The 71,624-nt window shown below is 48.5% G+C and overlaps 3 long non-coding RNA genes and 2 other non-coding genes across 5 annotated transcripts; 4 read left to right on the top strand and 1 right to left on the bottom strand.

The window, feature by feature from the left end:
* Positions 1 to 13,275: 13,275 nt before the first annotated feature.
* TRNAT-AGU lies at positions 13,276 to 13,349 on the bottom strand. The gene has a single exon. It is a non-coding gene; the product is annotated as a tRNA-Thr (tRNA).
* Positions 13,350 to 20,736: 7,387 nt separating this feature from the next.
* Positions 20,737 to 20,818, top strand: TRNAL-CAA. Its single transcript has one exon. It is a non-coding gene; the product is annotated as a tRNA-Leu (tRNA).
* Positions 20,819 to 51,819: 31,001 nt separating this feature from the next.
* LOC120381631 lies at positions 51,820 to 55,883 on the top strand. Its single transcript, XR_005588109.1, has 3 exons — positions 51,820 to 51,894; positions 54,834 to 54,901; positions 55,577 to 55,883. It is a non-coding gene; the product is annotated as an uncharacterized LOC120381631 (long non-coding RNA).
* A 1,223-nt stretch (positions 55,884 to 57,106) lies between these two features.
* On the top strand, positions 57,107 to 58,108 carry LOC120381636. Its single transcript, XR_005588112.1, has 3 exons — positions 57,107 to 57,361; positions 57,539 to 57,610; positions 57,998 to 58,108. It is a non-coding gene; the product is annotated as an uncharacterized LOC120381636 (long non-coding RNA).
* Positions 58,109 to 62,691: 4,583 nt separating this feature from the next.
* Positions 62,692 to 63,621, top strand: LOC120381638. Its single transcript, XR_005588114.1, has 3 exons — positions 62,692 to 62,747; positions 63,145 to 63,215; positions 63,429 to 63,621. It is a non-coding gene; the product is annotated as an uncharacterized LOC120381638 (long non-coding RNA).
* Positions 63,622 to 71,624: the final 8,003 nt, after the last annotated feature.

Genomic DNA, 71,624 nt, shown 5'->3' with positions numbered 1-71,624 from the left:
CATCATTAGTTCCAATAACAGGGCAGCTTTTCTCTGGGGAACTGAGATTTTTGGGAGTTGGTGGCACCTTTCTTTCCTCACCCTGAAGTAAACTCAGCTATTTATTCCATGGTTCATGTTTTATGGAATAACAACATCAGCATGAAGAAAGAGGAGAGGGAATATCTCACTGCCAGGGCTGAAGGTGGCCACGTCCCCTCTGTTTGACCATTACCATTGCAGGAGAGAAGGTGTCAATACAATTGAATGCCCTGGCTCAGACAAGAGACACAGGGAGTTTTTGCTGTTCATGGATCCATGCAAAGGAAATTGTGTCTGTGTGTGAAACTGAGAAGGGACATGAAATGCCCACAGGGTGGCGCAATGCCCTAAGCTAAGGCAGGAGGGTGAAGAAATCGGGCTGAGGAATGACTGAAGTGGACTCACCTGGGATTGAAATGACATTTGTTTCTGTCAGGCAGTGAGAAATTGACATTAATTCAGATGCGGGGTTGAGGCTTCTTTAGCTCCTTGTAGAACTTGAACTTGATTTCCCAGAAGGGAGAAAGGGAAAGTCTGGGGCTGCCTTGAGTCCCTGGCTGGGGTCTCCTGGGCAGTGGAAAACGTCCCTTGTTTGGCCCTGCCAAGGGGATCGTGGAGGCTGAGACGTCCCTCGGCTTGGATCAAAGGGGGAGTTGGATGGAATTTATCACACAACCCTCCCTGCTCCCCAGAGCCCCACGGGGAGAAGCTAGAGAAGGGGGAGTCATTCCTCCCCTGCGCTCCCAGAAGAGCTGCTAGCAGGGCCGCCCAGAGGCGGGGGCAAGGGGGGCAATTTGCCCCAGGCCCTGGGTCTTGCAGGGGCCCCCACAAGCAGGAGCGTCGCTGGGGGGAGCAGGGGGGGCTGCCGCTCGCCCACTGAGCACATTCCCCCAAAGTGGCGCCTTAGTAGGAATTTGGAATAAGGTGGAAAGATCTGGATTTCTCCCCCCTCTGCAGAGTGCGGCACTGCTGATTGGCCACCGGGGCCTGATTGAGCTGCTCCCATTGGGCCTCCAGCAGCCAGACCCCCCCTTGCACACACACACACCCCCGCTGCCTCAGCACGCTGCGGGGGAGGGGCTGTGTGCTGGCACGTGTTTAACTTTGGCTCCAGAGGCAGCCAGCGGCTCGAGCTGCCGGGTGGTAAGAGGAGTCCTGGGGGGCAGTTAGGGAGCAAGGGGAGGGTTGGATGGTTCTGGGGGGGACACTTTCTGGGGGCTGGGGCAGTCAGGGAGCAGGGGGGGTTTAGATGGGAGGAAGTCTGGGCTTCTGTCCAACAGGAAAACACAAGCCTAGAAAAGCAGCCGTTAGCGGGAAGTGCTATCAGCTGGCCCGGGAAGCTGCACGGCCCCCGGCCTGCTTGCCTGAGCTGTATTGTTAATGCATTTTAGTTGGAAGATGCAGCCTGAGTGATTTAAAGGCCCCAAACGCGGCTGAAAGAGCTGGAACAGTTGCAAGCTTTCTCTGCTGGGCTTTTCATCGGGGTCACACAATGCAAACCTGCTTGAGGCGCCGCACAAGAGAGGTTTCTTGAGGCCGTCCATGCAGCTCACAGCTTAAGCTCTTCTAAGCTCACGGCCGTGGCACAAAAGGATTTGGGAGCAGTTAACAATTCTCTGTGGTTAAGAGATTTTTCATTTCCTGGGCCCTGCTACCCAATGCCACAGGGGAGACTGAGTGAGTAGCCCGGCTTGTCCTCTGCAATCCCTTCCCTGCTTCTTTCCCTTGTGTTTGCAAGGGGCTCATTAACATGCTGCATCCGAACATCCCTTCCCAGGCCTTCCCTCCAGAAACACAGTCCTGGCTTCTCCTCCTTCCTCACTTTCTCCTTCTCTCCCTCTCTGTGGTTTTTCTCCATGCCCCGTCCCTGGTCTGTGCTCCCTCCCCACCCCATGCACGGTATCAAGCACGTCTCTGCCTCTCTTGTTTATGGCCCTGTGCTGGGATGGCAGAGGCAGAGCTATTGTTGTGTTCGCTGCTGGGTCTGTTTGGATCAGACTCTAAAATCAAACGCTCCCTTTGCTAGCAGGATCCCTCTGCCTGCTCGCCAGGGCTTCTGGCTACACACTAGAGCCAGGAGCTAGGGCAGAAGCAGCTGCCCATGTACCCTCAATGGCAGGAGCGGTGCATGGTCCCTCGCCCCACCCCACCCCACACACTTTGGATTACGGGGTGTGTCTTGGTGGCTGGTGGCACAGGAGGGGGTGCAGGGGTTAGGGGTGAAGGGGTGGAGGAGGGGCAGTGGCTGGGGGCACAGGAGGGGTGCAGGGGTTAGGGGTGAAGGGGTGCAGGAGAGGGGCAGTGGCTGGTAGCACAGGAGTGGGCACAGGGGTTGGGGTGAAGGGGGTGCAGGAGGGGCAGTGGCTGGTGGCACAGGAGGGTGCAGGGGTTGGGGTGAAGTGGGGTGGGAGGGGCAGTGGCTGGGGGCCCAGGAGGGGGTGCAGGGGTTAGGGGTGAAGGGGTGCAGGAGAGGGGCCGTGGCGGGTGGCACAGGAGGGGGCACAGGTGTTAGGGGTGAAGGGGGTGCAGGAGAGGGGCAATGGCTAGTGGCACAGGAGCGGGCGCAGGGGTTGGGGGTGAAGTGGGGCGGGAGGGGCAGTGGCTGGTGGCGCAGGAGGTGCAGGGGTTAGGGGTGAAGGGGTGCAGGAGAGGGGCAGTGGTTGGTGGCACAGGATGGGGCACAGGGGTTAGGAGTGAAGGGGTGCAGGAGAGAGGCAGTGGCTGGGGAACAGGAGGGGGCACAGGGGTTAGGGGTGAAGGGGGTGCAGGAGAGAGGCAGTGGCTGGGGGCACAGGAGGGGCGCAGAGGTTAGTGGTGAAGGGGTGCAGGAGAGGGGCAGTGGCTGGGGGCACAGGAGGGGGCACAGGGATGAGGTGAAGGGGGCAGGAGAGGGGCAGTGGCTGGTGGCACATGAGGGGTGCAGGGGTTGGGGTGCAGGGGTTGCAGGAGAGGGGCAGTGGCTGGGGCACAGGAGGGGTGCAGGGATTAAGGGCAGAGGGGACACAGCGGAGGGGTTAGGGCACAGGCGGGGGCAGAGTTAGGGGTGGGGGAGGTGCAAGGGTTGGGGGTGCAGGAGCTGGGGTAAAGGGGAGGGGATCGTCCAGGGGCGACGGGGAAGGGCCAAAGTACAAGGTTTGCCCAGGGCACCATTTCCCCCAACGCTGGTCCTTGGTAACATTTCTTGCTGGGAGGGGGAGGGGAGAGACGAGGCGTTTTCTCTCTGTTTCTTTCCTCTCCATTTTCTGCTCCTTCCTTCAATTCCAGAAACCTCCCTTGTGTGTCAGACGGTGCAGTGACGCCCTGCCCACCCCAGGCCTCTGGAGCAGGAAGATCCCAGGAGCTGAGGCTGGATCCAGGGGTGAGTAGCTGGCAGGAAGGAGTCCTAGCAGCTCTTCTGGGAGTGCAGGGGAGCAATGACTCCCCCTTCCCTAGCTTCTCCCCGTGGGGCTCTGGGGAGCAGGGAGGGTTGTGTGATAAATTCCATCCAACTCCCCCTTTGATACAAGCCAAGGGGTGTCTCACCCTCCACAATCTCCTTGGGAGGGCCAAACAAGGGATGTTTTCCACTGCCCAGGAGACCCAGCCAGGGACTGATGTGCTGGAGATATGTTGGGAAAAGGGACTGTCTGAATTGCCAAGGCAGGAAACGAACAATCTACAGCAACGTCATTAACCACAAACACACTTTAGCCATGCTCCAGCCAGTGGGGAAATGGGCAGGAGCTCTGGCTGTTCAGCCATGGCCACACGTACAGAGCTGCACAGCAGTGAGTGTGCTGGGGAAGCTGGTCCGAGTGAACAATTGGAAATGACCCTTCAGTGAGAACAGAACCGGAGTGTAGAAAGGCCCCATGTGGTAAGTGGTTGTGGCTGAGGCCTTAGGGAGCTGGGTTAGAAGCCACAGGGTGTTTCTGTGCAGGTTTGATTCTTGCCAGCTAGGCAAGGCTGCTGTGTGGTGTCTCCATGGCTGCACTTTCAGTGATGCAGGTTTCTCTCCCCTATTGTTCCCTGGGCATCCTACTAGATTGCCAGCTGCTTTTCAACTGCAGAGTGGAGACTATGTGTGTGTGTGGGGAGAGACAGTGTGTGTGTTGGGGAAGAGTGAGTGTGTTGAGGTAGGTAGGAGTGGATCATTATTATCCCTACTTGAAAGAGGGAGAAGCTAAGGCTGAGAAAGGAGAATTGACTTGTCTTAGGTCACACAGCCAGTCAGTGGCAGAGTTGGGAATAGGACCCAAGACCTCTGATTTTCAAACTAACCATCAGATCTTGAATTGAATGACCTGAATAAAGTGCTCTCAGATGAGCTCCAGACCAACAACAGTGCACAGGAATTATTCAGCAAGTATTTGAGGAGAACTGCAATGTTAGAGAGAATCATGAACTGCTCAGAGACCATTAATGCAGAAAAGCAGCAAAATTCATCAAACATAGAACTGGTTCTGACTTATTTCCTTGGTCTTAAAAGAGAACAACAAGGATCTGAGTCTCCTCCTTGTCAATAACCCCCTGCTCAGCCAATCAGGGTAGAGACTGAGGACGGGAGGCTGAGGGTTCTCACCAGAGAGCCCAAAGGATGGCCCAGGTCACTGGTGGGGATCACTGCCCGAGCACTATTTCAACCCCACATTTTTGGGTGGACCTCCCACAGTGGGACCTGCAGAGCACTGCCCCGCCACACAACCACACACACCTCCCTCCCTCCCGGTGTTGTGAGCAGAACAGGAGAAAGGACAAAAGAAGCAAGAGATGAAGAGAAAGGAGGGAGGGATGGAGGAAAAGGTGAAACACAAAGGACAAATCCTAATGTCCCCAGTGATTCTAAGAGACAAAATCTCAGGTGCGCAATAAAATTCTGCCTTCTTAAGCTCCTGTTTTCCATGCCTAGAATTCAACTGTCACCAGATGGATCAGACTGAACAGGTTTCAAACCTCCAGGAGGCTCTTACCTTCTAAACAGGGACGGCTGTTTTCTAGTAAAATCACTGAAAGGGAAGGAGAAAACTCGAAAGAGGTTCCTCCTGGCGCTCACGTCCGTGAACCCGAATACTCCCTCAGTCCTCAGAGAGAGACCTGGAGAAGGAGAGTTGCTGGAGCAAAGCCACAGGGGTCTCTGAGGTTTCCCTGGCCCCTCGCCCCTGTCCTGCCTGGCTGATGTCAGCATCTCTCTGTGAGGTCACCACCTCCCCCCCATACCTTTGACCAATAGGCTGAGGTCCTGCAAAAGGCCTTTGTGATGTCACTGCCACACCCCTCCCTTGCTGGGCCAATGTCCTGCCCCTGGCCAGGCCCTTTGGAGGTTTGAGCTACTCCCTGTGGATCACCCCACTCAAGGAGCATTCGTTCTAGGCAGCAAGCCGGCTAGACAGGGAAACATCAGACACTGCTCCCAATGCTACACTCAGTTTTTCAGAAATTAGTCGACTTTATGGCCAGAAGAGATCATTAGAGCATCTAATCTGACCCCCCGCACATCACAGGCCTCTTGTAGGACACAATAGCTACTTTTGAGGTAAACACATTCCAGAAAGGCATCTAGTCTTCATGAAATGACATCAAGAGATGGAGAATCCACCACTTTCCTTGGTAGCTTGTTCTTGTGGTGAATCATCCTCGCTGTTGAATTTTTGTGCCTTATTTGTAATATGAATTTCTCTCTCTTCACCCTCCAGCCATTGGGTCTTCTTATGCCTTTCTTTGCTAGATTAAAGAGCCCTTAAATACCCAATCTTTTCTCTCCATTAAGGCACTTCAATGAAGTCACCTTTCAATCTTCTTTTGATAAGCTAATCAGGTTGAGCTCTTTCAATAGCTCACTAGAAGGCATTTTTTCCAGTCCTCAGAACATTAGGTGGCTCTTTGCTGCCCCAGCTCCAATTTCTCAACATCTTTTTCAAATGAGGACACCAAAAGTGGAGGCAGTATTCCAGTATCAGTCTCACTGATGCTGTGTCACCTCCTGTGACATTATTGACATAATCTGTAACTGTATAGATCACCATTGTGACCACTGTTCTATATTTGCAGCCAATATTACAGAGAAGTGGTCGTGTAAGGGGTCTATGGAGAGGTTCTGATTGGCTGATTATAATGATGCTATCTCTAGATGTGTATCATTTTTTGTAGTTGACATTATGAATATTGGCTTTATGCTGCCTGTATTTCAAACTTGTGCTCTGCTTCAGGGAATGATCCCTTTGTTTAACTGATGAAAACATAAACTAGACACTTAGAGGCTTGGAACTGATTTCAGCTGATGGACAGGTGTGCTAGGTTTTTATGCATTTGGACAGCAAAATGTTGAGTGTTCACATTCATTTCAAGCATCCTCATATGGTGGAGCTCCTGAACATAATGGAGAAGAATTTTTTTTTCTTTTTTTTAAGAGGGCACCTGGGTTTGAACAAAGGACCACTCTGATTTGCAATCAAACACTCTACCACTGAGCTATACCCCCATTACAACAGGAGTATGGAATCGTGATCTCCAGGACTTTGAAGGACAGACCCTGCCTCATCGAGCTCCTTTGTCATTCGCAGACCACAGGTGGTTTTAAAAATGGGGTTTGATTAAACTTCTTAAATGTGGTAAACACCACAGCTTGCACCCCCACCGATATAGCTTCTCCCCATGACAGAGCTGCCACCTCCTGGGGAAGTGGATTGACTACACCACCAGGAAAACTCTCCCTCAGCATGGAGCAGTGGTTCTCAAGCTGTGGATCAGGAAAGCAAAGTGGGTCGTGATCCTGTTTTAATGGGGTCACCAGGGCTGGCATTAGACTTGTTGGGTCCTGGGGCTGAAGCCAAAAGTCTGAGCCCCACCCCCACTCAGGGCTGAATCCCTCAGGCTTTGGTTTTGCCCTCCCCCCACTGGGGCTCAGTCTTTGGCATTCCCCCCCCCCCCCCCGAGTGGAGGGGCTTGGTGCTTCTTTCCAGGGCTACGTATTAAGTTATTTTGGCAGAAGGAGGTTGCAGTGAAAGGACGTTTGAGAAACCCTGGCACAGAGCATCTCCATTACTGAGCTGCAGCAGCCTAGACTCACTGTTTGAAACATTGACCTGGCCTTAGCCTCTGAATATGTCTAGGCTTGGCTCCCTGTGGCACTGTTGTGATCAGACCCTGGAAGTGCAGCCATGGAGACACCACACACGAGCCTTGCCTAGCTGGCAAGGATCAAACCTTCACAGAAAGACCCCCCATGGTTTTCTAGCCCAGCTACCTAAGGCCTCAGCCACAACCAGCTTAACAGAGGAGCCTTTCTGCACTCTGGTTCTGTTCTCACTGAAAGGTCATTACAAATTGTTTGTTCAGACCAGCTTCCCCAGCACACTCACTGCTGTGCAGCTCTGTACGTGTGGCCATGGCTGAACAGCCAGAGTTCCTGCCCATTTCCCTACTGGCTGGAGCATGGCTAGAGTGTGTTTGTGGTTAATGATGTTGCTGTAGATTGTTCATTCCCTGCCTTGGCAATTCAGACAGTCCCTTTTCCCATTGTATTGCCAGCACCTCTGGGAGTCCAATAACAGAGGCAGGTTTTCTCTGGGCACTGAGATTTTTGAGGGCGTTGGTGGCTCCTTCCTTTCCTCACCCTGGAGTAAGCTCAGCTTTTTATTCCATCCCTGATGACTCATGGAATAACAACAGCAGCATGAAGAGGAGAGTGAATATCTCACTGCCAGGGGGAAGGTGGACGCATTCCCTCTGTCTGACCATTGCCATTGCAGGAGAGAAGGTTTCAGTGGAATCGAATGCCCTGGCTCAGACAATAGACACAGGGAGTTTTTGCTGTTCATGGATCTGTGCAAAGGAAATTGTGTGTCTGTGTGAAAATGAGGAGGGATATGAAATACCCACGTGGTGGTGCCTAAGGCAAAAGGGAACCCTAGAGGATTAGAACAGGATAAGTTCTCAAGCAACACGTTTCTTACTTTGCCCATGTGTTAGTTTTGATGATTATCGATGGAAAGATTTTGCCATTGGGTCGTGTGTTTACACAGAAATTGACATTTACCAACAAATACATAATTCTTCCAAGCCTGCCTAGTCTGCTGGTGGTGAGTTTAGAGGGACACACTCACTCTTCCCACCCCACATGCCAGGCCTGTTATCCAGAATGTCAACTTCCCACAGATTTGGGATCCTTCCCTCATCTCTCCCCAGACCACTGCCCCACCCCCACTTCTGGGGTCCCCTTCCAACACTGTCCAACTCCCCTGCTGGCAGGATCCCTTCCCATTCCTTTCATTTCCTGCCTCCCCTCTGAGCAAAAGCTCTACATTGTTTCCACAATGGGAATTGAACCCAGGCCACTTGGGTAAAAACCAGAAATCCAAATCATGAGACCATATGGGACTTATATAGTCAATAACACATTTACACATTCACACCCAATAATTCAAAGTAGCCATTCAAAAAAACTTCAAAAACAGACTTCAAAGAGAAATTGCAGAGTTGCAATTGATTTGCAAACTTAACACCATTAATTTGAGCTTGAATAAGGACTGGGAGTAGCTGGCTCACGACAAAATCAATTTTCCCTCTCTTGGTATTGACACCTCCCCATCAATTATGGGGAGAGGACCACATCCACCCTGACTGAATTAGCCTTCAACACTGGTTCTCCTCTTGTAGGGTAACTCCCGTCACTTCATGTTCCAATCTATATTTATGCCTCTCTCTGCAATTTTCACTCCATGCATCTGAAGAAATGGGCTTTTTACCCACGAAGGCTTATGCCCAAATAAATCTGTTAGTCCTTAAGATGCCACCGGACTCCTTATTGCTTTTAATTCTAAGCTGATCTTAACCCTTTCAGTACCCTTACAAACTCAGATGCTTCTCACCACAGGCTGGCTGGTGGCTTTTCAGCCAGGCTCTCCCCTTTCATCAGCGCTTCAGTTGCTTGGTGTGGGGGTGTCTGTAGACGCAGGTAGCAGAGAGAGATAAAGCCTGGCAAATGTCTCTCCTTTTATCATGTCCTTTCCTCCCTCATGGCTTTGCTCCCCCCCCCCTTCAGAGTCAGGTGAGCATCACTGCATCTCTCCAAGCAAGTCTGAGCAATTCCTCATGCAGTGTCCTCATGCAGGTGAGTCGTTGCATTGTAGCTCCCTTGCTGGACAATGGCTGTCGATGGGTTGTTTGACACCCTGTCCGGGTGTTGGTTACTTTCCTTGCTGTTGCCACTGGGGAGCTAATATTTGGCTGACTCCCCCACCTTCCAGCACAGTGACAACCACACTGCACAATTCTCATAACTTCATATGCATGAATGGTATACATCTATGGGTAGAGAAGTGACTTTCAGCAGATCGTATCCTTTCCCTGATATCTTACAAGTCATGCTCTATATGTAAGATCACAATGATATGAAAATGAGGATTATGGGGGTTACAGCCGCTCCCCCAAAGGTATAGAATGTCACACTGAGATTCTATGTTCATTTGTTCTGTAACAGCATTACAGAGATCCAATGACTGACCAATGGCATTTCCAAGTGCTAAAATAGCAAGCAATGTCGGTCTCTCATTGGCCATCAGCGACTGAAGATGTGGTTTAATGAGCTGGAGCTTCAATGCGAGGGTGGCTCTGTCCACTGCCTTCCATTGCGCTGCTGGGCCCCAAGTCCCTGGTGGCCAATATGTGATGCTGGGAGAAGAGAGTGGGGTGGCAAGTGGCGGCAGGACTTTTGCCACCAGGGTCTAGCTGCCCAACTTCCTCCTGGTACTGCTGGCCCCTCGTCGCCTTCAGGTAATCCAGGAACTGAGGCAGGAATAGGGCGAGGAAGCGAGTAAAGACGAGGAAGGAAGGCAAAAGTGAATCTTGTCTTCATGGGCCGCTCGCAATGACGTCCTTTTTCTGTGCCACAGGTGACAACAACATCCCAGACAGAAAAGCAGGAAGCCAAAAAGAAACCGAGCAGCTGCTGAAGTAGTTCAGTTGGGAGCGTGCTAGACTAACAGGCTCTTCTATCCCCCTTTGTGCCGGGTGGGATGTTTTCTGAAAGTGCAGCAGTTCCTTTAACTGCCATGAGTCCCTCATTTCAGGCTATGCAGCAGGAAAAGGCAGCATGGGCTTCTGCACCGAGCTGGCCCACCTGACCTTTCATTCTTCTCTTGCTCTTTGTCAGCAAGGGGAAGAAAAAGAAGGTCTCCCTCAAGCTGGGGTCACAAGGGCGACGTAAGGACGACTTCCTGAGTGCCCGCTCCACTCCTCTGCTCTGCCAGCTGACCCATCGAAGGGCTGCCACCACTTTCTCCAGGTTTGTCCATCGGTCTGTGCCAGGGTGAGTAAGAGCCAAGCAGATGGAGTTTCTGTAGTGTAGTGGTTATCGCATTTGCCTAACACGCAAAAGGTCCCTGGTGCAGAAACAGGCTGGCTTCCTTTTCCCACATCCCCTTGCTGTTCAGGAAGGCCTCCTCCTTCTCCTATTGGCCTGTTCCTGGGATAACTCCAACCCCCGCATGACAGAGAGTGCTGACAGCAGTGGAGAAAGCACCTTGGCGTCAGGCTGGAGAACCTAGAGGAGTGCGGCGTGTCACCTTTTGGAGGCTTGTGGCTTGGCCGCCTCTGCCCTGGGAGGTTGGCCGGTGGAGGCCGGCTCTTCCTGCTGGCCTCCTCTGCGTGACTTGCCAAAGGAGGAAGTGAGGCAGGAATGGGGCAAAAGAGGAAAGTCGAGCTGAGGAAGGCAGGACAGAAGCTAAGTGCCTTAGTGCGGCTAAGTGGGGTTAGTAGAGCACCACCATTCGTTCTGCAAAGCCGGGGGAGGTGCGGTTGGCTGCTGGGAGGCAGAATCCTGTGCCTGCCTGTTGGCATCCCAGGGATGGCTCCTTGCAGCCCAGGAGAAGCGGGGTTCTAGGGGGATGGAAAAGCAGCAATGGCGAGGCTGAGTGGGCTCCTTTCTGGCCGAGATGGTGGGTCTGGGAGTTGCCTGTAAGCCATAAGTGGACTTGGTGGAGTGAAAACCGCTGCTCCATTCTGGCTGACCTGGGGGAGCCATTGATGACATGGGAGTGGGGGCAGGGCGCTGGCTGTGAGCAAATGGGATCCAGGAAGCCCCAGCCTGCCCCTGCAGGGGCTGAGTCGTCGTCTTCTCTCCTGCCATGGGGAGCCTGGCCTAGAGCCTGCCCAGCATGTGCTGCAGCTCGAGCATGAAGCCTTCCTGTGTGGCCTGTGCTGGAGCTGACCCTGGACCCCTCTGGGGCACTGTTGGGGGAAATCCCGACTGCAAATAATTCTGGCCACAAGATCAACCCATTGGGTCGAATGGGGCAAGCTGGAGACCTGGTGCCTTAATCTGTGGGGCCAGCAGGTCAAGCCATTTTCCTGCATGTGGGGGAGGCATCCGCTGTGGTTCGCCCTTCCTGCTCCCTGCGCTGCTGCACCCTAAAATCCCTGTCGTCCGGCAAGATGGGCTGGGAGCCTGGAGAGAGGAGGCAAAGGGGTGACCCGAGCCCCCTCGGCCACTGCTCCTGCCCCAGGCAGCCCACAGAGACCTGATGCCTCCCCAAGTGACACACAGAGATGTGCCAGCAGCGCTAAGGCGGCTCCCTGCCCACTCTGCCCCCTCCCTCCCTGCCACACTGCTCCTGGAAGTGGCTGGCATATCCCTGCAGCCCTGAGTGCAAACGCCACAGCTGACCTGCCCCCGTATCCCACTGCCTAGGAGCCACTGCCGGAGGGGAGTGTGTGCCAGTCACTTTGGGAGCTGTGCTGCCCGAGGTAAGCACCCCTACCCCTGCCCCAGCACAGAGGCTCTCTGTGTCTTGAACAAGCACTTTCAAGGATTGGCCAAGAACTTCTGCTCTGTTTCTGCGAAAGAGACACAAAAAAGGGAGCCCAACGGACAAGTTTAGTTTGCAAGCACAAACTGGCAGGGCCAAGCCTGGATCTCTCAGTTACTCAGAAGGCTCTTCAGCCAGCTCTTCCCAAAGGCCAGTCTCTAGCGGCTTTTGTGACATGATGTACTTCAAAATAGCTCCTGTAGCTCATGTAGTCATCATTCCTATATGGCTGTGATATGTCCTACCAACCATTCCATGCAAGTTATCATATGAAAAGTCATGATCCGCTGAAATCGGTTATTCTGTCCAAATATGTATAGCATGAGGGTGTGTGAAGTTATGCATTTTGCTGTATGGTTGTTACTGAAATAGGCTATAATTTTGCTAGTGACCCCTGCCGAGGAGGGTGTTCAACAGCCATGAATCAGCAGAGGAATTGTAATTAAGGGATTTCCAATTCAGTGACAGATGCCCAAACACAACACTGTGGGGACCGCTCAAGTCTATAACTCAGTTGCACAAGACCACACCAGGAGGATTCCCCAACCTAGTGACTCAGCAGAGCCCACCCGGACACGTCTGGGCAAGTGTCTTCTAGACACTTGAACGAAGGATATAAAATAGGAGACTGTGGCATCATGTTTTGCCTTTCTCCTCCCCCACCTATGCTGGAAGCAGCAGGAATCCTGAGAAAATGAAGCTCATCTGAGGACAGTAATCCAGGTTTTAGGGGGAATTCTATGTATTAAGGAGGGTAACATCCAGTAGGATGAGAAAATTGCTTGACCTAACTACTGCCTAGTGTAATAAGGTGTAAAGTTTAGATTTTGCTGTGGTCGTACAGTGCTTAGTGCTCTGCGTTCTGGCCTCAAGAGCCATGGATGCAAGTGGAGTTACGATGACCTTTCCTTGTCTCCACATTTCTTATGTGCCTCCTTCTGACACTTGTCAGAAAAAACAACTGGTTTCTTTTGCAAGCATTTGCATTGCAAGGCAGAGGCAGTCTTCTCTGTTTCCGCAAAAGATTCACCAAAAGGTGGGAAGAGCAGACATATTTGTTAAGGCACTACTGGGAGCTGCATCCCTAACTCCACTTTCCCTGGCAGGTGAGTCACCCAGCTTAGCCACGGTGCGACTCTCTGGGACTTTTCTCCCAACCGCTCCATTTTTCATCAATGACAATCAAAAGGAAGGTGACATGACATCTGTGTGTGAACATCTCCAGGGAATCACAAGGATGTGTGGCGCAGGCTCTCGTGTTGCAGCAATTGCAGTCGAAGCAACCGCCATGCCAATGCCAGTCATAGCAGTGTTTTCATCAACTCCAGATTTGTGATTTGATTGTTTCCAAGGCTTCTCTCAAAGAAGCCTTTTCCTTAGCAAGCAATGACTTGGATACCAAGGGAGGCCTCTTCTGTTTCCTAGGAAGACGCAGGAAAATGTGAGCAGAGGAGACAAAAGCCATACACCAAGGCACCACTGGGAGTTGAACCCAGGATCTCCTGTTTACTAGACAGGTGCTTTAGCCAGCTAAGCCATGGTACCTGCCTGAAGAAAGTATTTGCAACTGTTTCATTTGATGGTTCAAGTCAACACCTGCAAATTTGAAAGTACAGACGTTCCCCATTTCCCTCAAGACTTGCAGACCTTGAGGTGTCTGGCTCTCTGTGCACAGAAAGCCACAGCTGAGTAGACAGAGGGCTTCTAAGATGTGCCTCTCCCACCAGTCACTGTGATCAGATAATGGTTAGTGATCTGTGTTTCAGTCGCAGCAACCTCGGCTCAGTTCTGAGTCATGGTAACCTTTCCTTCAGCTCCAGACTTCTCATTTGCCACTTTCCATGTGTGGTGGGCTGTCTGCCTGAAACAAGCAGGAGAAAGATTAAGGCAGCCTTGAAGAGGCTGTGCAGAACCCAGCCTATCAAGAAAGGGCTTATTGGGAGAGCCAATCAGGAGAAGGCTTGCTGGAGCAGCCCATATATAAAGAGCTGCTCAGCACAGCAAGAGTTAGTCAGTCCTTGGAGAGTGAGGAGGGAGGGTTGGCTGCTATGAAGGAAGGCAGGAGCAGGAGCAGGAGCAGGGAGGGCACCATGATCAGAGTAATGCTGGGGTAAGGGGTACATGAGTGACCTCCTGGTTGACTATTGCCAGACTAAGGCCCTATACAAAGGTGGAGGAAGGTTCTAGGTCTGTTGGGAAATGGTCCAGGGAAACAGATGGCAGGGTTGGAGGTTCACACCTTTTGCCTCAGTAGCCACTGACACAGGTGGCTACACCCTGGACTGCAGCCGGCCACTGAGGCAAGTGTCTGGGTAGAGGACATCCCCCCCCCACCCAGCAGGGGGGAGAGAACTGAGTGGGGCACAGCCAGAGGGCTGTGTCCGTAAGAGGACACTGAAGTCCTGAGAGCAACATGGGTCCTAATGATAGAACCGATGGTGGCCAGACGCTACTAGATGAAGGCGCACCGGTGAACCAGAGCTAATTGCTAGGATGGTCAGCAGGAGGTGCAGCAGTGAGGCATGCCCCATGGCACCAAGACTTAGCCGCAAGGAAGGCTCTCTGTCTTGAACAAGCACTTAGAAGGATTCTGCTGACAGATCTTTTCTTTTCTGAAAAGAGATACAAAAAGGAGCCAACAGACACACTAGGTTCGGCAAGGAAGAACTGCCAGGCCAAGCCAGGCTCTCCTGGTTAGTAGGAAGGTTCTTCAGCCAGCTCTTCACAAAGACCACTATCTAGAGACCTTTAAACAGTCACTGCAGATGTTCACCACAAAAGAGATGCCAAAATGGAGTTCTCCACTGCCTGCAGCCATCACGCTACCAGGAGTTCTGTGCACAGAGAGGCCCCTGCTGGTGGGAAAGGCTTTGGTAGAGACTCTTCTGACACCACCCATTCTCATATAGTGTTTAGCGCTCTGTGTTGTGGCTTCAGCATCCACAGATGCCAGTTCAATTGGGGACATTTTTCCTGTCTCCACATTTGTCTAATGGCTCCTTTCAACACTTGTCACCAAAAGACCTGTTTCTTTTGCAAGCGATGTACAGCTAGGCAAAGGCAGTCTTCTCCATTTCCTCAAAAGATCACCAAGCTGTGGGGAGAGGAGACATTCAGCCAAGCTGGATGCTGAATCTCCTCTTTATTCAGCAGGTGTCTGTGAAGGACATAAATCTCCACCGCGTAGAGGTCAAGAATAGGACTTTATTACACACAGTGCTGGCGGAGTGGGATTATTAGGCTCAGAGACACTGTTAATTAATTAATTACAATAGAATATTAATTCTATTTCCACGGGCGGGGGAAAGTGACGGGCTAGGCAGTTCTACACCCCGGGACACATTTTGCAAGACAGGATAAGCACATTAGCCAATGATTAACAGATTAGATAATGTCTCCACCCATGGTCTCAAGTTAGCAAGTTAACATTTCATTCATACTTTGATAAAATGTTATTAGTATAAAATATATATGTTGAATTCTGATTTGGGATCCATAGGAATGGAGCAACTCCTTTGATTGTCCAACAGGTACATTCCTAGGGGTTAAAGCAAAGAGAGTGAAAGTATATGGCAATAAAGATTTTCTGTGTGTCTTAAGGCAGGCATTGGTCCCTTGGAAGGGAGGTGGAAGGATGCCATATCTTATACTGACGTGCCAACTTTTCATAAACTCAAGGTTGGATCTGTGGGAAGAATGTCTCCCTAGAGAAGAAACAAACACAATAGGGATTCTTTGTTCAGTCTGCAATTCTGAATAACACACAATCATTTAGTTCTAAGCTCCAACACCTGGCAATTTGCTGACCAGGCCTATCTTAGCAAGCAAGGCTTTCTGTTTACCCCAGCTTTCTCTTAGCTGGTCACTATTTGCTAGGCCTCTGGTCCTTGACCATACTCCGGATTTTGGGTCTGGAAAAGAGCTGGCACAATCCATAGACCAGGTTGTTATATGAAATGCACATGGATTTGAACCCTTCACATACAGTAATGGCAAAGTTCTTGGTTCAGGCTTGTAACAGTGATGGAATAAACTGCACCTTCAAATCAAGTCTCTGGAGTCTATTCAAAGCTGGGATGGGTCATTCAGTCCTTTGTACAGAGCTTCAGTTTGTAGCAAAGTCCCTCCAGAGGTATGAATCAGGATTGAAGACAAGATGGAGACGAGACATCAGCCTTTTATAGTCTCTTGCCATGTGGTCTTTGCTTTCTTTGTCCCAAGGACACTCTATCCAGGACGTGGCATAGAAAAACCTTAGAGTTCTCTCCATAGGCAGGTCCCTGCTACCTTGCTGAGTCACAAGACATATCTGCCTTCTCTCAATGGGGCGATTGTACAGCTGATGGTCCTTAATGGGCCATCAAGCAGGCTAGACAGAACTGACACCGGAAGCAGAGCACAAGATTGAAATACAGGCAGCATAGAGCCAATATTCATAATGTCAACTAAAAAAAATGATACACATCTAGAGATAGAATCACTATAATCAACCAGTCAGAACCTCTCCATAGGCCCCTTGCACGACACCTTTCTATAATATTGGCTGCAAATATAGAACAGCAGTCGCAACGGTGATCTATACAGTTACAGATTATGTCAATAACGTCACAGGAGGTGACACGGCATCAGTGAGACTGATACTGGAATACTGCCTTCAGCTTTGGTGTCCTCATTTGAAAAAGATGTTGTGAAATAGGAGCTGGGGCAGAAAGAACCAACAAATGTTGTGAGGTCTGGAGCAAAATGCCTTCTAGTGAGCTACTGAAAGAGCTCAACCTGTTTAGCTGATCAAAAGAAGATTGAAAGGTGACTTCGTTGAAGTGCCTTAATGGAGAGAAAAGATTGGATATTAAAGGACTCTTTAAAATAGCAGAGAAAGGAATAACAAGACCCAATGGCTGGAAGGTGAAAAGAGACAAATTCATATTACAATTAAGGCACAAATATTCAACAGCGAGGATGATTCACCACAGGAACAAGCTACCAAGGAAAGTGGTGGATTCTCCATCTCCTGATGTCATTTCATGAAGACAAGATGCCTTTCTGGAATGTCTTTGCCCCCAAAGTAGCTCTTGTGTTCTACAGGAGGCCTGTGATATGCAGGGGGTCAGATTAGATGCTCTAATGGTCTCTTCTGGCCATAAAGTCGACTAATTTCTGAAAAACTGAGTGTAGCATTGGGAGCAGCGTCTGATGTTTTCCTGTCTAGCTGGCTTGCTGCCTAGAACGAACGCTCCTTGAGTGGGGTGATCCACAGGGAGTAGCTCAAACCTGCAAAGTGCCTGGCCAGAGGCAGGACATTAGCCCAGCAAGGGAGGGGTGTGGCAGTGACATCACAAAGGCCTTTTGCAGGACCTCAGACTATTGGTCAAAGGTGTTGGGGGGAGGTGGTGACCTCACAGAGAGATGCTGACATCAGCCAGGCAGGACAGGGGCGAGGGGCCAGGGAAACCTCAGAGACCCCTGTGGCTTTGCTGCAGCAAGTCTCCTTCTCCAGGTCTCTCTTTGAGGACTGAGGGAGTATTCAGGTTCATGGACGTGAGCGCCAGGAGGAACCTCTTTCGAGTTTTCTCCTTCCCTTTTAGTGATTTTACTAGAAAACAGCCGTCCCTGTTTAGAAGGTAAGAGCCTCCTCGAGGGAAGGGGGGTCATGGGGTGTCACAGTTCGGATGCCGGTGCCCCCCCCCATGTATGGAAGTTCCCACCCCCTGCTCTGTGTTCGCAGGGCCGGAGAGCAGCATTGCACGGCCGTGATTTGCTCCTGGCTGCCGGAGCAGAGCAGCAGGCTCAGCTGTCAGAACTTCCTGGAGCTAGGAAAGGGGAGGGGCCCAGCCTCTTTAGCAGGAATGCAGGGCAGGTGAGTTCACGGCGGGTATTGTGGGATACTGGCGGAGGCCAGTTATGGTGATTTAATTACCAGCAGCATTTACACTGGCACTCTGTCACTGTAAGTTTGCTGCAAAAAGCTCTAGGCCTCTCATCAAAGTGGTTTTATTTTGTCACCAAAACAGGGCAGTTTTGTCGCCAGACGTGGCATTGCAGTGTGTACACCAGCCACACCAAGCTGCCGACCGAGGGAGCGTTGTGTGTTCTTCACACACCTGAGCAATATATTTCTGCTGAAACAACTTTGTAGTGCAGACCTGGCCAAAGATTCACTCACACACACAGCTTGCAAGGAAAACATCAGGAAAGCTTGTCAGGGCCTGGTGGAGATGGCAGGGAGTCAGGTGTGGGCAGACACTAAATCTTACACCCAGCCAGGCCCCATGGTTTAGCTGGCTAAAGCACCTGCCTTGTAAACAGGTGAGCCTGGGTTCCACTCCCAGTGGTGGCTTTGGGGGCACCTGCTATTGGCTACTGTCAGAGGACAAGATTCAGAGCTAGATGGGCCTTCGGTCTAGCCTAGTGTGGTTTTTCTCATGGTTTAAATTACACTCACAGGCACTGATGATAGAGTTACTGAAAGTTTGGGAGTTAGGCACTGACAGATCAGTGGTCCAAGCCCCTTGTAGACACCCCCCCACCCTCTGGGACAGGGGCAGGTCTGAGCTCTCGCACCAAAGGCTCATTGTGGCTGCCAGAACCTGAGTGGCTCATTTCGTTTGCACCCTGGGTTGAGTCCTGCTTTGTGCACCGTGTCTGAGAATGAAAATCCTAAACCACCCTTTGAAATGACGAATGCAGCAGGACATGTCATTGTCCCTGCCCCAAAGCAGACAGACCAATGGAGAAATGCCGTCGAGTCCAAGGTAATACTTCACTGCGGTTTTACCATTTCCACTTGCTAAACTCCCTCCTATCTGCCCAGCCCAGGTGTCCTCTGCCTCAGCTGCTGCTCCCGGCCTGCTCTAGAGTCAAACACGCAGGGCCCCCAGGGGAACAGAGGCTGGGACAGGGCAGCAGCCTGGGCTGGGCTGGGCAGATTCTGGGAGTTCTTGTTCCCTGAGAACTGGCCTGGCTCCCTTCTCAACAGCAAACAACTCAATTCCACGCCCCCTCCACAGAAAAATCAGCCTGGAGCTAAGGGCAGCAGGGGACGATTCCCTCGAGTTCCCACCGAGGCAGGAGAGAACCCAGGGCCTTTCTAGCAGAGCTTATGGAACCGACGTGGGGAAACCAGCCTTTAATAACAGGCAGTTCAAGTTTAAGCTCAGTGTTTTTAACAATTTTTACAACCTTAAATCACCCTTCAATCGCAGTGTCACTATCCATAACATTGCTTCAGCCTTATAGGTTCCCAAGTGCAAAACTAAACATCTCTTCAAACACAAGAGAGTGCAGATCAGTCAGTGTTCAGAGTCATCCCACATAAAAGAATCATGTTGTGGTACATATTGGCCTCATCATGTGGCCGTTCCCTTTCCCTCCGCTCTGTTAAAAGGTTTGGTATTTTGCACAGAAACTTTCTTCCCTCAGGAGAGACCTGGGAACCAAGGCTGCCAGACAAACACCTTTAAGAGGAGGCGTAACCTGTCAAACATGATCTCCCTCCTTCAGTTCAGTGACAGACTGAAATGTTACTTATCCCGGCAGAGCCGGAGGATTGAAAGCAGCTACATCAAATACCTGTGTAGCTAGCAGGAATGAACACAAACACTCCCTGGTACCTGAAGAGATGTTTAGTTTTACCCTTGGTAAACTAGAAGTCTAAAGGCAAGGAAGGTGGTGCCATAATAAAGAGTGAAACACAAAACAATTATCATAGTTATACCCATAGTGACTGCAAAATATTTCTATATTCTTCTTCTTATCAGTGTATTATTTTCTCTGGCGTCTATACATTGACTATACTTTGACCAAGAAATTTGAATCTTGATAAAATAATCGACTACCCCTGGTTACGGCAATGGACTTGATACGCACTCGGGCGTCCCTACCCAAGTTCAGGTACTAACAACAGTGGCTGCCTTTTAGCCATAGCTTTTAATCAGGGCAATACACTGATCCTGTGAAATCATTTCCCAGCCAGAGTCCATCGCCCACATTCCTTAGGGCATTGGGCCACCATGTGGACGTTTCATTTCCCTCCTCAATTTCACACAGAGACACAATTTCCCTTGCACAGATCCATGAACAGCAAAACCTCCCTGTGTCTCTTGTCTGAGCCAGGGCATTCGATTCCATTGACACCTTCTCTCCTGCAATGGCCATGCAGACAGGATGAGGCCACCTTCACCTCTGACAGTGAGATATTGGATCAGCTCTTTCTTTACGCTGCTGTTGTTAGTCCATGAAACATCAGGGATGGATGCAAGGCTGAGTTCATGCACCAACCCCCTGAAACATTTCAGTGCCCTAGAGGAATCCTGACTCCGGCTATTGGCAAGATAAGTTTATGGGAGGATGGTATGATAGGATAACGGGCTTAGTCAATAGGTCAATTAAGTGCCTGGTATGATATAACCTTTTCCAGAGGGTTTGGCTGGAGAGTCTTGCCCGCATGCTCGGGGTTCAGCTGACCGCCATATTTGGGGTCGGGAAGGAATTTTCCTCCAGGGAAGATTGGCAATGGCCCTGGAGGTTTTTCGCCTTCCTCCGAAGCATGGGGCAGGGGTCACTTGCTAAGGAGTGGGTGGATCGGCTTATGTGGCCTGCATCTTGCAGGAGGTCAGACTAGATGATCATAATGGTCCCTTCTGATCTTGAATTCTATGATTCTATGATCTGGTGGAGATTCGAATAGGAACGGGACGGTCTGAATTGTCAGTGTGGGGAATGAACAACAATCTATAGCAATGTCGTTATCCACAAACACACTCTAATCATGTTCCAGCTGGGAGGGAAATGGGCAGAAACCCTTGTTGTTCAGCCATGGACACACTTACACTAATGCACAGCCAGGAGTGTGCTGGGGGAGCTGGTCTGAGCAATGTGAAGTGACAATTCAGTGAGAACAGAATCATTGTGTAGTGAAGCACCTATACACCAAGTAGTTGTGGCCGAGTGGTTAAGGCGATGGACTCAAAATCCATTGGGGTCTCCCCAGGCAAGTTTGAATCCTGCCAACTACGGAAGCATCAATGTATTGTCACTGCTCTTGTTGTAGTGCCTGAGCATCCACAGAGCCAGACCTGGTCTCACTCTGAGGCTGTCTACACTTAAAATGCTGCTGTGACAGTGCTACAGCACTGTGGAGTAGACAGTTGCTACAGTGAGTGGAGGGGTTTTCCATCCCTGTAATAGCTACATTGACAGAACAATCTTTCCTTTCATTTAGCACTATTTAACCACGGCTTAGATCAGCTTAATTATACTGATTCCAGGGTTTTTCACACCCTGAAAGACGTACTTCTTAGAGGGTTTATCCCATCACGCCCCCATTCCCTGGTCCTTCTCGCATGACCTGAGAGCAGCAATACCTGCAGTTCAAGAGGTGCAAACAATTCAATGTTTGTTGGGGTAAACTTCCAGCAAGCAATGATTCCAATTTCCTTCCTTGGTCTCGCCTTCCCAGCTCTGACACCACAGAGGCTTGTCTGTGTCCCTGTTCCCATTCCCTCTTCCTATTCCCCCCCTTAGCAAAACATAACTCCAATTCCCCTACCCCCATTCCCTTTCCCCCCCTGACTTCCTGATTGACTGCAGACTATATAGTAAAACTGGAGTTCTGCTTAGCTATACCTTAACCAATCATTTTAATGAAATGTAACTAACCAATCCTAACATATTGTAACATGATTATCTAACCAGTTATACCCCACCACCTTAATTGCTTTACACCCAACAAATTAATTATCCAGCAGACAGAAAATCACAGAACCAGACAGAGATTATACAGACAAGCAATAGGAAAGTGGAGACTACAGTGATAGAACAACAAAGAAATGAGGATTTCAGACCTCAGCTATTGATAAGTGAGTTGTTGCCAGACAGGATGCTATCATGGTAGAGGTTGTGGATGCTGGTTGCTTAACTGTCTGGCCCCCAGGGCAGGATTTTGAGGGTCTCAGAATGCCAGCACCCATCTTTTGTTCGCTTAAAATGCGAGCAGGGAGATTCCAACACCGCAGAACTCATGGAACTCCAGGAAACGTGTAACTTTAGGTCCGGGTGAGTGTGCCTAAAAATCAGCTGTGCTGGAGAAGGTCTCTAGGAGTTGAAAGAGATGTGCCATCTTGGCCTCCCTAAAGAGTGTCATCAAATATTAATGAAAACTAGGGTTGATAAGTCACATTCTTTGTAGCGTTAGGATTGTGGACTGGTCCAAAGTGCCAGTTTTAAGGCTCTTTTTTCCTATCTCTTGGGTGTTCTGGTTTCTGCATAGAGACGTGGTTTCAAATCCCACTTCTGACATGACCATTTTCTTTTATCTGGAGAAAATGGCCTCATTTCAGTATTCTTTGCAACAATAGAGCACCATTTGTTTAGCTTTTCTATTCCAGTAGTTGTGAGAGAAGTTCCAAACTAGGGGGAAACAGGGTCTTTTCTCTCGACCGATCAAGTTTTGTCTTCCTTCATTCCAAGCCATTTTCTCAGATACATCCGTACTTCCCACACTTTTTTGTTCAGCGTTCTTTGCTTTTATGAAATTTTAGGGTCATCATTTAATTGCCACACAACTGTACTTATGAAGTGAAGTGAAACACAATATTTTTTGGATATTCTTGCAGAAGAGTTTTGCTTTCTGACCTGGAATTGAACAGGGGCTACCCAAGGGGGACAATGCTGCTCCTTTTTCTTGCCTCATCCGAAAAAACATACATTCCTGATGCCCTTTGTTTCCTTGCCCTTTTTAGGGTAAATTGACACTTCTCAGAAGTAGAATCCTTTACAAAACCACTCAAAATCTCAGCAGTGTCATAAGCAATGGTTTCCGGAAATGTGCCCAGCTTTTCTTTAATTTGGTGACACAGGTCCAGGCAAGGGACTGGATACAGGCCTGGATCAGAATCTTCGTTACCAGAGCAAGAATTCCTATTTAAAAAGAGATATTTTTCTGCTGCTATTAGATTTCCAACATTGATTTCATTTTATACACATTTTGAGCATCTATTAAGGATAAATTGAACAAAAATACCACTTCTCTTTCCTCAACATCTGCATCATGAAGGGGAGCATTCCGAATAGGAAAGATCTTCTGTGGGGCATGGGTTACAAAAATGCTTCGGGAACCAAATACATGGGCATTTTGCCAAGTTAAAAATCACTTAATGTGGAATTCTCTCCCCAAATCATCTGAGAAAATACTGACTTAAATAATTGAACTCCACTGTGATCATATGCACTTCCCTCAGTTAGTTGGGCTTCTGCTGTTGTTCACCATTTCCGAATAGAGATTTTAAATCACTGCTGTTTCTTTGTTAGCATGTGCAGTAAATTGGAAAGTTCTCCACTGTTGACAGAACTGCACTTGAACTTTCTCCGTGTCATCATGGAGGGGTGGGGAAAAAGCAAAGCTGAAGTGACAAATGAGGACTTTAGGAAATCGGTCATTTGTCTTCAATTCTCCAAGAAATCTGAGCTACGTCCTATCGAACTGAACTAATATCCAATTGGGTGAGCAAACAGCCTTCAGGAAAGAGAGAAACCCACATCACAGAGAGACAGAATACATGGCAATGAAAGTATCAAGAGAAATTCCAGAGCAGGTTACATCTGATTAGTTAGAATCAGGACAAGAGATTCTCCCATCACATTCTCCTCTGATCCATTCAAAGCAGCTTCACTCAGCACTCTCCCAATAGTCAGTTATGTTATTTACAAAATTGTAAGTATCCCAGCATCCCATAATGGGGGACAAAATAGTCCTCTTGCCAGAAGTGGCTTTACCAATAGATGAAACCTGGAATTTAAACGCCAAATAATCACACTATGTTTGGGATCCATTTAAATTCCCCTTCCAGGTCTTTGACATGTTCATCTCCAGTCATAGCGACTCTGATATAGGAGGAAAGAAATCAAAGCATCATCTCCAAGCAGACAGCTGAGAACTCTTCCTCACATGACATTTTGAGACGTGGAGGGATAGAATGTGATGAAATTAAACTCTGCACAGAGAAGCCAAAATATAACAGTTCTGGAGTGATGGGGAAGGAGGGAATCTCTGAACCACCCCATCTCCTTCCAGTGTCACAGAGGCTGAAATGACACTTTTCCCCTGCTCCTCTTTATTTAACTATAACATGAAAAATTCCCAATGTAACTGCTCTTCAGCACAACCCAGAGCAACGTGAGAACAACTGGCAAGGATACAATCTGTATCATTGGCGACTCTAACAATCACTTTGCAATAGGAGCAATGGTATAAATGTGATGCTCCCTGGTTCCTCATAGGAAGGGCACACTCCAGTTACTTGTGGGATAATTGAGTTGATAGAAAGGACAAATGGGCCCACCTCAAAAGAAGGCAAACTACAAAAGGCATAAATGGGCCACTCATCTGGCCAAGCTGATGGATAACAGTGCTGCAAACAGTTCAAACAGATTTAAAAAGTTACTATGTGGGAATCAGGAAAAAATATTAAAGAAAAAAAATTGATAGCCGTAGAGGTTTTTATGGTGTTCACTGCCCTTGCAGATTCTCTGATGGCTAATATGGGCTGAGTGCCAAGAGAAGGTTTTCCCACACTCACGGCATTCGTAGGGCCTGTTCCCCTGTGTGGATTCTCTGATGTCTAGAAAGGTGTGAGCTGTTAGTGAAGTTTTTCCCACACTCATGGCATTCGTAGGGCCTCTCCCCTGTGTGGATTCTCTGATGAACAGAAAGGGCTGATCTGTGAGTGAAGCTTTTCCCACACTCACAGCATTCATAGGGCCTGTCCCCTGTGTGGATTCTCTGATGTCTAGAAAGGACTGATCTTTGAGTGAAGCTTTTCCCACACTCACGGCATTCGTAGGGCCTGTCCCTTGTGTGGATTCTCTGATGATTAAGAAGGGCTGAGTAGTCACGTAAGTTTTTTCCACACTCTGTGCATGTATTTTTTCTCTTTCCAATGATGATTTCCTGCTTTGTTGTGGTTTCCTTGAGGTCCTTCTGAGTTCCCTGAGAGGAAATACGTTTACCCATTTTCACCCCCGGCTGGTTTCCTTGTTCTCTCTCTGGTCTGTTCTGAATCTCACAGGATTTTTCCTCCTCATGACTCCTGGACACATGGCTTTTTGATCTTTGCAATAATGCTCTGTGCTTATCCACTTGCTGAACATTTTTCTGCTGAGAATTCTGCTCCTCTTTCTCACATGCCATTGCATCACCTGCTGTGAAAAAGACAGAAACATCAAACAGGGATGAAAAGTGAAAAGCCAAAACAAACTAAGTGCTGGAGGGAGGTCAAATAAAAATCACAAACTGAACTCCCCCGTACTCTTCCCCAAAACAGGAGAGAGGAGGGGATCAATTTGGCTTTCAAATCCCATCCAAATACGCAGGGGGAAGGGAGGACGCTGCTGGTGTCTGCTAGGGTCTACGGGAAGCCATGAGCTATAGTTACCCTGAGGATATGACCCCTGCTGGCAACAATAATGAACTGAGACACCTCTCAAGGGCTTGGTAGGGCATCCCAGATGTTTCCTTCAGGCACTTTCACACTCAGAGTTGGTTTAATGTTTCCTCACCTCTGCAGGGAGATCTCAGGGTCTGTTTTCCCTCTGAACCCTGCAGGTCTGAGACCCATGGCTCTTCCCCTTGTTCCAGCTGGGAGATCACATCAGGTTTGGAAAATGGAAACCCTGCTCAGATGAAAGAAAACAAAGGAGTTCCGTTGATTTCATAAAACTTTCTCATAAAAAACGTTCTATTAATTTAACTTTAATACTTCGTGTGACCCGGTGTCCCTGGGCTAGTCCTCACTGAAAATGCCAAGACCAGGGCAGGCTGAAAAAGGGAGAGCAGAGGCTCCCCAAACTGGTGGTTATCACAGAAGTTAAACTCACCAACCAGTCACCAACTGTGCTTCTGATCCCCAACACTGGTTATCGAGAAACTGAAAAAAGAAATCACACGGCCCCCTTTATTGCATCCCAGTTCTCTGACTCCTAATCGGCACCTAGGTCCAGCACAGTGAGAGGTTATTTAAAAACTCTGCTCACATAAACAAAGTGTTCTTCTGACCCCAGAGTCAGCCACATTACCAGGTCAGTATAGGTTTGGATCTTACTCAAAATACTACGATTCCAGCCAATCATTGGCATCTAAACTAAAGGTGTATAAGCAAGAAAGCATCTAAACTAAAGGTTTATTATAAAAGAAGGAAAGAAAGAAAAAGGGAGTTGTTAAATGGGAAAGCAGTCAGACACATTCAGAAATCTATACAGCTAGTTCTTAGCAGTATTGGTGAGTTTCTGGCTTGAAAGGCTCTCTGGTACACATCCACATTATTCAGTCCTTTGTTCAAGCCTTCAGTTTGTAGAGAAGTTGTTCCAGAGATAGGAAGAGGAATTGAAGACAAAATGGAGATGATGCAGCTGCCCTTTATATTCCTTTTGCCAAGTGGCTTCTAATTCCTGTGTCCCAAACACAAGCTTCACAGCACATGGCATGGAAAAGCCTTGGAGTTCTCAGTACACAGTGTGATACAGCATGGCCAGAGGGCAGCAGGAGAGGGTTAGAAGGGAGCCTTATTCCCTGTAGAGGGAAGAAAGTTTGCTATAGATTAACTAGAGCACCTGAAGCCAATTAGAGCACCTGCAGTCAGTCACCTGATAAAGACCCTTGCTCCAATCAGACAGGGAAGGAGTTGGAGCAGAGGGGATTGGTGTTGGAGCAGAGAACAGTTTGAAGGGAAGCAGAGGAAAGTTTGGAGAAGTGCTGCAGTGGGCTAAGACGTCCAAGACCCTAGGTAAGGGGCACCTGGCTTGTACAGAGGGAGGGCAGGAAGCCCCCACAAGCTGAAGGGTAGGAGCGGGAAGTAGCCCAGGGGAAGGAACCATCAGTTCAAGTGGTTCACCACTATCCTCAGGGCCCCTGGGCTGGGACCTGGATTAGAGGGCAGGCCCAGGTCCCTCCCTCTCCACTCCCCTCCTCAAGGACACTAGTGGGGTAATTAAAATATCGATTCAGAGGCAAGCAATGGCACCCTGAACCTTCCCCAAAGAAGAGAAAGCGCGAGACCCAGCATAACTGTACCGGCAATTTGCCACAGTATTTATAATAAAATAATAATAATAATATAAAGTGTCTCTCAATTCCATACAGTGTCACTTAATAAACCAGTCAATTCCCAGGACGGGTTCCTCAGGTGTTTGAAGATGCCGAACACCTTGCTTGTGAGGGACTAGAATACCCACATATATGTTGGGAACACACAGACACTGTGCTAGTCTGTTCCCCTATGTTCACTCTTTTAGAAAATTATGATCAATTTTGTTCATAGTATGTGTCAGGGCTGAATCCCCACTCTGTCACTCCAAGCGCAGAAAGTGGGGGCCCGACAGGATTCTACAAATTAATTTGTGCCACTCTAGACTTGTATTAAAGCCCCAAAGTTACAGCTTTTCTCTGACCTTGGCTTGGTAAATGCTGCCACCACCCAAATGCAAAAAAACCCCAAACCCTTGGACCCAGGAAGGAGCACTTGAGAATTCTTCCCTCTGGGGCACCCTCAAGCCCTTTCACCTCCCCTCCCAGAAAGAGCTGAGAAAGAAAACAAAGGAAATTAGCTGTGGCTACCAGCTAATCAAACAACACACACAAACCTCTTAGGACACCAAAAATCCAATCCTGTTCTTAAAAGAGGTAAATTTTAGTAAAATTGAAAAGGAAAACAATACATCTGGAACTTAGGCTTTTGCTAGATCTTAAAAGAAAATTTTTGTAAGCACCCAAAATAGCTTTCTTGGGGGTTCAGCTTAAAGCTTACAAGCAAACAAAAGCATCTGGGATACCATAGAGGAGATCCAAAAGCCAAAATAAAAAATAAACCTGATTGTGTCTGTCTAAACATTCCCTATCCAAATCATTTCTTCTAGGTATGGAAGATGAATTTTCATACCCGCTTCAAGCCATACACAGCATTGCTACTCCGTGTCGCCTTCTCCGGAGAACAACAGACAAAGGGAAAGTTACTTTCCCATTTAACAAAGTTCTAGCCTTTCCATTGGCTCTTCTGGTCAGGTGCCCAATGCTTTTTTTTTTTTAAACCCTGTTGGCTTGTTAACCCTTTAGAGGTAGAGCAAGCAGAGAACTCGCACCAACAGGGATTTTACAGCCAACTGGCTGGCTGGGTGTTTATAAAAGGGAGATCCCTCCCCTCCCCTTCATTTATCACTGTAGGGCTTGTGAGGTACCATTTGAAAAGATATAATCTACTGAATATCCTCCTGTTAAACTGTGTAGCAACATTGTATGGAAAGTGATGAGATTTTACGGTATGATATTACTGAAAATGCTGCAACCCTAACCCTAAGTTCCTCAGAGACAGCAAGGCAAACAGCTGGTCAAATAGCCATTCTGCACCAGGGGGAAGGTGTGAAGATGACATTTACGTTCCATCACAGGGACACTTGAAGCTCGTACCTATGACAGCCTGTCAACACGACTCAGCTGGGAACTGAAGTGGTTTCTAGTACAAAGGACTGAATTATAAAAAGAGGTGAGGAAAATGCATGAGACTCTCTCTCTCCCCCTTTTCCCTCTGCTCATGACAACTCCTGAAGAACTGAATGTGGGCGGCAGGGGCAGGTTAGGGGGAGTCCTGGCTGAAAGGAAAACCAGCCTGTCTCAGCACATGGTGAGAGAAACATTTGTTTTAAATCCCTTTTAGCTTGTTAGGTTAAACATTAGTTGGTGTTTTATCTTTGCATTTCTTTCATAAACAATTCTGGCTTTTATGCCTCATTACTTGTAGTCACTTCAAATCTTTTTTTTCAGTAGTTAATAATTTTGTTTCCTTTTTTTATCTAACCAGTGTGTTTGGATTAAAGTGTGTTGGAAACTCCATTTGGAAGGCTGGTGCATGTCATTTTCCACTGATGAAACAACAGATTTCATATGAGCTCCCATTGTTCAGGAGTGTGCTGGACAGTGCAAGATGCACATTTCTGGGGGAAGTCTGGGAGCAGAGAATTTTCTGGGGTTCTCCTGTGGGGTACTGTAATTTGTGAGTCACTGACTAGCAGCACTCAATACTGTGTAGCTGGGAGCGAGTTACATGCTGGAGACTGCGTGTGAACTGCCCAGGAGTGGCTGCTCTCACAGTAGAGCAGTGTAAAAGGCAACCCAGCCTGGGGAACTGAGGGGGCACAGCTGTTAACAGTCCAGATTGTACTGTGCTTAATGTCACAGACACTCAATTTCAAAGAGTCTCCTAAAACACACAGAAAGTAAATCCACGTCCCAGAAATCAAAGTCTCCCTTTCTCTCAAATCTTCTTGCTGACAGATGGGTCCAGAGACAGAGTCCTGGGGAAGCTGGAAACATAAGCGTGGGGCTCAGTGGAGAACGGGAACAGGAAGGGCAGGGATATCACTGAATGCAGGATCTCAGCAGTACTAGATGTCAGGATAACACATAGTGCAGCCCATTGGCAAACATAATCCCAAATATACATATAAAATGATGGGGTCTAAATTAGTTATTTCCATTGATTTATACAAGGGCAATAAGATATTCTCTGTATTACCGTCTATCCCTTTTTAAATAATTCCTAACATCCTGTTCACTTTTTTGACTTCCGCTGCACACTGCTGGATGTCTTCAGAGAACTATCCACAATGACAAAAAGATCTTTTTCCTGATTAGCCTAATTTTGCCCCCATCATATTGTATGTATAGTTGGGGTTATTTTTTCCAATCTGCATTACTTGACATTTATACACATTTGCCATTTTGTTGCCCAGTCACTTAGTTTTGTGAGATCTTTTTGAAGTTCTTCACAGTTTGCTTTGGTCCTAACTATCTTCAGCAGTTTAGTATTGTGACGTTATTGATATAATCTGGGACCATATAGAACATGGTTGCAACCAAGGTCCTGTAGTGGCAACAAATCTTATGTAAAGGGGGTCATATAAGGTGTCCAAGACCAGGTTATGGGTTGCTGGTTATAATTATGGTGTCTATATGTATGTATCATTTTGTAGTTGAAGTTATGAGTATTGGCTCTATCCTGTCTGTATTTCCAGCTTATGCTGTGCTTCTGGGAGACATCCCAGACAAGTTGGTGTTAGCTCTGCCTAGCCTGCTTGATGGCCCATTAAGGACATCAGCTATTCAACTGACCCATTGAGAGAAGGCAGATACGCCTTGTAACTCAGCAAAGTATGCAGGGACTTGCCCATGTGACTCCAGACTCCATTTTGCTGTAATTTTCCAGAGTAAGAACAAAGAAGTGTTCTTACACCTGGAAAAGCCTATAAAAGGCTGATGCCTCATCTCCATCTTGTTTTCAATCCTGCTTCTTACCTCTGGAGGAACTTTGCTACAAACTGAAGCTCTGAACAAAGGACTGACTGACCCATCCCAGAGGAGGATGTACTCCAGAGACTTGATTTGAACCTGCAGTTTACTCCATCACTGCTACAAGCCTGAACTAAGAACTTTGCCATTACTGCATGTCATTGATTCCATTTAAGCAATTCTAGCTCTCAGCTCTATCTTTTTCCTTTTATGAATAACCCTTTAGATTCTAAAGGATTGGCAACAGCATGATTTGTGGGTAAGATCTGATGTGTATATTGACCTGGGTCTGGGGCTTGATTCTTTGGGATCGAGAGAACCTTTTTCTTTTATTGGGGTGTTGGTTTTCATAACCATTCGTCCCCAGGACGAGTGGGACTGGTGGTGATACTGGGAGACTGCAGTGTCTAAGGAAATTGCTTGTGTGACTTGTGGTTAGCCAGTAGGGTGAAACCAAAGTCATTTTTGTCTGTCTGGTTTGGTTTGCCTTAGAGGTGGAAAAACCCCAGCCTTGGGCTGTAACTGCCCTGTTTTAAGCGATTTGTCACTCTCAGTTGGGTCCCACCAGAACCGCATCATCACAAGTATCATCTGCAAACATTGCCACCTCACTGTTTACCCCTTTCTCCAGATCATTTATGAATATGTTGAATAGGATTGGTCCTAGGACTGACCCTTGGGGAACACCACTAGTTACTCCTCTCCATTCTGAAAATTTACCATTTATTCCTACCCTTTGTTCCCTGTCTTTTAACCAGTTCTCAATCCATGAAAAGATCTTCCCTCTTATCCCATGATAACATAATTTATGTAAGAGCCTTTGGTGAGGGACCTTGTCAAAGGCTTTCTGGAAATCTAAGAATACTATGTCCACCGGATCCCCCTTGTCCACATGTTTGTTGACACCTTCAGAGAACTCTAATAGATTAGTAAGACATGATTTCCCTTTACAGAAACCATATTGACTTTTGCTCAACAATTTTTGTTCTTCTATGTGCCTGACAATTTTATTCCTTTACTATTGTTTCAACTAATTTTCCTGGTACAGACGTTAGACTTACCAGTCTGCAACTGCCAGGATCACCTCTAGAGCCCTTTTTAAATATTGGCGTTACATTAGCAATCTTCCAGTCATTGGGTACAGAAGCCGATTTAAAGGACAGGTTACAAACCATAGCTAATAGTTCCCCAATTTCACATTTTAGTTCCTCCAGAACTCTTGGAAAATACCATCTGGTTCCAGTGACTTGTTACAGTAAAGTTTATCAAGTAGTTCCAAAACCTCCTCTAGTGACAGTCCAATCTGTGGCAGTTCCTCAGATTTGTCACCCACAAAAGGTTTGGGAATCTCACCAACATCCTCAGCCATGAAGACTGAAGCAAAGAATCTATTTAGTTTCTCCGCAACGACTTTATCGTCTTTAAGGGCTCCTTTTGTATCTCAATCCTCCAGTGGCCCCACTGGTTGTTTAGCAGGCTTCCTGCTTTTGTTATTACCTTTTGAGTTTTTGGCTAGCCCCTTCTTCAAACTCCTCTTTGGCTTTTCTTATTACATTTTTACACTTAATTTGGTAGTGTTTATGCTCCTTTCTATGTACCTCACAAGGATTTGACTTCCACTTTTTAAAAGATGACTTTTTATCTCTCACTGCTTCTTTTACATGGTCATTAAGCCACGGTGACTCTTTTTTAGTTCTTTTGCTGTGTGTTTTAATTTGGGGTATATATTTAAGTTGGGCCTCTAATATTGTGTTTTTGAAAAGTGTCCATGCAGCTTGCAGGGATTTCACTCTAGTCATTGTACCTTTTAATTTCTGTTTAACTAACCCCCTCATTTTTGCATAATTCCCCTTCCTGAAATTAAATGCCAGTGTTGAGCTGTTCTTCCCACCACAGGAATGTTAAATGTTGTTATATTATGGTCACTATTTCCAAGCGGTCCTGTTATAGTTAGCCCTTGGACTAGATCCTGCGCTCCACTCAGGACTAAATTGAGTGTTGCTTCTCCCATTGCGGGTTCTTGTACCAGCTGCTCCAAGAAACAGTCATTTAAAGTATCCAGAAATTTTGTCTCTGCATTTTGTCCTGAGGTGATATGTACCCAGTCAATATGGGAATAATTGAAATCTCCCACTATTATGGAGTTCTTTATTTTGATACCCTCTCTAATCTCCCTTCGCATTTCATCCTCACTATCACTGTCTTTGACAGGTGGTCGATAACAGAGCCCTATTGTTATATTCTTATTAGAGCATGGAATTACTATCCATAGAGATTCTATGGAACATGTGGTTTCATTTAAGATTTTTACTTCATTTGAATTCACATTTTCTTTAACATACAGTGCCACTCCCCTCCCCACCCCCCGAGTATGGGGGGAATCCAGTGGACATAGTGTACTTAGATTTCCAGAAAGCCTTTGACAAGGCTCTTACGTAAATTAAGCTGTCATGGGATAAAAGGAAGGTCCTTTCATGGATTGAGAACTGGTTAAAAGACAGGGAACAAAGGGTAGGAATTAATGGTAAATACCCAGAATGGAGAGGGGTGTTCCCCAAGGGTCAGTCCTAGGACCAATCCTATTCAATTTATTCATAAATGATCTGGAGAAAGGGGTAAACAGTGAGGTGGCAAAGTTTGCAGATGACTCTAAACTGCTCAGGATAGTTAAGACCAAAGCAGATTGTGAAGAACTTCAAAAAGATCTCACAAAACTAAGCAATTGGGCAACAAAATGGCAAATGAAATTTAATGTGGATAAATGTAAAGTAATGCACATTGGAAAAAATAACCCCAACTATACATACAATATGATGGGGGCTAAGTTAGCTACAACGAGTCAGGAAAAAGATCTTGGAGTCATCGTGGATAGTTCTCTGAAGATGTCCACGCAGCGTGCAGAGGCGGTCAAAAAAGCAAACAGGATGTTAGGAATCATTAAAAAGGAGATAGAGAATAAGACTGAGAATATATTATTGCCCTTATATAAATCCATGGTACACCCACATCTCAAATACTGTGTACAGATGTGGTCTCCTCACCTCAAAAAAGATATTCTAGCACTAGAAAAGGTTCAGAAAAGGGCAACTAAAATGATTAGGGGGTTGGAGAGGGTCCCATACGAGGAAAGATTAAAGAAGCTAGGACTCTTCAGCTTGGAAAGAGGAGACTAAGGAGGATATGATAGAGGTCTATAAAATCATGAGTGATGTTGAGAAAGTGGATAAGGAAAAGTTATTTACTTGTTCCCATAATACAAGAACTAGGGGTCACTATATGAAATTAACAGGCAGCAGGTTTAAAACAAATAAAAGGAAGTTCTTCTTCACGCAGCGCACAGTCAACTTGTAGAACTCCTTACCTGAGGAGGTTGTGAAGGCTAGGACTATAACAATGTTTAAAAGGGAACTGGATAAAGTCATGGTGGCTAAGTCCATAAATGGCTATTAGCTAGTATGGGTAAGAATGGTGTCCCTAGCCTCTGTTCGTCAGAGGATGGAGATGGATGGCAGGAGGAAGATCACTTGATCATTGCCTGTTAGGTTCACTCCCTCTGGGGCACCTGGCATTGGCCATTATCGGCAGACAGATACTGGGCTAGATGGACCTTTGGTCTGACCCGGTACGGACGTTCTTATGACCTGCTCTGTCCTTCCGATATATTTTGTACCCTGGAATGATTGTGTCCCATTGATTGTCCTCACTCCACCAGGTTTCTGTGATGCCTATTATGTCAATATCCTCCTTTAACACGAGGCACTCTAATTCACCCATCTTATTATTTAGACTTCTAGCATTTGTGTACAAGCACTTGAAAAACTTGTCACTGTTTATATGTCTGCCCTTTTCTGATGTGTCAGATTCTTGTGTGCGTGAATGATCTGGCCCGTACTTTATCCTCTTTCAGCCTCTCTTCCTGACTAGAACTAGAAAATCTCTATCACTAGACTCTCCCCTAAGACAAGTCTCTGTCCGATCCACGAGCTCCTCTGCAGCCATTGGCTTTCCCCCATCTCTTAGTTTAAAAACTGCTCTGTAACCTTTTTAATGTTAAGTGCCAGCAGTCTGGTTCCACTTTGGTTTAGGTAGAGCCCATCCTTCCTGTATAGGCTCCCCCATCCCCAAAGTTTCCCCAGTTCCTAATCAATCTAAACGCCTCCTCTCTACACCATCATCTCATCCACCCATTGAGACTCTGAAGCTCTGCCTGCCTACCTGGCCCTGTGCATGGAACTGGAAGCATTTCTGAGAATGCCACCATAGAGGTCCCAGATTTCAGTCTCTTTCCTCGCAGACTAAATTTGGCCTCCAGGACGTCTCACCTACTCTTCCTTATGTCATTGGTGCCTACACGTACCACAACCACCAGCTCCTCCCCAGCACTACACATAAATCTATCTAGATGCCTCGAGAAATCAGCAACCTTTGCACCAGGCAGACAAGTCACCATACGGTTCTCTCGGTCATCACAAACCCAGCTATCCTTGTTTCTAATGATCAAATCTCCCATTACTAACAGCTGCCTTTTCTTAATGCCTGGGGTTCCCTCCCCGGAGAGGTAACCGCAGTGCAAGAGGTTACCCCAACACCATCTGGGAGGAGGGTCCCAACTATGGGAAGGTTTTCCTCTGCTCCCATTGACAGCTCTCCTTCCCTGGGCCTTTCATCCTCCTCAACAGCACAGTGGCTGTCTGACCAGAGGTGGGAGAAATCTACAAGTGTCCCGGAAAAGCCTCATCAACATACTTCTCTGCCTCCCTTAGCGTCTCTAGTTCCACCACCCTGGCTTCCAAAGCCTCCACGCGGTCTCTGCGGGCCAGGAGATCCTTGCACCGAATGCACACGTAAGCCACCCGCCCACAGGGCAGGTAATCATACATGCTACATTAATAAGAACATAAGAACGGCTGTACCGGGTCAGACCAAATGTCCATCTAGCCCAGTATCTGTCTACCGACAGTGGCCAATGCCAGGTGCCCCAGAGGGAGTGAATCTAACAGGCAATGATCAAGTGATCTCTCTCCTGCCATCCATCTCCATCCTCTGACAAACAGAGGCTAGGGACACCATTCTTACCCATTCTGGCTAATAGCCATTTATGGACTTAGCCACCATGAATTTATCCAGTCCCCTTTTAAACATTGTTATAGTCCTAGCCTTCACAACCTCCTCAGGTAAGGAGTTCCACAAGTTGACTGTACATTGAGAGCAATAAACAGGATAGCCCCAACTCTGCTGCTGGGCTTCTGCCTGCATTCTCTCTTACAGCTACCTAGGTTAACAGGGTTTTTGTTTCAATCAAGAAGTTTGTATTATAGCTTAAATGTTTGAAGAATGGCAAGAGTACCTCGCCGCTTCCTACTCCCCTTCCAAACTCCCTCACGAAACTCCCCATTAGCAGCCCTGTTTGAAAAGCTCCCTGGTCACTTGCTCACTGCTTTACAAAGCACTCCCCTATCACATACCCCGCAGCCCCTGCTTGAGCCACTCAGGGTAGGGGGCTGGGAGCACCCCCAGTACCCCAGCCCACCCTCCCAGCCCCGAGACTTGACTCCTGCATCCCCTCCCACATAACGAGCCCTCACACCCCATGCTCTGACTCCTGCACACACCCCCCACATCCTCAACCGCACCCTGAGCACCAAATGGGAGCTCCGGCACCCCCCCCGCGACCTTGCCAGCTGCACCCCTCACACCCACTGTGAGCTGCCCCAGGTAAGCACTTCACACCCCAACCTCCTGCCCCAACCCTGAGCCCCCTCCTGCATCCTAAAATCTGGCCAGAACCTGTACCCCGATCTCCAGCTGCTCCTGCACCCTAACTCCCTCCCAGACCCTGCACCCCCAGCCCTGACTCCAGCACCCCACCCCCACAGCCTCCTGCCCACCCAGACTCCGGCCCCCCCCACATCCCCACCTGCATTGCTCGCATGAAACAGGAGCTGCTCCACACCCCAACCCTCAGCCCCCTCCCACACCCTAACTCCTGGCCAGACCCTGCACTCCAACATTTTTAATTTTTAATAAAGGGCTCTTATCCAAAGCACTTTAAAATAGTTAGCTAACGGCACAAACAATATATGGAAAGATCATTAAGTGGTGCACCAAGACTCTCAGCGATTTTCAAGTGGTCTGTGGAAAAATCGGTTAGATGACAAAAACAATCAAGGTACCTCACTTTATTTTCATTTATTTCCTATTACTTATAGGAGGAGGAGGAGGAAGGAAAAAAGAATGAAAAATGGGGGTGGGAAGGAAATAAGCAACAAAAAGAACATTCTCTCATGTCCCAAGGAGGGACCCCTAAAATGGAGTTGAGCACAGGGCCCCACTAACGCTAAATCCGCCACTGAGCTTCCTTCTCTGGGTACCCCCAGCCAGCATTCTAGGACGCACGGAGTGTCTGTGTGATAAGTGACCATGGACCAGCAGCTCTGACTCCAGGGGCCTGCTTGTTACACCCTAAGCATTATTGTGGTCTGGGTGGAGAAGGCTCAGGGTTTGAGAGTTCAGGGTAGGAAGCTTCTGCTGATTCTGCTGCACGAACCCTCAATTTTAATTGAGCAAACAGGAGATATTTGACACTGTGCGATACGGCTCCTGTGCTCTGTTCCCAAAGTGTTCTACAGCAGGGGAGGGTCTCTGGTAGCTTGTGTGTCACTGGCATATTGGGGTGATGCTAAAACAGGACAGAGTAGAGGTGGCATTGTGGGGCTGGCGTGAATCATATCTCTTCTTTTCCCCTCCCAAGAACAGAGGGGACAGGAACCCTTACCCAGCGAGGTCACATTCTCATAGTTCTCCTGCATGACATCCCTGTAGAGGGCTCTCTGAGTGGGGTCCAGCAGAGCCCACTGTTCCCTGGTGAAATACACAGCCACCTCCTCGAAGGTCACCGGCCCCTGAAAGAGCGAGAGTCCAACACTCAGTACCTGCTGCCCCACTCACAGCCCCCCTATACATGGGGAACAGGAGCCAATCAGAAACTCTGGGTGGATTGCAGTCAGAGTCTCACCCCCACCCTGCTCAGAGCATCCAGGAAACACCAGGGGGAGGGGATGAAGCGAGAGCCCCTCCTCTCTCCCAGCAGATCCATCACACACCTACTAGCCACAGACTGATTCAGGAGATGGAGCCCCTAGCTGGGTCCAGGGACACCTCCCTGGTAGGAAGCCCAACAACCTCCCCATTCTGAAGAGCTGGATGTGAAGGGAGGGGAAGCTCCCCTAAGCCTCACTGGTGGGTGCCCCCTTCATATCTCACAGCAGCTGCTGGTTAGTCAGGTCGGGCTCCAGCACTAGGAGTCTGGTCAGTTTTCCCAGCCCCATGCAGCTGGGTTATTTTCTGCTCCACAAACTAGAGCATTTCCATTGCCGAACCTCATAGGTCTGTTCCTAGAATCTAGGGCACTTATTAAATAACTCCCAGCAGGTTTAGCACACCCCTGTCCTCCTCCCTTTCTCCACCCTGTGCATTTCCTGCAAACCAGACTGCAACCTCCAAACCAGCCTGTGCAAACCTTCCCATCTCCCACGTATTTGCTGTCCCTCTCCCCCCCCTGGAGGAACCCACCAGCAACCCCCTGATAATACCTACCTGAACTGGCTCCTCTGCAGCCATTTCTCTCCCCTGTCCAACGAGAGGACGGGATGAACTGGAGCGAAACATGGACGTTATTCCGCAGCCTGGCAGGGCGAGAAGGGCAGTTGTGAAGGTTTCAGAACAGGCTTTAACTCATTTCACAGCATGATTCCCCCAGGCCCTTTCCCTGCAGACAGACACCCTAGAGTCTGCCATGCTGAGAAAGGCTTGATCTCTTTGTACAGTGTAGACCTGGCCTCTCCTGCCAGGCTAAGCCCACAGTGACATTTTTAACCTCCCTTCTCCCTCCCCTCACCCCGTAACAAAGTCTCTGAACACAAGGCTAGAAAAAAGCAGAACCAAAGGAGTCACTGTGGGGGATCCCCTCAGACACTCACCCCACGGCAGCCACACCCCAGCAGGAGGGATATGGACTCAGGAACTGGATTTTCCTCTGTCTGATTCTCATCTTTTCCACAGGAAAGTGACTCTACCCAGGGTGCAGCAATACATCTGTCTGGGCAGATTAGAGATCTGGAAATCTCTCTCCAAACTCTTCTCTCACACAGCCCCTTTCAGTCTTTCTTTCTCCTTCTATCTCCTTTTCCCCTCTCCCTGCCCGTCTGGTAGGAAAGTCCCATTCCTGGGTAGTTTGCTCCCCCATGGCTGGATTTGCTCCTGCAATTGTTAATTGGACGAGAAATGAGGGGGGGTCTGTTTGTGTAGAGTCATTTTAAGGCCAGACCCCAGCATTTTCCCTTTGTTTCTTTCAGTTACTTGGAATGTCTGGTTCAGAATTTAGTATTAACAGGGCCCAGGGCTGCCCTAGGGGGCTAGGACCAGCTGGAGAAAGTCATCCCCTGGGCCAGGCAGAGAAGAAGCTTTAATCCAGGTCACTTCCCAGCACAGAACCCCGCTGGGAGCAGCAGCTGCTAAGCCTGGTCTCCCGATCACAATGGAGGCTGCAGCGTCTGACCCAGGAAGCTGAACCCCAGTATCCTGAGCAGAGAGGGACAGAGCGTTTGAGCAGCTTCCCTCCTTTAGGTCTCTGGGGAGAGCAGCTAATGAGAGCCCCTCCTCACAGGGAGAATTGCTGATCTCATTTGCCCCACTGTCGATCCGGAGTCACTCCTTGTCTTTCCATACAGTGACTCTGGATTAACATTGGTCTCAATGAAACCAGAGTTCAGAAAGAATGAGTCCAGAACGCTGTGGAAGAGACCATTGTGCGGCAGTGCTGACCCCCTTCCCTCCACCCTCATCCCCCAGATCTAGGACAAGGACTGGGGGGCACAAATTTTCCAAACGGAACTAAAAGTTCCTGCAGTTTTCAAAAGAGGAGAAAAGCAAAATCTGTGATTTCACACGAACAGTGACTGATAAGTGGACAGAAAGTTATCACAGTGACAGGGCCTGTGACTGGGGAATGCCCGGCAGTGCTTGGAGCCAGGACTCTGGCCCAAGTTGATCAGAGAGAAGGATCATGGTTAGTAGAAGTTCCCACAGCCAGGGGCCCAGCAGATATTCCCTGGGACGCAGCCCCCAGAGTCACCAGCCAGGGACCTCAGCTACCCCTCAAAGCCCCACCGGCCAGGGAAGCCCCACCAGACCATGACTGTCAGGTTGGGAATCCCAAAGGGTTCTCCCCACCAAGAGCCCCCAGCAGCCAGGGACTGCCTGCCTAGGATCCCCCCCCCCCTCCAGCAGGATCTGCCCTGCTCTTTGCCTGGCACCCCCTCCGCCCCCCTGCGGGATCCCCTGATGCTTTACAGGGGCACCCCTTGGCCTAGCGCCGGGGATTCTCCCACACACACTCTGTGCACTGGGCACGGCAGCGATCCCAGGAGTCTGTGGGGGAAGCCCAGACAGAGCCCCTGGCACAGCACCAGGCTCCCTCTAACTTCCTGTCCCGCCTCCCCAGAGACACCCCCCTCCCCCTGTTCTGAAGCCAACAGGCCCCCAGCGATACCCACCTTCATGACCCATAGCCTCAGAGCTGGGCACATCACAACAACCCCTCAAAACCCCAAACCTCCAGAACCCACCAACCTGACTAGGGTACCCCCTGCCCAGCCACCCAAACACCTCCCCCCACCACAATGCATCTTCATATCCAGCTGCAATCTCCTCATACAGACAGCCCTTGCCCCCAGAGCAACAGGGTTACCTCACAGTGTCTGATAAGTGGATAGAAAGTTATCACCGCCTCCTGCTGGCCAGTCGCACAGACAGAGGGAGCCCTGGGGGATGCTTCTTTAACAGGAGAATGGAAGGCCTGGAGGGCAAGAAAGGTAAGAAACTTCCATGGCCTGTCACTAGCAAATAATGGCCACCATGGATCCAACCCCAAGGTGGCTACATCTTAGCACTGCAGGAAGCAACCCCTCCTGAAGAGCATTTGTCATGGGATTTGGGAAACTTCTGGACCCACACTGCACTCAGAGAGACCTCCTCATCCCGTGCCAGCTGGGGAAAAGGATTCAGCCAACTCTCCTGTTATCAGCTGGGAACCACTGATCCCCAAACATGGGGTGGCCTCTGAATTTGATGGGTATTAAACGTGTGTCTGGTCTCTTTCTTCGGCAAACATTTTAACAGAGATAAAGGAGGAAGAAATGATTCTCAAAGGAGACTGGAAAGATGATCTCTGGGCAATTTAACCCCTGCAACAACCAGGATGGAGAATGACTCAGGGCAACAGGTTCCTCCAATGAAGAAGTTGCTGGGATTTAGAGACATGGGGAACAGCCCCAAACCGGAGAGGATTTTTAATTGACATTTGATGATGACATAGAAAGAGGGAAAACCTGAGATTTGAGATCAGTGTTCAGAAATGAAAAAAAAAGGGTGGAAATCAGAGGGATTTTTGGATCCATTTTTGTAAATTAGTGAAAGGAAAGTGGAACATCAGAGGGATTTTATATCAGTTGTTGATATGAGGTAAAATCTGAGTGCATTTCACATCAATATTTGATAAACGAATAAAGAGGAAATGGACAACATAAGGACACATTTTGTATCCATAGTCAAGAATCTGAGAAAAGGTGTAAATCTGAGATTTATTTTTTTTAGTAATTTATAAATAGAGACAAGGAAAAACTCAGGGCATAGTCACTTAGAAATAGACAAGTTGAGAGAAAGTGGGGCAAATTTTTAGGGTATTTTATATGAATCTTTGAGATTTGCAGAGAATACATGTCACAAGGTAAGCAACTGATAACAAGAAAATTAATTCATCTACACGAGTTCCAATCAACACTCCTGAGGTGAATTTTGGGGAGGATATTGTGTGTCGAGCCAATGAAGAGTAATACATTTTTGTAACTCTCCTTTGTGCTGCCTAAAGTATTTCTTTCCACACAAATTAAAGCCCAATTGTAAGTAAAATATCTTGCTTATAAAAGGTGCCTGTTCCAGAATTATTTTTCCTACAGGGCTACTGTGCTCTGATTCCTGACCTCTCTCTGAGTGTTACTGGTGTGTGATGCTCACAATACTTCAGAAGAAAAGTTCTCTTATTGCTGAGTGTCATTTGCATTAATAAAAAGTTACTGATTTCCTCAAATCACACAGAATAAAACCCACCACAACATAACGTCAGGCAATTCGGGGCAGGTGTTGATCAGGGATAAGATCTGAGCGGTTCCCACCCGGGTGTGCCGCGGGGGGGGGGGAGCGGCGCCGTCCCGCGGGACCCGGGCACAAGGTCAATCCGGGCGGTGGCTCGCGCAGTCCCGTTACCGGGGCGGGGCCCCGCGCTCGGCCCAGTCCGGCGGCAGCAGCGAAGGCGGGAGAACGGGGCGGGGTTGGGATGTTTTATATCCGGGTCTGAGCGTTGGGGAAAACGGGTCACAGACTCCGCCCCCGGCAGCGGGGAGAGAAACCCCCAGCGCGGGGGGCAGGGCGGGGGGAGAGGCCCCCGGGGGGGGCTGGTACGGGACGCTCCAGCGCACGCGGGCAGTGCCGGTTCCCCCCCATCACACGGGCCGCAGGAGCCCGGGGAGGGCGGCAGTGGGGAGGGGCAGGTGCGAGACACGGACACACACTCACCTTCCCTTCCCCACCGCTACGGGGCCGCACTGGGACCCCCCGCCCCGCCCCAGCTCCCGGCCCGGCCCAGGGCGGGGGGGGGTCTCGGGCCCAGGTGTCTGTTCCCCGCGCCCCGCTCGGCTCTTACCGGTTCTGCCGCGCGCCCGGAGCCTCCCCCCGCAGCGGCCGGAAGTGACGCGCCCTGCGGGGGACGGGGAGGAGTCACGTGACGGGGCCGGTGTAACGACAGAAACAGCCCCCGCTCTGGACTCGCTGCTTGGGCTGCACTGAGCATGCGCAGCCGCACGGAGCCTGCGCAGTAACCGCCGCTGTGGCCGCTGCCCGCTCTCTGCCCTCACCGCTCCCGGCGCTTCGCTGCCCGCTCCGCGGGGGGGTGAAAAGCCCCGGGGGGCGAATCGCAGCGGGGAGGGCTGCCAGGGGCTGAGCGGGGCAGAAATTCACTGGGGGTCGAGCTGCTGCAGGGGGCCGGGGAAATGGGGGAGCCGCTGCCAGACCCTGTGCGGGACAAACCCCGTTTGGGGACCAGGGGCCCCTCGGGCCGAGCCCCCCGCTGCGCGCGCAGATCCGGGGGGGCCGGGCGGGGGGGGCACCGGCTGTCTCGGTTCTGCCGCGGGTCAGCCCGGGGGGGGGGCGGGTTCCCGGGGCTCCAGGCACCGCCCCCCCCCCCCCCGGTGCGCGCCCCCACCCCCCCGCGCCCCGCCGTCGGTGCCCGCGCGGCGGGGCGGCCCCAGCGCCGGCCCGGAGCCCGCGGGCGGGACACACCGGCCAGACCCCGCCCCCGGCTCTGCCTCCCGCCCCGGGACTGTGGGAAAGTGTCTGTGTCCGTGTGAAACCCCGCAGCCCCTTCCTGGTGCAGCGCCGAGCTGCCAACTCCCCAGTCCGCGTGTCCGCACCCCCTGCACCCCATCCCTGCCCCAGCTCAGAGCCTGCCCCCTCACTCAACCTCCCCATAGCCTGCACCCTCCTGCCCCCAACTCCCCAGAGCCCGCGTGTCCGCCCCTGCACCCCATCCCTGCCCCAGCTCAGAGCCTGCCCCCTCACTCAACCTCCCCATAGCCTGCACCTCCTGCCCCCAACTCCCTCCCAGAGCCCGTGTGTCAGCACCCCTGCACCCCATCCCCTGCCCCAGCTCAGAGCCTGCCCCCTCACTCAACCTCCCCATAGCCTGCACCCCCCGCCCCAACTCCCCGAGCCCGCGTGTCCGCACCCCAATCCCCTGCCCCAGCTCAGAGTCTGCCCCCCTCACACAACCTCCCCATAGCCTGCAACCTCCCGCCCCAACTCCCCCGAGCCCCGCGTGTCCGCACCCCAATCCCTGCCCCAGCTCAGAGCCTGCACCCTCACTCAACCTCCCCATAGCCTGCAACCCTCCCGCCCCAACTCCTCCCAGAGCCCGCGTGTCCGCACTCCCTGCACCCCATCCCTGCCCCAGCTCAGAGCCTGCACCCCTCACTCAACCTCCCGATAGCCTGCAACCCCTGCCCAACTCCTTCCAGATCCTGCACCCCAAACAGGGCTGGATTAACCTTTGTGGGCCCGGTGCTAAACATATTTGTGGGTCCCCTGGGGAAATGGGGACATGGGGCAGGGGCAAAGTCCTCAGAGCGAGGGCTCGCGGGGCAATGGATGATGAGTCATGGCACGGCAGGGACAGCCCAACTCCACCCAGCCCAGTACAAGGGCCCTGTTTACAAACCGGGAGCGGCCAGACCCACGCGGTCCAGACCCCCCACCCCCCCCACCACACACACCCAGCTCGACCCCCCTGACAGCCCCCCAACACACACACATCTTCCCACCCCACAGTGCCCAGCACCCCCCAGACCCACTAGAGACCTACACCCTAACCCCCAGCCACAGTAGCCGGCCCTGATGGGAGGTGACTGTGTCTGCCAGGCTGAGCTGGCAGCGCAGCCAGAGCTGGTCCTGGGGCAGGAGAACTCCGGCCCCTTGGGAGTGGTGGAAGCAGCCAGGCTGGAGCAGGAGCAGAGCCTACCCGGGCCAGGCTCCCTCAGGACCCAGCTGAGCCTCCCCCCTCCCCGACTGTCCCCTGTGAGTGGCTGAGACTGGCCCAGCCTCTGCACCAGTCCCAGGTGGCTCTTCCCCCGGGAGGCAGGTGGGGCCACACAGGTCCCAGGCAGTGGAGACAGCTCAGAGCTGGAGCAGTGCTGGGGAGTGGGGCAGATCCCTGAGACGTGACTCCCGAGATCCCACCCAGCCCACCCACATCCATTGGCCCCGTGGCCAGCAGCCCTGCTGAGCACACACCTCTCTCTCTCCCTGCTTTCCTATCACCAGTTATGTTACTACAGGAATGAAATCGAGACATCCCGTAAAACAGCTAGTTCCACATTGTTCTTCAAACCTCAGATCACTGAAATGCAGCTTTGCATTTGAGATACTATATGACTGTAGTACATTTTGCACTGCCTGCATCTACACTGACATCAGGAGAGGAGAAGAGGACAAGACTGTCCCTAGCATATATGATTTTAAAGAAAGGAGAGACACACACACCCACTATCAATACAACAAGAAGGGAGAACAGTAGCTGGTGCCAAGAGAGAAGATGCAATGAAACCCTTCTGTACCCACAACTGATGTCTGAAAAGCATCAGTCACTCTGCAGATCAAAGAAAGAAAGAGCAGCCAGTTTCAGACAGATAGGATCCTTATGACCTATATAGGAGAAGTGTACTTCCCTATAGCAGTTTCCCACCATAATAAATAAATCCATAAGAAAATTAACCAAAAATTAAGATTAGGAGTCTGATTGAAATTATGTACATTTTCAGCATTAGTTTAGTATGAAAATATTGCAGCTACTTTTCTTTTACTTCTGTCTTCATAAAAAGCAACAGAGTTATAACAGATGATTACAAAGACTAAAGTGCATGCTTTACTATAATTAGGACCAGGCAATCCAAGATGAAAACTACACCGTGGCAGAGTCCTACAACCAGGTCTTTGAGGCCAATCCCTTTATCAATGGAATCCTCAACCAAAATATGAGGAAGGAGACGAGTCACCCTCAAACTTTTGACAATAGCTCAAGGTCAGACACCCAGAAGACCAGCGCCATTCGTATTCTGGTTTTGGATAAAATACTTGATCTTGCCTACATCATAGAAACCTTCCTCTCTCCAAGTCTACACCCCACTACACCCTTTAGCGATAAAGTAACCATTAAAGAAGTTCTGAATCAGTCGTCTTTCTTCCCAATTTAGGTTTAACAATAAAGCTGCAACCTAAGTAGCTATGGGAGATGACAGTGCAACTACTAGGTATTGGTGGGGGAAAAGTGTGCTACTAATGTCCTGGATATACTGGCAGGGCCGGCTTTAGGCTAATTCAACTAATTCCCCTGAATCGGGCCCTGCCCCTAAGAGGGTCCCGTGCCCAAGCCCTGGTTCGGTGTATTGGCAAGAGTCAGTGCACTGTACCGGGGTGGCCCGGCTTCTCCAGGGGACAATTTAAAGGGCCTGGGTGCCCTTTAAATTGCCACCACTGCCACACTGCTGGAGCCATGGGGTAGGGCTGTTGGGATCTGTGGGCTACTTAAAAAGTCCATCGCCCCCGTTGCTTCTATTGCCCTAGCCCTTTAAATAGCCACTGGAGCCTCGCCGCTCCCCCAGGGCTCCGGCAGCTGTGTACATGGCCAGGGCTGTGGAAGCAGGGGAGCCCCAGGTGGCTGCTGTTACTCTGGTGGGGGAGGGAGGAGGAGGAGGGAGCACTTACCATACCGGGTGGTCTGTACCCCCTGTACCTGCACCCCCTGCCCTGTCTCCAGCCAACCCCTGCTGCACCCCCCCTGCCTGAAGCCAGCCATTCCTGCACTCCTCTGTCTTCAGCACTGCCAATCTATGCCGCACTGCCAATCTATGCCACACCCCCCTATGGCCCTGCTTGAAGCCAGCCAGCCCCCCCCAGCCCCCCCCCCCCCCCCCAGTCTCCAGCCATTGCTGCACCCCTTGCCCTGCCTGCAGCCAGCCCCATGTCCACTGGTGCCCTGCAATTCCCTGGGCAGTAACCCTGCATACCTGCTTCAATGATGGGAGAAGAGAGCAGCTGGTACCCACACACATGTGCACACCCTAGGGTGACCAGACAGCAAGTGTGAAAAATCAGGATGGGGTGGAGGTTAATAGGATCCTATATAAGAAAAAGACCCCAAGATTGGGATTGTCTCTATAAAATCGGGACATCTGGTCACCCTAGCACACTCCCAGGGAGTGGCGGGGACCAGGGGCGGCTCTATACCCCAGCGCGCCAAGCAGGCACGTGGGGCGGCCCTTTCCCGGGGGGGCGGCATTTGGCTCCGGTGGCCGGGCTGCAGGCCTGCCTGCGGCCGGTCCACCGGAGCCCGGGACGAGCGGACCTGCCGCAGTCATGCCTGCGGCAGGTCCACTCGTCCCGGGCTCCGGTGGACCTGCCGCAGGCAGGCCTGCGGGAGCTCAACCGGAGCCGCGGGAAGAGGGGACCCGCCGCGGGACCGGGGAAGGGCGGCGCAGCGCACCGCGCTGCTTGGGGCAGCCTGATTTCTAGAGCCGCCCCTGGCGGGGACCCACACATGTGAAGCGGAGTTCATTTCTAGTTCAGGCCCATCTTTTTAAAAAAGAACTGTAGGTAGTGTTAACATACAGCCATATTTTCCTGGACATGTCAGACTTTTTGGTTTTTAAATTCCTGTTCGGGAGGAATTTTTAAATCTGGAAATATAGTAACCCTATTGGTACCAGAAATACATATTCTGGCACATCCCTTAAATCAGAACTTTTCATAGGGAACCGGTTGCTAAGAAAGGAAAGGCTTTTTTTCCCCACCTTTTTTTCCTTTTTTTTAAAGTCATCCCTGCTGGGGCCATGAAAATGTTTGAATTGGGTGGGCCCCAAACTTCTACAGCCGGCCCTAACTAGTCTGTTCAGTGTTATAGCTTTTAATATGCTACTGCAAATACTGTAATAGAGCATTAATGTCCCAATGTACTGTAGCTTGTTTTAACTTACCGTAATACTAGAAGTGGTGCATGTGAACATTGCCGTAACGAGGGCAAGGCGAGTGAGGCATTTGCCTCGGGCACGGAAAGTGAGGGGCTCAGAAAGTCTCTCCTTCAGCGGCAATTCGGCAGCAAGTCCTTCCCTCTGAGAGGGACTGTGGTACTCGTTGCCAAAGTGCCGCTGTTCGTCTTCAATGGAGAGGGGCAGCGCATACGGCTCTTTTGCAGAAATTCGTCGGTGGATCCTTCCCTCTAATAGGGAAGAGCCGGACATGCTGCCTCTGTTCCTTGCCTTATGTGCCAAAAATCCCTACTGACGGCTCTGCATGTGAAGCTCTCTTAAAAGCTGACACTACAGTAGTGATATTCCCTAGCCAGCATGCATAGGGCTGGGTGTGGGAAGGGAGTGAATTTAGGTATAAGTAACATCTCTCACCAAACAGGAACTTTTACAAAGTTCATTATTATGCCTTGTCTTACAAACACCAAAAACTATTATTACATATGCAGAAAGGTCAATAATCACCCCCTCCCCATATATACAGAGTTGTGCTTCTGCATATAGTATCTATGTCAGATTAATATTGAGTTACCAGCTGTTCAGGAATCAGTCAAGAGTCAGCTGCCAAGCCACATGTTGATTCCTATTGCAAACTGTATGGGTGACCCTTGAGGCATTCTGAAGCAAGAGATTACTGTAAAACTGTAAATAAGACATAGAAAGAATAAAATTTTCCTAGGTTTTGTTTGTCAGATTTATTGTATTATGTATAGTAGGTGTTTAATATAAAAACCAGGTAGTATGGTTTACAATGTTTTAACAAGAGATTATTCTATTACCATTATCCAGTCAACTTGCACACTATTTTGAAGTAGTGATAATTCACAGAGAGAGAAAGAAGAAAGCTGAATTTAGATAATTATTAACCAGATTCCTGGTTATTCACCAGCCACTTTGCTTCAGTCCATGGCATAAAGCATCATAAACCCAGGACAGTATTGACAAGATAATATTCACCTCGAATTTGCATCTGCTACACTCCCCGCCCCCGCCTCATTCCCAGTCACAATATTCAGGATATAGCCTAGTGAGAAAGTGGCCTGGCTGAAGCATGTAGCTGCCAACTGAAAACTAGTACTGAGTACAATAGCCTTGAGAACATTGCTTAATTCTGAGCACTGTGTCTGCAGTGAGATGCAGGGTGGCCCTGGTGCCATGGCACCATTGAAAAGTCGATACTGACTGTAATCCCATAGGCGGCAGGTTTGTATAATTTTTGGTGGTGCCCAAAATGGTGGTCTATCTCCCCGCTCTCGCTCTGTAAGCCGATATAAAATTAAGCTACAACGCATCAGAAACACACGATTACAAGGGTCATTTAAAAGTGGAAAGTGAGAAGCAGCACTTGCCTGCTTCAATATCTGATATTAAATTTTGTTACACCTGTTGTGCCAAATTGGGAATGTTCTTAATGTTTTCTCTGAATACTGTGTGGATGCCTCAGTTTCCCCTGCAAGGTGCCAACTGAAGGTGTTGGGGACAAAGAGATCAGGTGGCCTCCTTGTCCAGAAGAGATACAAAGGCTAGAGGAGGGAGTGTCAGTTTGGAGCTGGCTGGGGAAATGGGGAGAGGCCCAGAACTTGGGTCTAGGCTCCCCACCCTCCAAGATGGACCTGACTGAGGGGTCATTTTCTGTACCTACAAGCTCTGTTTAATCTGTGTTCCTGTTGTCTAACAAACCTTCTATTTTACCGGCTGGCTGAGAGTCACGTCTGACTGCAGAGTTGGGGTGCAGGGACCGCTGGTTGCCCCATGACCTGCCTGGGCACACTCGCTGCAGAAAGTGCACGGTGTGGAAAGAGCTGAATGCTCCAAGGTCAGACCCAGGAAGGTGTAAGCTTCTTATCTTGGAGACAGTACGCTCAGAGAGAGGAGTCTCGCAGAGTCCTGACTGGCTTTGTATGGAGTAGTTCCAAAGCATCACAGCATCCCCTTCCACACCATGGGCTTCCCGGAAGTCCGCACAGGCACTGACACTCCCTCCTCTGCCCTCTCTCTCTTTTCCAGGCATTAGGAGGCCATCTGATCTCTTTGTTCTCCAACACCTTCAATTGGCAGCTTGCAGGAGAGTGGCCCAGGCCATCCGGTGCCCGGAGACAGGGTTTCGGCCATTCTCTGTGCAGACAGCATCACACTGGCCCTCCAGGGCTCTACAACAATCACACCCCCTTATCCCACCATCTAGATCCTTGAGAAATGCATATGGGAAACTGAGGCACCCACACAGTCTTCAGAGAAAACATTAAGAACATTGCCACTTTGTAACACCTGTATACAACTACTTATATACTTTAAAGGGGTGTAAAATAATCAAGTATTGTGCTAAACACAATGATACTGCAAACTGACCACCACATTTCAGTTGCACATTTTTCCCCCTTAGGTGAGGGCTCTGGGGTGGGGCAGGGGATGAGGGGTTCACAGTGCAGGAGGGTGCTCAGGTTTGGGGTGCTGGCGGTGCAGGCTCTGGGGTGGGGCAGGGCTGGGGATAAGTAACTTGGGATGCAGACAGGCTGCCCCAGGTCTAGGACCAGAGAGGACTCCCCCCCCCCCATTATCAGCAGCAGCAAGCTCCAGGGGAGGGATCCCTCCTCTCCCCCCGCAGCACACTCACTCTGCAACACAGTCACTGCACATGCTCCTAGGGACTCTCTCAGGTCCAGAAAGCCCACTCGCCTCCCCTGCGGTGGGTATTGGGTGGCACAGAGTCCCTGGGCGATGCTCTGGAACTGCTCCCAACCAAGCCAGTCAGGACTTTGGGGAGCCTCCTCTCCCTTGGAGCAGACTTTTTCAGGGCAAGAACCTCACACATCTTCATCTCCTGGGTCTCTCCTTAGTGCATTCAGCATCCTCTGCCCCTCCATGTGCTTCCCACAGTGATCCCACCCCAGCGGTGTTCAAGGGAAAGCCACAGGGTCCTGCACCCCCAGTTTGCAGTCAGATGTGACTCTCAGCCAGCCAGTAAAACAGAGGTTTGTTCGGTGACAGGAACACAGTCTAAAACAGAGCTTGTAGGTACAGCAAACAAGATCCCACAGCTGGGTCCATTCTGGGGGCAGTGAGCCAGATCCCCATATGCACTTCCCTCATCATCCCCAGCCAGCTCCAGACTCCCAAACCCCCTCCAGCCCCTCCTCTCTGCTCAGTTCTTTTCCTGGGCCAGGAGGTCACCTGACCTCTTTGTCTCCAACACCTTCAGCTGGCACCTTTGCAGAGGAGGGCCCAGGCCATCAGTTGCTAGGAGACAGAGTGCCAGGCATTTAGGTGCACTGGCCCTTTGCTCTGTAGCAATCAAATACCTTGATCCACCACCTACATACTTTAGAACGGCATAGGAGACACTGAGGCACCAACACAGTATTCAGAGAAAACATTAAGAACATTCCCAGCTCGTCACACAGGGGTGGGGGGCTGCCATCATGTGTGGCCTCCCCACCCTGCTATTCCCCTGCGTGCGGGGAAGAGAACTCCTAAGCACCTGAGTGCCTCCTGTCTCCTCCTCTCTCCCTCCCCCGGTGCTCCAAGAGGCTGCCAGCCGCTGATCTCTATATCCGTAGGCAGAAACAGCACAAAGAAAGGAGAGAGGCACTGGCTGTTTTCTTTCAGGCAGGGAAGCTCTGCGGCGGGGGCAGGGGAGAAACACCGCTCCAAATATTGGTGGAGCAGAGCCCTCAGCCTTGAAGATTACTGGTGCTTAAGCACCTCGAGCCCATATAAGCTGCGGCCCCTGTCATCCCCCTTCAACAGGAAAACTCCCTTGGACCGTTTCTGGATGCCACTAAAAATATAAAAATCTGCTTCCCTGCTGTTAATTTACTGCTACAGGAGACTTGATGCAGTGACATACTTTCCCTATATTCCATCAAACTCTGCATCACATCTCTTGAGTATTTAAAAGAGTATCTCATATTTGTCTATGTAAAGTATCAGAACTGTTTACAAATTTTAGGATTGCCTTTTGCTGCATTACTCTTGCCTGTGAATCCAGCTCTTACAGTCCCATGTGCACACATCATTGCTTATGTGTAGAAGATGATTCACAAATATTCAGTAAGTGTATTATATGGTCTCACCCTACATTGTTCCCAAGGGCAGAAATCTTCTGCAACAATGAAGGCTTGGGCTGATGACCAGTGGCTGCAGAATTATTGGATGTATCTTTGTGCAAAACTCGCCAAAATGAAAGCTGGACTGACAGTGGAGAAGAAAAAACAATTGCACTATGGGGATCTGCAACACCTTATTACTTTCTGTCAATCAGTGCTCTCTCTCCTAAACTAAGGTGAATGGATTTCTTTAATGTAAGTAGTCACAACATATGGTTAAATATTTTATTATCAATATCCTGTTATGAACTCAGTGGTCACAGATAATACCTGTCTTCTTTTGCAACCAGGGCACATTATCCAGTCTTTTCCCGCACCCCCACACAACCAAAACTGATCAGAGAAAAACCTTGCATAAAGCAGTTAATGGAGGTGCGAGACATACCTACTTCTTTGGTGACAAGCTGTAGGCAACACCCCTATCCTTATTCACACCCATAGCAGTAGGACAGACTTCTAGTAGTGAAACTCTTACTGATATCCAAAATACCGAAGCTGACAAATTACTTGTCAGCCACCTGAAGGGACACCACCCATAGTAAGAGGTGATCAGTTCCTATTATCTAGCCTAAATAAATTCCTTCAGTCCTCAGTTTACCCATAAAGAAATCTAGTGTTTTCCCATCAACCAATTCCATATTTTCTCTACCAAACCATTTCCTCACTGTCAATTAAGAATTCTCATGTGTGCATAGACCCAAAGTATGCCTGATTTAGAATCATAGAATAGAATCATAGAATGTCAGGGTTGGAAGGGACCTCATGAGGTCATCTAGTCCACCCCCCTGCTCAAAGCAGGACCAATCCCCACATAAATCATCCCAGCCAGGGCTTTCAGAAGCCTGAGCTTAAAAATCTTGGAGATTCCACCACTTCCCTAGGTAACAACATCTACTCCTGACAGAATCAAGATTCTGAGTTAAGAACAACAATGCAGACTCACGAGTTCAAGCTTCCTGGAGTGGGTGAGTTCCCTCATTTTATCTCTCTGTTTCCTTTTCTACCACAGGTATTAATCTTTAAGAATATAATTTCTTTTAGTTTGGCTCTCCTTATGATGTAAGGGTGATGACAGGGACATGCTAACTGTGGGACAAATAAGGGTGTCAGCTTGAAAGTGCTGTTTGAATCATTCCAGTGGGCACACAACCAGTACATTGATAGATTTACACAACTTACCCCCACCCCCCGAAGAGGAGAAATATCAAGGAAAACCAAGACAAGTAACCACACTAAATGAGCATATCCCAAGTAATGGGCAACTCTGTTAAAAGTACCCAAATAATAAGGGTCTTCCTGGCTAACTGCATGAATAATAAAGAATCTTCAGAATGTAGTCATTTCTTAAATGGTTTGCAAGCCTGTAATCATGGTGATTTCTTTATTGCTACCAATTTCTATATTGTTTCTCTGTGCATGGTCTGTTTTTTTTTATGTGTCTTTGGCTGACATATAAGTAATTTTGCTTGGTTTAAAACAATTTAGATGGTGGGATCTAATTGGTAAGATAATCAAGTAACAGTATGTTAGGGTTGATTACTTAAATTATATTACAATTATTGACTAAAGGCATTGATGAGAATGAGGCATGGCCACACAGAGGTGGGGTGCAAGTGGGGCAATATGGCCCAAGCCCTGGGCTCTGCAGGGCCCCCCCAAGAGAACGTGTGAGGTCTCCACCCCTCTTCTGGAGCCTCAGCGGATCCAGTAGTGCCTCAGAGCAGCTGCAGCTGGGTGTGGCCTGACCACCTCCCTTTTCAGAGACACGTGGTAAGGGGGTGGGGCTGCGAGCTCCAGCGGGGCTGCGTTCCCAGCCCCACCCTTTACCACGTGACTCTGAGCGTGGCGTAGCTCAAGAGCCACGCTGCAGCGATTCAGGGAGACTGTTGGAAACGACGCGCTGGGGCTCCGTGTGAGCGGGGCTCCAGGGGTAATTGGCCGGGCTTAAGGGGCTATGGCTGGGGGGGCTGGCTAAGGGGTAGGAAGTCCTGGGGACAGGGAGGGGGGCAGAGGTGGGGTGAAGTCAGGGGACAGGGAACTTTGGGGTTGTATTGTGGGTGTTCTGGGGTGTCTGTCAGGACTCAGCAGGAGGGTGGATGGGGGTGGGTCAATCAGGAGACAGGGAGCAGGGCTTGGGTCATGGGGTGGTGGTGGGAGGTGGGGGTGGTGAGGGGACAAGAAGCAGGAAGGGTTCAGTGATTCTGAGGTGGGGTGGGCAGTTGGGGGGCAGGAAGTGGGTGGGGGTCAGATGGGGGCAGGGCCAGGCTGTTTGGGAGGCACAGCCTTCCCTACCCTAAAGCTCATTTTGCAGTTTGAAGCTTGCAGAAGAGCCAAGCTGTTAGCTTTTCCATTAGGGCTACCATCCCTTTCACTTCTCAAATGCCAAATTACAGTATATATTTAATTTCAGGGGAGGGTAGCTTCATTTAAAATTAGCCACTTGAGGGAATCACATGAGAAGAGCAATATCCTACACCGCCTACCTTCTTCCCCACCTTACCAGGAGACACCCCCTCCCTACATTCCCTGAGGCTTCAGAGGGGTTAATTCAGTGGCTCTCAAACTTTTTTTGTCCTGGCGAACCCTTTCACATAGCAAACCTCTGACTGTGACCCCCAACCCCATACATTGAAAATACTTTTTGATATATTTTACACTACTATAAATGCTGGAGGCAAAGCGGGCTTTGAGGTGGAGGCTGACAGCTCGTGACCCCCCCCCACAACCTTGTGACCTCCTGAGGTGTCCCGACGCCAGTTGGAGAACTCCTGGGTTAATTGAATTTTAGCGACCAGTGTCCATGCACATGCATGTGCATTTCTAAGCATGTCAGTTTTCACAACATAGGCTTATCCCAGATTCTGGAACAAGCACAAATGATCAGTTTGTGGAGTATGTACATAGTCTATACTAAAGACAAATCCACCATAACCGTCTCCGGTTTGTAGTGGACCCCATGGAGCCAGTCTCTAGGAAAAACATAAATGCATAGAGGTTAAGTCCGTAAATGGCTATTAGCCAGGATGGGTAAGGAATGGTGTCCCTAGCCTCTCTTTGTCAGAGGGTAGAGATGGATGGCAGGAGAGAGATCACTTGATCATTACCTCTTACGTTCACTCCCTCTGGTGCACTTGGCATGGGCCACTGTCGGTAGCCAAGATTCTGTGCTGGATGGACTGTTGGTCGACCCGGTATGGCTGCTCTTATGTTCTACCCTAAATGAGCCCAAAGTTATGGAGACCCATATGAGTCAAGTAAGCCAGCAGAGTATCAGAAACCTGGAAAAAACCTCTGACTGGGTGGGCTCAGGCATTTGGTCACAAGCTGAGGTGGTTCAAAAGTTTTTGATTTTTTTCAAGCAGAACTTTTTGTTTCTTAACACAATCAAACACAGCAAGCATCAAATATTTTGAAACGTACTTATGAAACCCAAACCATATTTAGGTTTTGGCTGATTACTTTCAGCTTTTCTATTACCAAAAAAAAAAAAAAATTTCGAAGGAAAGCAGAAATTGTCCGTGAATTTCTTCTGCTGTTTTAAAAACCCCTAGTTTTTGATCCAAAAAACCCACTGACGGAAATAATTTGTCCAACCGTTTTAATGAGCCTTACTGCCTTTTACCATTACCTGATTCTGAGAACCAGTGATACCTCCTAAGGAAGTTTTCTCTAAAGTGGGTTTGTGCTGCGATGCGGAAGGTTTCTTTTTCCAAGGGCCACCCGTGGGGGAGATCAAGTGGTGCAATTTTCCTGGGCCCCCACGAGAATATAGTATTGCAATTTTTTTATTGAACGGGACCCCAAAATTGCTTTGTCACAGGGCCCCTAAATCCTCTGGGCAGCCATGGAATGATGTGATAATGATATGTGTATGTTACAGGATTGTCTTTTTCATAATCTTCAGATTTACAGAAAAGTATTTTCTCCAAAAAAAGTTGCACCAAGCAGAAAATTAACTCAACATAATGGCAAGTAAGTAGAAATTTTTCATATGTACCCACGGGGGTAGGGGTAGCTCAGTGGTTTGAGCATTGGCCTGCCAAATCCAGGTTTGTGAGGACAGTCCGTAAGGGTACCATTTAGGGATCAGGGCTCCAAAAAAAAGGTGTGGCTTGGGAAAAACTGCCAGGGACAGTACATTGTCCTGCTACTGAAGGAAAGGGACTGGACTTGATAACCTTTCAAGGTTCCTTCTAGTTATATGACATAAGAATATCACCATATATTGTTAATTAGTTTATTATTTATTCTTTAGTTTCCAGATCCCCTTACTTTCAAGAAAATCCGCTTGTTTTACTTTTTTAAGGACATATTTATGCTGTCACATTTACGGTCCTGAGTCAATATGTCTATACATGGTTACAATCTTGTAGTGATCTCTTCATCTCTGATGACATTCACTCTGCATTGGGCAAATATGGCCATAATTTCCAATTAACAAGTATTTTAAAATTATGCACAAGCCTGACATTTTTTTATGTATGTCTTCTGTTTGGCCTATGACTGATGCATCGTTGATTTTGGTTTACCCTGCTTATAGGTCAGCAATCTACATCTCATACCTTGTAACTCAACTTTAAGTCTTATATGCATTGATATGCCATGTTTGTGGTTAAGTAACTGTTTTCTCTTGTAAATGATTCTCAGGGAAGTCTTTTGAAGAAAAAATAGCAAATGTCTTGGCATACTTAAAGACAGGCAGATATCCTGAAGGAATGAATAAAGCTGGCTGACTGAACCTGCGTCGATATGCTGTCAACTTTTCATTGGAAGGAAAGGAATCCTTTTTTTTTTAATACAGTACTGACACATTTACAGGCTGAAGTTTCCTATGTAATGATGGCCCTGATGTCCCAACACTGGGATTGTGTCGAGTGTTACTATTATCTTTCATGGGCCCGGAATTGGTATCTCTACTTTTCTTTAAATTATCCAGAAAATCAATGTATACCAGTGGTGCAACAAATGCAGTGTGATGTACAGTTATGTGATAAATGACTATGACTTTGAAAAAAAAAAATTTTTTTCATTTCTTAATTATGTTATCCAGTCTGCTGCAAGCACCACCAGCAATCACTATATGTAAAATTAGCAAAAATTTCTAGCTAAACACCAGGGCCGCCAAGAGGATTCCAGGGGCCTAGCGTCTTCAGCGGCGGAGGCCCACGCTTCGGTGGTAATTCGTCGGCGTAGGGTCCTTCCGCTATGGGACCTACTTCAAAAGTGCCCCGAAGACCCATGGTGGGGGCCGAATTACCGCCGAAGCGGGACCCACCACCAAAGTGCAGCCGGGTCTTCTGCGGGAATTCGGCAGCAGGGAGCCCCCTCAGCAGGTCTTCAGGGCACTTCGGCGGCGGGTCCCGGAGCAGAAGAACCCCCTCCCCCCCGGCTGCTGAATTACCATCAAAGACACGGCTGCACTTTGGCGGCGGGTCCCGCTTTGGCGGTGGGGGGACCTTCCTCCGGGGCATAAGGACCCCACGGCGGCGAAGACCAGGAGTGGAAGAAGCTCCGGTGGCCCAGGCCCTGAGAGAGTGTCCCGGGGCCACCCGGAGCGAGTGAAGGTCCCCGCTCCAGGGGCCACAAAACCTCTCATGGGGGCCCCTGCGTCCCGGAGCAAATTGCCCCACGTCCCACCCCCAGTCTTCGCAGCCCTGCTATACAGTGAAATTTCCCCCTTGTACTCAAGGTATTATGATTCATAGTGTACATAGATGTCTTTGATAGGCATACACCTTATAATTAATAATTTTTTTGCAAGTAACCAGTTACAGATTAAGTGAAACATGTTGCCCCCACCACAGCCCTGGCAGAAGCCACAGGGCTGCAGGGGAAGCCCATATGCCCAACCTCATCTCCAGGATACATGCCTGGTGGGGCAGGAGAATCCACAGCACCCTGCTCCTGGTCCCTAAAGAACCGCAGCATCAAAACCCCACTGCAGCCCTGGGACTGGAGGAGCTCTCAGTTCCTGGTACAGCCATGACATAGGAATAGAGCTTCTCCAGTCCCAGTGCTGTGTGGGAGCGAGTGGTTAGGAAATGAGACAAGGAGTTCTGGGGCAGGCAAAATGGTGGGGAGCCTAGGTGGAACATGGCTGAGATCCCGGTGAAGAGGACGCAAGGGACAGGGCCATAGGTGTTGCTGCGGGTGGACAGGGTGGGTACAGGGAGAACAATTGCTGTGGCCCAGGGCCACGATAAACCTTAATCATCCTCCGTGCTCCGTCTTCTATGATCAACAGAGGGGAAATTGTTCCATTCAGCAAAAGGAAGAAAGGTGGCCGTTGTGCATACCATGAAAGAAGCCCTGCGACTCTTTGAAATGTTTCATGACAGTGCAGTGGGTGGACATCTTGGAATACTCAAAACGAGGAACGTGCTGACATCAAAACACTATTGGCCAGGGATGACAAAAGACATTACCAATTGGGTATGTACAGTAATGAAACGAAATCCTGAGGAATGTTATTTAAAAGTGAAGTAGAAGTTCACAATGAAGAAAAGGAATATAAAATTATATTTGGTGGGCAAATCTTAACTGTGTTCCTTTGGAATACTATTTCCATAACAAAATGTTCATGTCATCATTTTGTTCTATCAAAACCAGGTTGCACAATGCCTGACTTGCCAGAAACAGGGAAAGCAATCAAATCTGGATACCACCTTGAAAAGCATAAAGGTTAATTTTTGATCAAGACACATTATTGTTTATCATTATCCATTGTTATTTCTGAAATGCAATGAGGGTTTCTTTTTGAAACGAGTCCAATGCATACAAGTGGTACAGCATAGTGCAGCAATTACTTGTCATGCGACATCTCAGTGGCTGGGGATACTTCTACAGCTTTACTGTAGTATTGTTTTCTATATCCCATTCCTGTACTTCTGTTGGTTTGTTTTCCCTTTCTTTCTTTTCCTTTATCATTTAAAAGTGGGCTTTCATTCGGATTCTATGGCTGTTGTAACCATATTACATTCTGTACTCTCCCTATGACATACGGGTTTTTTGAGAACATTTAGTAATAAACATGTGTAGTATGTCTGTAACTAGTACCCTTGTATGTAGGTCACGCGGATCTGGGAATTGTTGGGAATGGATTTAATAGGACCATTACCAACAACAAAGGATGGATACAAGTATATACTGACAGTCATAGATTATCTGTCAAGATGGGTGGAAGGCTTTCCACTTAGAAGTAAGTCAGCATTCGAAGTGACTATGAACATACACAAAGTGATTCTTCGACGTGGATGCCCATATCGGATACTGACAGATCTTGGTTCAGAATTCAATAATAAGGTAATGGCCTTTTTTTTTCTGGTTATTTGTAATATGCAGTAAAACTCACTATGAGGTCACCCATTGATCTCCAACAATCACCATCCTTTATTAATTTTTTTCCCAAACTGCTGTTGGTCACCATCAGTATTCCTATACCATTATTATTCTTCATATCTAACATAGAAATGCAAAACTACTGGTTTAAAAAACAAATATCAAAAGATAGTCTATTCCTGTTGCTAATAAAAACATAAAAGTAGAGGCAAATATGCAATGGAACAGTCCTCAACAGAAGCCTATATGCAAGGTAACGGTGTAACTTCTTTTCTTTCAGTTTAACTTGTTTTTTTGTGAAAAATTGGGAATAGAACGTAGCTTCACCAGTCCGTACCACCCACAGACCAATGGCTTGGCTGAGAATGCTAATAGATCCATAAAAAGGTAAGTGATTTTTTGGGAATATTATAGTACTAATGGCAAGTAGACTGTGTTATGCTAGAAGATAGAATTCACAGAAAAATCTCCAAAGGAATTGTTACATGGAAAGTCTTTTTCATTCTGTATTACACCTTTTTTATTATGTATGATCTGTTTTAAACAAGACCGTACATGTGACTTTCTTTTTTTAAGCAATCAAATCAATGTCCCTTTTTTACAGAGCACTGCGGAAGATGGTTGATGAAAGTGGGACTAACTGGGATCAATTTCTTGATCCCATTTTGTTTTCTTTGCGAACAAAAGCACACGCAACAACAAAAATTTCACCTTTTCGTCTAATGTTTACTGAAGAACCAGTGTTTCCAACAGACGTCCCAGAGAATTACCCGGTAAGTGTATGTTTTTTCCAGCACCTGTCATGTAGACATGGCATTCAGTGTGTCTTCATTTTACAAATACAACCCCTTCTCCATTTGTTTACAAAGATCCCAGATATTAATACATTCGTGGAAGAGTTCTGCAAAGAGTACAGCATAGATATGACGTCAAGACATGATGCTGACATTGCACTGGCCCTAGGTAACATTGCCAAAGCACAGGAGAAACAACAAAGACTTTATGCTAAAAGAAAGAAATCTAAATACAGGGAAATAGCATTTCATGTCGGGGACTCTGTTCTATTACTGAACGCTAGAAAGAGAACCAGAAAAGGTGGAGTACTGGAGTCTAACTATCGGGGACCTTACAAAATTATGAGAATTGAAGGTAAGAAAGTGAAATTACAAACCCTCTCAGGGAAACAGTTACAAAGCATGTACAGTATTGCACACTTAAAACCATTAAAAGAGCCACCAACATTAGCTGCTGAAAGCAAATTAGAGGGAAAAATTGGAACTGAAACTGCAGTTGGTGAGACTGAACCAGAAACACCCACGGAAGGGATTAGAAACGTGGATGGCACTGGATCTCCCGACAGCACAGTGGAAAACACAGAGGTGACAGCAATGGAAGAAGAGGAGTCTAGAGGGCAAAATGTTTCATACAATGATACAAGTGATGCTGATGACAGTTTTGATGACATGCTTACGGAGGATTTGGAAGACAGACAATGGCTTCAAAAAGGTAATTGGTTCCAGCACCTTTCTTACACAGATTAACATACTTCATAACTGGAACAATATTATAGGTTGTCATGTACAAGGTGGCGGCTTTGAGGGTAGTAAAACAGAGGATAAGTAAAGTATATTACCATGCATATAATATGCGTAATTTTTTTTCCCCTAGTCAAATTGGTAATGACCAGCAAACACACAGAGAGACTGGAGGCCAAAGTGAGAAACATTAAATTATATGGCTCCTCCTTTCATTGCCTGAAACCTAAAAGCTGGATAAGTGATGAGGTACAGTTAAGTACCAGTAAACAAGTATTTTGTAATGGGATTGACTAATCAAATGTCATTGAAATTGTGCTTTTCTTTCATCATGTGTTGTAGGTTATTGATGCATATTTGAGCTGTGTAGTTGAGAAAGCAGATGGAAAGGTAGGCTACTTACTGTCATGATACATGACAGTATACATTGATTCAATAAGTGAACAATCACGGTAATGTGGCACAACATATTTAAGTCCAAATCCCCTTGAAATATCAACAGACACCGGTTATCGCAACATTTGTTTGTATTTTATGCTTAAAAAATTTAGTATCAGGTATTTGGAGGTGCATATTGGACATGCAATAGAGGGCCCCATTAGTTTTGCTGTACAGTTCATTGGGTCCATTAATTGTACACAAGTATGCAAACAGCTTAGTCACATTTTTAAATTAAGTAAGACAGAGCACATTGATTACAAATCATTTACTTTTTATAGGACACTCTTACATATACATATCTGATTTGTAAAACGAAGGATCCCTTGCATGCCTGTCTATGTTAAATTAACTTTGTGCTTGACATGCCACAATTATTAATGCATTAATAACTTTGTTGACTGTCAACAGGTAGAAACCATCTCAGCAGTAGTTTCCACTGTCATTCTCTCAGGAAGAGCTACTCAAATGAAAGTGAAGGTAAATGCTGACACACTGTAATACATAGTATGAGAAAAGCTCAGTTTCATTCAGTGAGTAAAACACAGGTTGAAGCAGAAAATACAGTGGTATGTTTGATGTGGCGGAGTAGTCTAATAGTAAGACATGTAATGATTTTGGGAAATACAGTATAACGTACATTTAATGGTTTGCTTCACTGGAAACTATAATTGAAATACTAATTTTTTGATTTTTAAATAAATACAGAGTGAATTACTTCAAAATGATATATTATTGCTTCCTTACCACACACCAGGTCATTGGGTTATTGCGGTAAGATGTTTTATATTGTACTACAATTTCCCTTGTTGCGGGTTTTCAGTGTGTTCAGTGCATGCTAAGGAAAGAGGAATGTGAATGTTATAAAAAATGGCAACTGTCACTTTACATTGTTCATGTATCCTGGAAGAATACATTCTGTAAAGAATTAATTGATTTCACAATATGCTTATATCTTATGTCTTACTGAGACATTACAAACAACAATATGTTAGTAGCATAATGCTTGTTGATAATTCAATAGAAAGTTTTTGAAAACATCTCATGACCAATAAAATTTGTGAATATATTGAAACTTACAGATAGCCTTGATGGAAAAAAAGGAATTGTTAATAATTGACCCCTTGTGTGATGAGATCAGATATGAAAGGACATGCCTGAGGAATTGGAGGTGATTTCTTAGATGCTTGCTTTTACATTGGACATTAACTTTTGCATTGACATTTTTTTAAAGAGAATGTAACAACAGTGAGACTAACATCTTCCTGTTAACGACAAGTAAAAATTGAAACAGCATGCACTTCTACTGAATATGCTTAATGATGGACTTTGAGTGAACTTGTGTGATTGGTATCAGAGGGGTAGCCGTGTTAGTCTGGTTCTGTAGAAGCAGCAAAGACTTCTGTGTCACCTTATAGACTAACAGACGTTTTGCAGCATGAGCTTTCGTGGGTGAATACCCACTTCTTCGGATGCAAGTAGTGATTTGATTCTGGGGAAAGACTTAACATAATGTGGACACGAAATAGTAGCATGTTGCATGTTTGAGAATGTGTTATTATCAACATGGGGCACAGCAAATCAGGTGAGACATTGTGTAAAGTGTGAGACAATAATATGAAAACAAGTGTGTATGTATGTGAGCAGTAAGTCATTCCAATTACTAATTGAAAAGAGAGAGAATGGATTTTTATCTATGTCGAGAAACCGGGGGGGGGGGGGGAAGGAAAGCAGAGCTCATTTATGCAGTCTGCTAATGTACTCACTAAAAATTTAAGAAACTTCATAAAACGATTAACTAGTAAATCCTCATCTGATTGGAACAGTAAAATTGTTCGCATCCAAGACAAAGTGATGGCCACAACTGCGGACCACTCATCTTAAAGGTATTGAATAGCAAATTGCCATTAATATTGGTTATGTATGTTTACTTATCCATGTTGAAATTAAATGACAGAGATTACCAGTGGGCACTGCACCGGTGTCCTTGCCAGGGTGTATGGGGTGCGCTTCTGGCCCCACGAAGGAATGGGGTCTCCAGTGGAAGGTGCGGTGCTGGGGACCAGATTGTACCAGCCAGCCCTTCCTGACAGCTGCTGCTGCAGTGGCCAGGAGCACCAGGTGCTTGTAAATCACCGTAACCCAGAGGCCCTTTGGTCACCCACCGTAGGCAGCCCTGCCAGGAGCGTTCAACAGCATTGCTGGATCCTATGGCTGGGCCACTGATGCGGGGGAGATGGGATAAAGGGGCAGTGCCGTTAAAGCATAAAGCACTGCCACAGCGGTAGTGTAATGTCAGCCATGTACGGGAAGGAACCAGTGGGCAGTTCTTAACGGTACACTAGAATGGCCAACTTTCACCTCTGTTACTTATGTGTATTCTAAATATCTGTGTTGCTAGTTTGCAGAAACGTATTTGCAGCACAAAGACTTCAGTGGTAGAAACAACCCAGGGGCTACTACTGCATTTAGAAGACATATAGCAATTCTTCTAATGAAGGAGTCAGGTAAGTACTTTCTTGCGTGTATTGTGGACTCATTAGGCACATGTGACGATAACATGAAGAGTGGAACTTTGTCACATAGTAGACAGTTATCGTAACACCCCTAAAGTGGGATATCTCACAGGTTTGGTTCTCTAATGGTGACTACGAATCAATAATATCTTTAAGTACACAAAAATTTGAAGGGTGAATGATTGCTATTGATCAGTTAAATGAAATTTGCATTTTTAGATACAGGTGCAGTAAAGTAAAAATTTGAGAAATTATGATTCCCAAAAAATAAAAAAAAGTTAAAACTATTGACTGCATTAAAATATTGACAAGTAATAAATCAAGGTTTGCATTTTCAGTGTTGGTCATACCATATTCATCATTTCATAACGCTATAATTATTTTTTAGAAAGCGTGGAGGACTACTGCATATACTGCAACTGTATCAACTGTGAAAAAGAAAATGAGGATTGCACGATGGTAAGATAAATAATATTGAATGAGAAATATATGCCATAAACTGGTTAAGGAGCATGATTTCTGTAAAAATTCCACAGCACTAATCGTTTTCTTCATGCTGATTATCATATATTAGGTAATGCTCCCATGTGGAAGGAATAGCATGAGTGAATGCTAAGTATGTGTAACATTATAACTTCTGTGATTTCATTTCTTAATTGTTACTTATCAAAGGTCCAGTGTGATTCTTGCAAGAGGTGGGCACATATACCCTGCATTGCAGAAGGAACCAATCAAGAAAACCTGAAAGATGAGAAGAAAGAGTACAACTGCAAGAAATGTGCATAGTTCACTTCATTACCCCCCAAAAAACCCCAATAGAGAAACCCCTAGTTTAAATGCCTCTTGTTCAAAACATAAAACTATATTTCGTTGGGTTGCATTATGTATAATCAGAATTTAATAAAACATGTTTTTTACTTGAAAAATTTATTCTCTGTATTTGTGTCCATATATATAATGCAAAGTATAAAATTATAAAAATATATTTAAAAAAAGAAAGTGGTCTCATCATAGGCGTTCTCCATACCCCCAAACCTTACCTCCCTTTTCACGTATTCACACTTAAAGTGGAAGCGCGCGCCTCAATCATCCCATAGGTCAATTTGGCACATTAGCCAGGAGGAAGCAAATCGTGAGCATTTTCGACCGCAAACCCCATCTCTCCAGATTTGCAACCATCGCTGGACCAGTGACAGGGGCACAGCCATCCCTGGACCAGTGACACATGTATAACCATCCCTGGACCAGTGACAGGTGCATAGGCAGCCAAGTCACTGGAAATAATCAAGGAGGAAGCCAGTGGAAAAAATGAATGGGGCCACTCTGGTTATCACCTTGGGGTCTGGGGTGTGCTCTGTACCCCCAAACCTTACCTCCTTTTCACGTATTCACACTCAAAAAAGTGTAAGTGCGCGCCTCACTCATCCAATAGGTCAATTTGGCACATTAGCCAGGAGGAAGCAAATCGTGAGCGTTTTCGACCACAAAACCCATCTCTCCAGATTTGCAACCATCCCCGGACCAGTGACAGGTGCATAGGCAGCCAAATCATTGGAAATAATCAAGGAGGAAGCCAGTGGAAAAAATGAATGGGACCACTCTGGTTATTACCTTGGGGTCAGGCGAGTGCTCTGTACCCACAACCCTTACCTCCCTATTCACGTATTCACACATAAAAAAGTGAAAGAGCATGCCTCAAGCATCCAAAAGATCAGGGTTCAGCAACCTTTCAGAAGAGCTGTGCCGAGTCTTCATTTAGTCTCTCTGATTCAAGGTTTCACATGCCAGTAATACATTTTAATATTTTTAGAAGGTCTCTTTTTATGGCTATAATATATAACTAAACTATTGTTGTATATAAAGTATACAAGTTTTTTAACATGCTTAAAACGCTTCATTTAAAATAAAATTAAAATGCAGAAACCCCCAGAACCCTGCAATAGGTCAATTTGGCACATTAGCCAGGAGGAAGCAGAATGTGAGTGTTTTTGACCACAAACTCTGTCCATCCTGATTTGCAACCCCATTTGGCACATTAGCCAGGAGGAAGCAGAATGTGAGTGTTTTTGACCACAAACCCCATCCCTCCAGATTTGCAACCATCCCTGGACCAGTGACAGGTGCATAGGCAGCCAAGTCATTGGAAATAATCAAGGAGGAAGCCAGTGGAGAAAATGAATGGGGCCACTCTGGCTACCACCTTGGGTCAGGGGAGTGCGCTGTACCCACAAACGTTACCTCCCTTTTCACGTATTCACACTCAAAAAAGTGGAAGTGCGCGCCTCACTCATCCAATAGATCAATTTGTTATATTAACCAGGAGGAAGCAAATTGTGAGCGTTTTCGACCGCAAACACCATCCCTCCAGATTTGCAACCATCCCTGGACCAGTGACAGGTGCATAGGGAGCCAAGTCAATGGAAATAATCATGGAGGAAGCCAGTGGAGAAAATGAATGGGGCCACTTTGATTACCACCTTGGGGTCAGGGGAGTGCGCTGTACCCACAAACGTTACCTCCCTTTTCACGTATTCACACTCAAAAAAGTGGAAGTGCGCGCCTCACTCATCCAATAGGTCAATTTGGCACATTAGCCAGGAGGAAGCAAATCGTGAGCGTTTTCGACCACAAAACCCATCTCTCCAGATTTGCAACCATCCCCGGACCAGTGACAGGTGCATAGGCAGCCAAATCATTGGAAATAATCAAGGAGGAAGCCAGTGGAAAAAATGAATGGGACCACTCTGGTTATTACCTTGGGGTCAGGCGAGTGCTCTGTACCCACAACCCTTACCTCCTATTCACGTATTCACACATAAAAGTGAAAGAGCATGCCTCAAGCATCCAAAAGATCAGGGTTCAGCAACCTTTCAGAAGAGCTGTGCCGAGTCTTCATTTAGTCTCTCTGATTCAAGGTTTCACATGCCAGTAATACATTTTAATATTTTTAGAAGGTCTCTTTTATGGCAATAATATATAACTAAACTATAGTTGTATATAAAGTATACAAGATTTTTAACATGGTTTATACGCTTCTATTAAAATAAAATTAACATGCAGTAACCCCCAGAACCCTGCAATAGGTCAATTTGGCACATTAGCCAGGAGGAAGCAGAATGTGAGTGTTTTTGACCACAAACTCTGTCCATCCTGATTTGCAACCCCATTTGGCACATTAGCCAGGAGGAAGCAGAATGTGAGTGTTTTTGACCACAAACCCCATCCCTCCAGATTTGCAACCATCCCTGGACCAGTGACAGGTGCATAGGCAGCCAAGTCATTGGAAATAATCAAGGAGGAAGCCAGTGGAGAAAATGAATGGGGCCACTCTGGCTACCACCTTGGGTCAGGGGAGTGCGCTGTACCCACAAACATTACCTCCCTTTTCACGTATTCACACTCAAAAAAGTGGAAGTGCGCGCCTCACTCATCCAATAGGTCAATTTGGCACATTAGCCAGGAGGAAGCAAATTGTGAGCGTTTTCGACCGCAAACACCATCCCTCCAGATTTGCAACCATCCCTGGACCAGTGACAGGTGCATAGGGAGCCAAGTCAATGGAAATAATCATGGAGGAAGCCAGTGGAGAAAATGAATGGGGCCACTCTGGTTACCACCTTGGGGTCAGGGGAGTGCGCTGTACCCACAAACGTTACCTCCCTTTTCACGTATTCACACTCAAAAAAGTGGAAGTGCGCGCCTCACTCATCCAATAGGTCAATTTGGCACATTAGCCAGGAGGAAGCAAATCGTGAGCGTTTTCGACCGCAAACACCATCCCTCCAGATTTGCAACCATCCCTGGACCAGTGACAGGTGCGTAGGGAGCCAAGTCAATGGAAATAATCATGGAGGAAGCCAGTGGAGAAAATGAATGGGTCCACTCTGGTTACCACCTTGGGTCAGGGGAGTGCGCTGTACCCACAAACGTTACCTCCCTTTTCACGTATTCACACTCAAAAAGTGGAAGTCACGCGCCTCACTCATCCAATAGGTCAATTTGTCACATTAGCCAGGAGGAAGCAAATCGTGAGCGTTTTCGACCGCAAACACCATCCCTCCAGATTTGCAACCATCCCTGGACCAGTGACAGGTGCGTAGGGAGCCAAGTCAATGGAAATAATCATGGAGGAAGCCAGTGGAGAAAATGAATGGGGCCACTCTGGTTACCACCTTGGGTCAGGGGAGTGCGCTGTACCCACAAACGTTACCTCCCTTTTCACGTATTCACACTCAAAAAAGTGGAAGTGCGCGCCTCACTCATCCAATAGGTCAATTTGGCACATTAGCCAGAAGGAAGCAAATCGTGAGCGTTTTCGACCGCAAACCCCATCCCTCCAGATTTGCAACCATCCCTGGACCAGTGACAGGTGCGTAGGGAGCCAAGTCAATGGAAATAATCATGGAGGAAGCCAGTGGAGAAAATGAATGGGTCCACTCTGGTTACCACCTTGGGTCAGGGGAGTGCGCTGTACCCACAAACGTTACCTCCCTTTTCACGTATTCACACTCAAAAAAGTGGAAGTGCGTGCCTCACTCATCCAATAGGTCAATTTGGCACATTAGCCAGGAGGAAGCAAATCGTGAGCGTTTTCGACCGCAAACCCCATCTCTCCAGATTTGCAACCATCCCTGGACCAGTGACAGGAGCACAGCCAACCCCGGACCAGTGACAGGTGTGTAGGCAGCCAAGTCATTGGAAATAATCAAGGAGGAAGCCATTGAAAAAAATGAATGGGGCCACTCTGGTTATTACCTTGGGGTCAGGGGAGTGCTCTGTACCCACAAACCTCACCTCCCTTTTCATATATTCACACACAAAAAAGTGAAAGAGCATGCCTCAAGCATCCAAAAGATCAGGGTTCGGCAACCTTTCAGAAGAGCTGTGCCGAGTCTTCATTTAGTCTCTCTGATTTAAGGTTTCTCATGCCAGTAATACATTTTAATATTTTTAGAAGGTCTCTTTTTATGGCTATAATATATAACTAAACTGTTGTTGTATATAAAGTATATACGTTTTTTAACATGCTTAAAACGCTTCATTTAAAATAAAATTAAAATGCAGAAACCCCCAGAACCCTGCAATAGGTCAATTTGGCACATTAGCCAGGAGGAAGCAGAATGTGAGTGTTTTTGACCAAAAACTCTGTCCCTCCTGATTTGCAACCCCATTTGGCACATTAGCCAGGAGGAAGCAGAATGTGAGTATTTTTGACCAAAAACTCTGTCCCTCCTGATTTGCAACCCCATGGATCAGGCGGCAGCAAGTCCTGAGCAGGAACCCAGATGGTTATGTTGTGCGGCAGAAACTGCTACTAGTAGCAAAACGGGAGGGTTTCGAAATGTGATGGTACACCGGGGCTCCCCAGGGGAAAAGCGGGGGCGGGGCTGGTGCTGCTGAACCATCAGACTCCGGAGCCCCCGGCTGAGAATGCAGCGAGCACGTGTCCGTTCAGCGCTGGAGATGGGACCCAGCACGTGTCAATCACCTGCCTCTAAAGCGTCTAAATCCCCTGGGCACAGCTCGCCAGGGCACAGCTTGGGAGCTGCACTGGGAATAGATCCAGCAGGAAATCCCTTCCCCCCTTCTGCTAGTTTGTGTTTTGTTACAGCCCTGGAGATAATCCTGCTGCCTGCACGCAGGGGCGGCTCTACAAATCACGCTGCCCCAAGCAGCGCGGAGCGCTGCGCCGCCCTTCCCCAGTCCCGCGGCGGGTCCCCTCTTCCCGCGGCTCCGGCTTCCTGGGGAGGGCGTCATTTGGCTCCGGTGGAGCTCCCGCCGGCATGCCTGCGGCAGGTCCACCGGAGCCCGGGACGAGCGGACCTGCCGCAGTCATGCCTGCGGGAGCTCAACCGGAGCCGCGGGAAGACGGGACCCGCCGCAGGCATGACTGCGGCAGGTTTGCTCGTCCCGGGCTCCGGTGGACCTGCCGCAGGCATGCCGGCGGGAGCTCCACCGGAGCCAAATGACGCCCTCCCCAGGATGCCGCCCCAAGCGGGCGCTTGGCCCGCTGGTGCCTGGAGCCGCCCCTGCCTGCACGTGTTCCGCAGAGAACAGAGGAGCAAATTCTCTCCCTGTTCCCCCTTCCACAGCCATTAAAGGACGGAATAAACTCCCAGCAGCGCCCTGCCCCACAGAGTCCCCCCCTGTAAGGAGAGAGATGTGCCTTGACTGGGGCTCCAGCTCAGCGTCACCAGGTTTATATAACTTTTGGTGATGCCCAGAACTGGTCCAAGTCTTGTCCGTCCTTCCTCACCCCGCCCCCAAAGCTGTGGGAGGGAGTTTGGGTACAGGTGGTGCCGGCTGGGGGGGGGGCGGGGGGTTGGGGTGCCGGGGAGGGGGGGGGTGGACCCTGGAAGGGAGTTTGGATGTGGGCTCTGGGCTGGGGCAGGGAGTTGGGGGGCAGGGGGGCAGTGGTGGGCTCTGGGAGGGAGTTTGGGTGTGGGCAGGGTTTGGGATCTGGGCTGTGGCAGAGGGTTAGGGTGTGGCACCTATCTTGGGCAGCTCCCGAAAGTGACCCACACCCCCCATCTGGCAGCAACTCCTACATGGAGGAGTCCCGGGGGGCGTGGGTCTCCTGGCACCACTGCCCGCTGGCACCACCCCTGCAGCTCCCATTGCCGCAGTTCCAATGGCAGAGTTGGCACTTGGGGTGCGGGCAGCGTGCGAGAGAGACACCCCACGGGGGCTGCAGGGATGTGCCAGATGCTTCTGGGAGTGGTGCGCCCGTGGAGCGAGGGTGGGCAGGAATCCACTTTAGTCCGGCTGTGCTGCCGGTAGTGGTGGCAGGAGCCCCCGGGTCCTTTCAAATCGCCCGGGGCCAGCTGCTCAGGCTTTCTGACTTTCTGATGGGGAAGCAAAGGGAAGGCACATGTGTCCCTCATGAGCAGTTCTGGGGAGTCTTTTTGGGGCTCCTGAAGCAGGCAGCAGAGAGGTGCAGCCCCACCACCGAGTCTGTTTCACTGGAGGAGAGTGGGGGCTGCAGGGTGATCTCCCACCTCCGTGCATCCAGCAGCCTGTGCTCCCCCCTGCAGTGCTGGAGCCTCCACATTTATTTATTGACAAATAACATTTGCAGAATTTTAAAATATTGTGCACAGAATTTTTTTGGTGCAGAATCTCCTCAGGAGTGAGACTGACTCAGGGAACCTCCTTGGATTGTCACTGCTTGGTGAACCACTCAGCCACCACACCAATGCACAGAGAGTGCCAAGTCCCACTGCTATGTGGGGCTGGGGGCTGGGGTCGGGTCATCCACATTCAGACTGTGCGCTCCCCCCGCTACAAACTGCTGCTGATTTCCCAGTTAGGACATTAGCTGTTACCGATAAGGTTTGTCTGTGTGGTTTTGTTTTTATCTCATTGTTATTTGTAAGAAGTATAAACTGTTCAATAGGTTCAGTTAGTTGGTTAATAAGATGTTTATGAGGTAAATCACTGGCTTTAAAATAAGATCCAATCTGGAGCATATGAACTATTGACCCCTGGACTCCATCTCTGAGAGGGGACTTGTTTACCATCAGGGGACAGGCTCAAACCAGTCCAAACCGGTTTTTCCCGCCAAAACCAGCCCTCAGCGTTCCATCTCCTCAGCACTTTTCCCGCCACAGAAGTGATATAAGGACGTGCTCAGCGCCTGAGCGGGGCCGTCCCCCCCAGCGACGTCCCCTCCACGGTCGGGTCTTCCCAGCGCTCCCGAGCCGGAGAGTGACGAGCCCCCTCGGTCCCGCCGTGAGACTGAGGAACAGGAGGCCTGTCACCCCCATTCCTGCCGTCCTGCATCCCTGGTGTCCAGCCTCCCACGGAGCCCCGGGAGTGAGACCCCGGGGGCACTGGGGCTGGGCAGGAAAGTGACTCTGCCCGGGGAACCTGGGAGAAGCCTCAGAGCTGCCTCAGCCCCAGTGGGATTTGGGGGCAGAGACTGGGGCCTGGCGGGGATCCTGTGGTGTGGGGGGAGATGGGGGGTGTCAGGCAGGGAGGGGAGAAGCTGGAGTTGCGGGGGGGGAAGGTCAGTGGGACGCGGGCGGGGGAAGCGGGGAGGGGGGTTAATTGGATCCTTCCCCTGTTTGTGCCACTTGCCTCTCGCCCCCGATACAAATTCTCTCTAGTTCTGCCCCTTTTCTCTCTCAGTGTCTCACACGGGCTGTAAAATCCGGGGCGATTCCCCCCCATCCCCGCCAATGATCAGCTCTCCCGTCTCCCCCGATTTCCCCCGTTCTCCCCATGAGTCTCAAACGTCAGTTTAAAATCTTCTCTAGTGAGGGGCATTTTCCCACCCGTTTCATCTGCAGCGATTTGTCCTTGTTTAGGTGGGAAATTGTCTCCCTGAGTCATTCCCCAGCACATGGCTGCCCCTGGAGTGGGGGTGGGATGGCTCAGTGGTTGGAGCACTGGCCTGCTAAACCCAGGGCTGGGAGCTGACTCCTTGCGGGGGCCATCAGTTGCCAGTCACCCGCCCGTCCCCCACTGCTGCCCCCTTCCTTTATCCAGGGACCTTTCAGCTCCCCCTCCCTTGCCCTTTTAATCAGCTCCTCAAAGGGCTCCCTGCTGCCCTTGGCAATGGTGGGGGTGGGGGGAACCATTACTTTGTGTTTATGTATTGGACAGTCGTATAAAATCCAGTCCAACAGTCCCCCTTTTCCACTAGTTCGTTAACAGCAATATAAAATCCCCTCAGATCTTGGTGTTTTTCTCTCATGTTATCAAATACGCAGTTTGTGATACATTTTCCTTGCAAATCTCAAAGGTTCATATAAAATAACCTAAATGTTTGCCCCACTTCTCTCTAGTTGTCTATTTCTAATTGAATATGCCCTGAGATTTCCCCCTGTCTCTCTAATTATAAAATACCAAGAAAATCTCAGATTT

This window comes from Mauremys reevesii, linkage group 14 (genome assembly GCF_016161935.1).
Source record: "Mauremys reevesii isolate NIE-2019 linkage group 14, ASM1616193v1, whole genome shotgun sequence".
Classification (NCBI taxonomy): Eukaryota; Metazoa; Chordata; order Testudines; family Geoemydidae; genus Mauremys; species Mauremys reevesii.
This window is presented reverse-complemented; position numbering and strand designations above follow the sequence as displayed.